Source organism: Tamandua tetradactyla, chromosome 4 (assembly GCF_023851605.1).
Source record: "Tamandua tetradactyla isolate mTamTet1 chromosome 4, mTamTet1.pri, whole genome shotgun sequence".
NCBI classification, from domain to species: Eukaryota; Metazoa; Chordata; class Mammalia; order Pilosa; family Myrmecophagidae; genus Tamandua; species Tamandua tetradactyla.
In genome coordinates this window covers 62247128-62319216 of record NC_135330.1, presented here as the reverse complement: position 1 = coordinate 62319216, position 72089 = coordinate 62247128, and the positions used below count along the sequence as shown (strand labels likewise).

General features: G+C 42.1%; 1 long non-coding RNA gene across 1 annotated transcript; it reads right to left on the bottom strand.

Annotated features, from left to right (window-relative positions):
* Positions 1 to 23304: 23304 nt before the first annotated feature.
* LOC143679004 (uncharacterized) lies at positions 23305 to 51240 on the bottom strand. Its single transcript, XR_013173517.1, has 3 exons — positions 50942 to 51240; positions 24164 to 24342; positions 23305 to 23422 (listed from the first exon to the last, which is right to left on the bottom strand). It is a non-coding gene; the product is annotated as an uncharacterized LOC143679004 (long non-coding RNA).
* Positions 51241 to 72089: the final 20849 nt, after the last annotated feature.

The window sequence follows — 72089 nt, the reverse complement described above, 5'->3', positions numbered from 1 at the left end:
GACACCGCGGTCTGATCCAGGTAGTCTGGCCTACCTGGAGCCTGGCCGCGGGGAGTGAGGCCTCCGGGCTTCGGTGCTCAGGGAGCCGTGGGGCATAGCCCAGAGGAGGGCTTGGCTGAGGGGGGAGAAGAGCTCCAAAGACCTGGATTCTGCCTCTGATTTGCTTTGGGCAAGTTGCCCTCAGTTTCTTCTCAGTGAAATAAGAGGTTGGCCTAGGCCAGCGTTTTGCAAAATGCAGGTGGTGCCCCACTAACTACTAAGTGGCACGCATATGTATATAGCATTATGTACTAGAAAAGGATGGAATAGGAAAAAATGGAACATGTCAAAATGCATTGCATCAAGGTTTCCTGAACCTTCTTCACTCAAGGGTGTCCTGGATTACATTGTAAAATGTATTTCTTACTGAGGGTTGTGGTCAATATTGTTTGAAGCTTCTGATTCAGGGAGTTTGTGGACAATGCAGGTGCAAATGCCACTGACCTGGCAGAGGCACTGGGTGGAGCTGCCATGCCAGGTAAAGACCCTGTTTTCCCTGTGCATGGGAACTGCAGAAGGCAGTGAGGAGAACTCAGGAACCCAGAATGGGAAGGGAGCAGCAGCGGCTTGACGGCCTAGAGGCCCTGACCCAGCCCCCCTTGCATTCCAGAAGGTTGGAGTGGGAGGGGAGGGCTGTTCCGCCCGCCCGCCCCAGGGGCCTCTGATCCTGCCCTGGAGCTGGTGGGTCCAGCTGTGGAGTAAAGCTCTCAGGCAGCCGCAGAGGGCAGGGGCTGCCATTAGGGGGCAGCAGAACACCGGTGTTGGAAGTGCAGGGTCTGGCTTCTGGGTTAGGGGCAAGAGGAAAAGGAGTCCTCAGTGATCAAAGGCAGCAGGGAGCAACCAGCCTCCAGAGAAGAGCAGTCTGGCCAGCTCTGCCCCAGAGCACCAGGAAGAGGACAGACTTCAACTTTCAAGATAGGGGTTCCCAGTGGTATGCTGGCGCTGACCCCTGCAAGAGCCAATGGTTACATTTCCAAAAATTTTGCAAGCCAGTGATTACACACAGCCATCGTTAAAAGCTTACAATTAAACAAAATATTAAACTCAAAATAATAGATGTTCCAGAGGCCAGAGAATGGAGGTGGCCAGGCCAGCTCCAGAGCCATGTAACCCTCAGGAGACTCAAGTAAATTTTGTGGATGTCCAAAAGAAGGTACTCCTTTAAGCAGGCCCAAGAAGATACGTCTAATATTTTTGCACCAAATGAAGAATCACAGAGCAGTCCCATGAGGACAAACCCCCCATGGGGGAAGGAAGTGATGAATTTGACCAGTCTACACCTGCAGACTCGGCAGCATCTCAACCCGCTTGGTGGGAAGACAGGTGACATTTTTGGGTCCTCGATCAATGCCACTTCACCCTTGGTACGCCCAAGCAAGTTCAAGGTTTTCAGTGGTCAGATAAAGTACAGTGGGTGTCTCTGAACGAGTACATGATACCCGTGGAATACAATTAGTATCTTAGCCCTCCTGTAGAAAGGGGATTCTGCTCTAACGTGAGGTCAATGCCAAGTGAAAGAATGCCTGAGGGCTGTGACCTTGGACAAGATCTGCGGAACTTTCCCACGTTTTTGTGGTCAGAGGCATGGTCTGGTCCCCAGAAACAGCAAGTTTGTAACAATTTGTGGAGGTGCCTGCACCCGGAAAATCTGATTGGTTCGCGTCCCAGAAGATGGCCCGTGGTAAACTGAAATGGAAACTTACAAAAAGAACTGAGGAAAGGGGAAGACATGGATAGATGGGAGAGAGTTAACTAAGACCGTTGTGCTTTGGCTTGCTGTCTCTCCTGCGCTGGTCGTCTCTGCCGTGATGTCTCTATTATGCCTCCTGTGCTGGGCTTCTCTGCAAGTATGTCTTTGTTTCCAACTTAGCATCCTTAGGAGCCGGGCTTGAGCCTCAGTTCTCCTGGACTGTGATGCTTGAGCTATTTTAGAGTCACGTAGCTGCTGTTGAAAAGCTTCTCTTGAGGCTCTGGCTGCAGACTGAATCTTGGCTAGAACAAAAATGTCCTAAAAGTCAGCAAATCTCCACTAAGGGAAGGACCTGAATTAGCTGAGCACAAAAAGAAGTTTCCTGCTGGGCTTGACACATTCCCGGGACTGAATGGCTGTGTGGAGGAGTGTGGCTGCTGGCGTGACTGCGGGGAGAATGAGAGGAAACAGACGACACCGTCCTTTGATTTATTAAACATTAAGAGCTTTCCACCCGGGATCACTGAACAAGCACCCCCAGCATCACCCCAGGGGTGATCAATTACAGATCAAGGGCAGGGAAGGTACAGGATGAGCCTGGAACATTTTCCAGTACCAGAAAGCAAGGAATCCATCAAAGACCGCTGGGATTTTGTCCGGAGGACCCAGAAACTAACTTGAAGAGGCCAGAGATGTGGGCATAATAACTGCAGTGGATTGAACCCATCAAACATTTATAGAATATTTAGAATTTGGGGGTTCATAAGTATTTTAAAAATAATAATTTGCCACCTTTGGAGAATGCCGGAGGATCAACTCATTATTATGAAAGCTGATGACGAGACAGAATCAAGCATTTAACCAGTTTCCTGTATGAACTATATCTCAAGATAACAGTTGCTGAGGGAAAGTTTCCTTTTATAAAACTACTCCAGACTAGGAAAGTAGGAATAACAGAATTTGAGTATCACCATTTTGTAAACTTGTAATAAAGTAATAGATCTATAGGCAATCATCAGTGGCTGCTAACATCACAAAATGAAAGAACCAAAAATTATGGGACTTGTAATAGAAATCCATCCCACTTTGACGTCTTCGTGTCAGAAATTAAGTCTGACTCAGATCAAACCTGACGGCGAGAGGCTTGTGGGAAGACGGCAGAGTAGGGAGCCGCAGAACTCATCCTTCTGCCAAACACGCAGGAATCTGTCTGAGGCAACTATTTTGAAATGCCAGAGGCCAGAAGGATCCTGAACAATCTTCAGCAAAGAGGGGGAGGAAGAGGCCGATACATTACAATAAAGGAGAGCAAATCGCTCTCTGCATGCAGCGGCTACCGGCATCGTCCCCACTCTTGCTGCAGGCTGCCGAGGGATCCCATCTCTGGTTAACCCACTGGAGACAGAAAGGGACAGAAAATCATCTTCCCCAAGAACAAGGGTGGGGTGTCTGATCAAAGAACATGGCTTTTCACGAATGACTTTGAATCACTGGGGGCCCAGCTCTGAAGGCAGCTATTGCTTGAACCTGCCCTGGACAAAGGTGGCAGCAGCCACTGTTTCTCGCCTGCCTAGGCAGGGGGAGCGGCCGGGGTGGCGACTTAAAGCTGCTGGGCTTCCTCAGAGCTGCGGGAGAAAGGTAGGTGAAGGACTGCACTTGCGGAGCGAGCGGGCCAGGAAAGCCCAGCTTTGGGGGACTGTCGGAGAAGCTCCCGACGCCTTTCCTGACCCCCCCCCCCCCCCGCTACTCCCGAGCTTCTTGGTGCCCCTCTCGGGGGTGCCTGGCGCCATTGTGGCTGGGCTGGACTGACTGGTGAGGGTCTTCTCTGGCTTGCCCCTCCTCCAAGGAGCTTCACTCTGGGCAAAAGCAGCTTGAAACAATGAAAGGAGTATAAAAAGTCATAGAGGTAGACAGGGGCAAAGATCGGTCAGCTTCAGACGCCCAGGAGAGGGAGGTCTGTCTCCCGGGAAACAGATGGGGCGACCAAACTCCTGTCAACAGAGGGACTCCAAAGCAGATAAGAAGCAAAACCCCGGGAAACGCAGAGGCCCAGAGAGATAAAGGCACTCGCCTTGGGCACCGCTTCCTTTTAGGAGGACTAAGGTCAAGAAAATCTCTGTCTTACCACCAGCTGGTTACAAAATCAAGAAACAGACATCTCAGGGAATAAATCCCAGAGTTAACATTTTGAAAGATTAAAATGTACAGGCTGCAACAAAAAGTACAAGACAAAGAAACAGGAAATGGTGGTCCATCCCAAGGAGGAGGGAAAAATCCCGTAAACACCCATGAAGAAGATGAGAATGTGGACACACTGAACAAAGCTTTTAAAAAAAATGTTCTTTGAAATGCTCAGGCCCCTGTCCCGGGAACTGAGCAGCGCGGTGAACGCAGCCGAGGGAAAGTGACCTGTACAACGTCTCTGAAAAACACAGCTTGTTACTGAACGCGAAGCATTTTTATGACAGTCCTTGATTTTGCTTTGTTAACTAATAATCTAGTTTCTTATCTCTGGGAATGGGGAAGGAAAATGTATGACTGCATTAAGAGTTTAAAATAAAAGAGTTAATTTCCAAGGGAAAAAAAAATGCTCAGGGAGATGAAGGAAAATACAGATAAAAAACTAAAGGATATCAGGAAAATGATAAATTAGCAATATGAAAATCGTAGTAAAGAGATACAAATTTTTAAAAGGAACCAACAGATATATTGGAGTCAAAGGCCACTATAACTGAAATGAAAAAATGCCCAGGAGGGTTCCAAGAACAAATTGGGTCTTGCAGAAGAGAGAATCAGTGAACTTGAAGACAAGCATTTGAAATGAGTCAGGCTGAGGAACAGAAAGTAAAAAGAATTATTAAAAGTGAAAATAGCCCAAGACAGCTCCGGGACATCACCCAGCACACCAGTATTCACGTTACGAGAGTCCTAGAAGAGAAGAAAGAGAGGAAGGGGCAGAAGGAATATTCAAGAAATAATGACGAGAATGTCCCAGACTTAGCAAAAGTTGGGAATATGCACATCCAAGCTCAGGGAACACCAAGCAGGATAAACCTAAAGAAAGTATACCCTGTCATATCTTAATCATGCTATTAAATACGAGGGACAAGGAGAGAGTTCTGAAAGCTGCAAGAAGAAAGCAAGTGTAAGTACAAGGGAGTCCCAATTAGATTGAACACCGATTCCTCATCAGAAGCCATGGGAGCAAAAAGACAGTGGGTTGAAATACTTAAAATGCCAAAAGAAAACAACTGCCAGCCCCAAATTTTATATCCAGCAAGACTTTTTTTTTCAAAAATAAGGGAGAGATTAAAACATTCTCAGGTAAATAGAAGCTGAGGGAGTTCACCACTGCTAGAACTGCCCTATAAAAGTAAAGGGAGTTCTACAGACGGAAGGGAAAGGACATTAAACAGTGGTTCAAAGTGGTGTAAAGAAATAAAGAGCACCAGTGAAGTAGCCATTTGGATAATTATAAATGCCAGTCCTCAGCTAGTGTATTGTTTGGTATGTAACACCACTTCTTACTTCCTATGGTGCTAAAATGCAAATACAAAAGGTGACAACAGAAAAAAGCAATAAGTGTATGTTTTGGGACGTATAATGTATAAGGATAGAAGTGCTAACAAGTAAAAGAAAAGGTGGCAGGACAGGAAGTATAGGAAAACTATAAGTGCAGGCTACTGAGGTTAAGTTGGTATCAAACCAAATATGATTGTTATATATTTGGAATGTTAAATTTAACCCCATGGTAACCACAAGAAAAATAGATGAAAACGTACCCAGATAGAAATGAGAAGGCACTCAGTATGGTACAACGAAAAATTAAATAAATATAAAAGTAGGCATTAAAGGAAGTGAGGGACAAAAAAGTGTAAGACCTACAAAGGCTAAATAGCAGAATGACAGAAAAAGGTCCTGTATTATCAGTAGTGACTTTAAATGTAAATGAATTGAACTATCCAGTCAAAAGGCAGAGATTGGCAAGAGTGAATAAAAAAAGCATGAGCTAACTGTATGCTGTCTACAAGAGACTCACCTTAAATTCAAAGATGCAAGTAGATTTAGGGTGAAAGAATGGAAACAAATATACCATGCAATTAGTAACCAAAAGAGATCTGGGGGCGGCTATGTTAATATTGAATGAAATAGACATTAAGTCAAAAACAGTCATGAGGACTCCCAGGGGTGTAAACCTCACTGGCAACGTGGAGCAGAAATCCTAGGATGAGCTGGAAATCGGCATCAAGGGATTGAGAAAACCTCCTCGATCAAAAGGGGGAAGAGAGAAACAAGACAAAATAAAGTGTCAGTGGCTGAGGGATTTCAGAGTCGAGGAGTTATCCTGGAGGTTATTCTTATATGGTATATAGATATCCCCTTTTTAGTTTAAGGTGTATTCGAGAAGTGAGAGGAAGTACCTGAAACTGTAGAGCTGTATTCCAGTAGCCATGTTTCTTGAAGATAATTGTGTAATGATATAGCTTTTGCAATGTGACTGTGTAATTGTGAAAACCTTGTATCTGATGCTCCTTTTAACCAGCGTATAGACAGATGAGTAAAAAAAAAACAAATAATAGGGGGAACAAATGTTAAAATAAATTGAGTAGATTGAAATACTAGTGATCGATGAAAGGGAGGGGTAAGGGGTATAGAAAAAATAGGGGAACAAAGGTTAAAATATATTGGGTAGAAGGAAACACTAGCGGTCAGTGAGAGGGAGAGGTAAGGGGTATGGTATGTATGAGTTTTTTCTTTTTATTTCTTATCCTGGAGTGATGCAAATGTTCTAAGAAATGATCATGGTGATAAATATACAACTATGTGATGATGTTGTAAGTCATTGATTATATACCAAGAATGGAACGTTCATATGTTAAGAATGTTTGTGTTTGTATATTGTTATGTTTTGTCAATAAAAAATAAATTTTAAAAATAGTTATGAGGTGCAAAGATTGTCATTATATACCAAGAAAGGGGAAAATGCAACTGGAAGATGTAACAAATTATTAATATATATGTACCTAACAGCAGAACCCAAAAATATATGAAGCAAATACTGACAGATTTGAAGGGAGAAATTGATTGCTCTGAATTAATAGTAGGAGACTTTAATACACCACTCTCAATGATGGACAGGGCTGTAGTCAGAAGATCAATAAGGAAGTACTAGACTTGAATGATACTCTAAACCAATTAGACTTAACAGACATATGTAGAACACTTTACCCAACAAAAAGATAATCCACACTCCTCAAGAGTGTGCATGGATCATTCTCCAGTATAAACTATATGATGGGTCAGAAAACAAGTCTCAATAAATTCAAAAGTAGTTCAATCAGGCAATGTACATTCTCTGACCAAAATGGAAGGAAGCTAAAATCAATACTCAGGGAGAAATGGAAAATTCACAAATGTGAGGAGATTAAACAACATACTCTTAAACAACTAGTGGGTTAAAGAGGGAATCAGAAGCAATTTTAGGAAATATCTTGAGGCAAATGAAAATGAAAACACAACATACCAAAACTTATGTAATGCAGTGAAGGCAGAGCTAAGAAAGAAATTTATAGCTCTAAATGCATACATTAAAAAAGAAGAAACACTTCAAATCAGAGACCTAACTTCACAACTATAAGAAATAAAAAAAAGAGGAGCAAACTAAACACAAAGTGGGAAGGAAGGAAATAACAAAAATTAGAGGGGAAAGAAATGAAATAGAAAAAAAAGCCAGAATCAACAAAACCAAATTTGGTTCTATGAAAAGGTCAATAAAATTGACAGCACTTTAGTTAGACTAATAAAGAAAAAAAAGAGAATACAAATAACTAAAACCAGAAATGTAAAGGGGATGTTACTACCAATCCTGCTGAAACAGAAAGGACTATAAGAGGATATTGTGAACAACTGCATGCCAACAAATTAGAAAACCTAGATGAAATGAACAAATTATTAGAAATACAAAACTATCTACGTTGACTCATTAAGAAATAGATCTCAACAAACTAATACTTGTAAAGAGATTGAATCAGTTATTAAAAACCTCCCAACAAAGAAAAGTCCAAGACCACATGGCTTCCCAGGGGAATTCTGACAAACATTCCAAGAGGACTTAACTACAATTCTTCTCAAACTCTTCCAAAAAAAATGAATAAGAAGGGGGTGGTGCAATGATGACTCAGTGGCAGAATTTTTGCCTGCTACGCCAGAGACCTGGCTTAGCAGTCTCCAGGAATGCTGCCCATGCCAAAAGTAAAAAAATAAAAAAATAAATTTAAAAATTGAATAGGAAGAAACACTCTCTATTCATTCTACGAGGCTAACATCACCCTCATACCAAAGCCAGATAAAGATACCACAAGAAAAAAACTACAGAGAAATACCTTTTATGAACATAGATGCAAAAACCCTTAATACAATACCGGCAAGCTGAATCCAATGGCATATTAAAAGAATTATACACCATGAATTTACCCTTGTATATGAGGTAAATTCAACATAAAAAAAAATCAATTAGTGTAATACAGCAAATTAATAGAATGAAGAAAAAAAGTCAGATGATCATCTCAATTGATGCAGAAAATGCATTTGACCAAATCCATCACCCTTCTTAATGAAACACTAGGAATAGAAAGAAACTTCCTCAACATAATAAAGGGCATTTTGAAAAGCCCTCAGTTAGCATTCTACTTAATGGCAAAAGACTGAAAGCTTTCCTGCTAAATCCAGGAACAAGAACAAGAATGCCCACTGTGTATCTTGCAAAATAAAAATGAAGTTAGGTACTCACATGTCCTGGTCTTAAAACTCATTACAAAGCCACAGTACTAAAAACAGCATGACACTGGCACAAAGACAGACATAAAACAAATGGAATAAAATTTAGAAGCCAGAAATCACCCCTCACACTTATGGCCAACTGATTTTTGTTAAGGGGGTGAAGACCACTCAACTGGGAAAGAATAGTCTCTTCAACATATGGTGCTGGGAAAACTGGATCTCTATTTGCACAAAAGGGAAAGAGGACCCCTACCTCACACCATATACAAAAATCAGCTCAAAATGAATCAAAGACCCACATATAAGAGTTAGAACTATCAAACTCCTAGAGGAAAATGTAGGGAATCTTCAGGACTTTGTGTTAGACAATGGTTTCTTAGACCTTACATCCAAAGCACAAACAACAAAAGACAATATAGATGAATGGGGCCTCATCAAAATAAAAAACTTTTGTGCCTCAAAGGACTTTATCATGAAAATAAAAGAACAACCTACACAATGGGAGTAAATATTTGGAAACCACATATCCAATATAAGTTTAATATACAAAATATATATATAAAGAAATTGTTTAACTCCACAACAAAAAGACAACCCGATTAAAAAAAACATACATGAGGAAGAACAAAGGATTGTTGTTATTGCAGGGTGCTGAAAATAGATGATAACTAATACTTTAAAATGTCACATTATGTGTGAGACTAAAGCAAAAAATGTTTATTTTTTACAAAATTTAGATTTTGACTAGAGCATTTCCTAATATAACTCATGTAGATAGTTTGATTGAATGTCATAAGTACTTGGAATCTCAGGTAGCACATGAGATTTTATTGGTTTGTCCAGAGTGATCCCCTGATGAATCCCAGAATGATTTGATCAGTGACTGGAAAAGTATTTGCAAGCCCCCTTTAGGGAATGGTGAGAGTGGGGAGAAATTCAACTTCCCCAAGTTGAATTCTTGATATTCTCACAAGCAGTGTGGACAACCAAAGCTATAGGCTGAGCCCCCAGTCTTGGGGTTTGTTCACATGAAACTTAACCCCACAAAAGATAGCTCAAGTCTACTTAAAATTTAGGCCTAAGAGTCACCCCCAAAAGAGCCTCTTTTGTTGCTCAGATGTGGCCCCTCTCTCCAGCCAATATGATGAGCAGTCTCACCACCCTTCCCCTCTCTGCGTGGGACATGACTCCCAAGGGTGTGGACCTTCCTGGCAATGTGGGACAAAGATCCTGGAATGAGCTGAGACTCAGCATCAAAAGACTGAGAAAAAACCTAGAATGAGCTTAGAATTAACATCAAGAGACTGAGAGAAACTTCTTGGTCAAAAGGGGGAAGAGTAAAATGAGGCAAAGTGTCAATGGCTGAGAGATTCCAAACAGAGTCGAGAGGTTATCCTGGAGGTTATTCTTATGCATTAAGTAGATATCACCTTGTTGTTCAAGATGTAGTGGAGAGGCTGGAGGGAACTGCCTGAAAATGTAGAACTGTGTTCCAGTAGCCATGTTTCTTGATGATGATTGAACAATGATATAGCTTTCATGATGAGACTCTGTGAATGTGAAAACCTTATGTCTGATGCTCCTTTTATCTACTATATCAACAGAAGAGTAGAACATATGGAATAAAAATAAATAGTAGGGGGAACAAATGTTAAAATAAATTCAGTTTGAAATAGTGGTAAATGAAAGCGAGGGGTAAGGGGTATGGTACATATATATATTTTTTCTCTATTATCATTTTATTTCTTTTTCTGTTGTCTTTTTATTTCTTTTTCTAAATCGTTGCAAATGTACTAAGAAATGATGACTATGCAACTGTGTGATGATATTAAGAATTACTGATTATATATGTAGAATGGAATGATTTCTAAATATTTTGTTTGTTAATTTTTTTAATTAATAAAAAAAGTTAAACGAAAAACATACAGCCAGAGACCTGGGTTCGATTCCCTGCCCATGACACACCAACAAAAAACATGCAAAGGTCTTGAATAAACATTTCTCCAAAGAAGCACATGAAAAGATGCCTGAATCATTAGCCATCAGGTAAGTGGAAATCAAAACCACAATGTAATACCATTTCACACCCAGTAGAATGGCTACTATTTTAAAAATGGAAAATACCAAGTGGTGGAGAAGATATACAGAACAGGAACACTCATTCATTGTTGGTGGCAATGTAAAATCATTCAGCTGTTGTGGAAGACAGTTTGGTGGTTCCTCAGAAAGCTGCATGTAGAACTAACATATGACCCAGCAATCCCACTACTAGATACCTACCCAAAAGGATTGAAAGCAGAGATTTGAACAGATATTTACACATTATTGTTCCTAGTGGGATTATTCAAAATTGCCAAAAGATGGAAGTAACTCAAATGTTCATCAAATAATGAATGGATAAATAAAATGTAATATATATACACAATGAAATATTAATCAGCTGTAACAAGAAATGGAGTCCTGATACATACACCAATATGGATGAACTTTGAAGACATCATGTTGCATGAAATTCGCCACACAAAAGAACAAATATTGTATGATATCACTGACTTAAAACAATTAGAATAAGCAAACTCATAGGGTTAGAGTCTAAAATATAAGTTACCAGGGGACAGGGTGAGGATAGAGAATGAGAAGTTAAGGCTTAAAATGTACAGGACTCCTATTTGGGTTGATGGAAATGTTTTGGTAACAGATGGTCGTGATGATAGCACAACATTTTGAACTACAATTAATAACACTGAAATATGTATCTGAATATGATTAAAGGGGAAAATGTTAGATTGTATATGTGGTGACAGAATTAAATTTTTAAAAATCTATAGAACTACACTACACAGTGAACCTTAAAGTAAACCATGGACTATTTAGTTAATACTATAATTATAACAATGGGCTATCATCAGTTGTAACAGATGTTCCATACCAACGCAAAGTGTTGGTGATGGGGTGGTGTATAGAAATCTTGTATTTTATGTATGATTGCTCTTTAAACCCACCACTTCCCTAATAAAGAAAAAACCTCATCTTAATTTACATCATGGGGATTCATTCAGAAAAATGCAGACTATAGGAAACTACATTACAGACCATAGAAAAAGAGATCCTATAAATTAAAAAGAGACTTGAGACATGTCAATCATCTGCACCGTATGGAATTTATAGAGATCTCGATGAAAAAAATCCACTAATGAGAAAAGAGAGTGAGATAATCAGGGAAATTTTAAATCCAACTAGGTGTTTGGTATTTAAGGAATCATTAATTTTTGTAGTTGTGAGGGTGTTATTATGGTTATATATTTTTAAAAGGACATTTTAAAGAGCCACATCTTGAAATTTATGGATGAAATGACATATCTCAGATCTGCTTCAAAATAATCTTACAGTGGGGGCAGTCTGAGGGTGGGAGGTCGGTATGGATAAGATAAGAATGGCTGTGAATTGATGGCATTCTAGCTGGATGATGTACTATTACATATTCTTTCTGCTTTGTTGGTAATTAAAATTGTCCATAATTAAAAGATTTAAAATACAACAAAAATAAAATCAAGGTCATATATGCCCTAGTTTCATCCATTTGAAGAAACAATATAAAAACAAAGATGATAAAATGGTAAAAACTCACCACTTTCAAATGATTACACTACAGTCCATTATCATCTGTGCTTGTGCTGGTTTGAAATGATGTGTGTACCCTAGAAAAGCCATGTTTTAATCCTAATCCCATTTTGTAAAGGCAGCTCTTTCTTCTAATCCCTATTCAGTACTGTATGCTTGAATCTGTAATTAGGTCATCTCCCTGGAGCTGTGATTTAATCAAGAGTGGCTGTTAAACTGGATTAGGTGGAGGTATGTCTCCACCCATTTGGGTGGGTCTTGATTAGTTTACTGGAATCCCATAAAAGAATGACAAGAGAGAAGGCCGAGAGATTCAGAGAGAGCAGAATGACATAGCCACCAGAATTAGAGTGCACCAGCCAGTGACCTTTGGAGATGAAGAAGAAAAATGTCTCCCGGGGAGCTTCATGAAAGGAAGCCAGGAGAGGAAGCTAGCAGATGATGCCGTGTTCGCCATATGCCTTTCCAGACGAGAGAGAAACCCTGACCTTGTTCGCCATGTGCCTTCTCACTTGAGAGAGAAACTCTGAACTTCATCGGCCTTCTTGAACCAAGGTATCTTTCCATGGATGCCTTTGATTGGACATTGCTATAGACTTACTTTAATTGGGACATTATCTTGGCCTTAGAACTGTAAACTAGCAACTTATTAAATTCCCCTTTTTAAAAAACATTTCATTTCTGGTATATTGCATTCCAGCAGCTAGCAGACTAGAACACTGCTCTTGAACTTATTTGGGCCTATTACACCTGTATGGTGAGAATGCTCTATAATGAGCTGCTGCACATCGCTTCCCAACTCCATTTTCAGTGACATCTCAGTGTAGCTTAAAATCAGCTGTGGTGGGAAAATCTACAGCATGGAAATCAGCAAACACTACAGATCAAGGCCTCCTCTCCACTTCCTTTTCCTCCTCCTTCTCTTCCATTTAGTCCTTCTCCTCCTCCTGTTTTTTTTTTTTTTTTTTGGACAGCCAGTTGTTGTAAACATTTACCTGCCCACCACCAAGGTCCACTCTCTTCCTAGCCCCAGTTCTCTGATCTCTTCCTCTACCCCAACCAACCACTCGTACCAATGTGAGTCTGGGAGAGAGCCCTCTTCAAAGCCAGAGAGATGTAAGATGCGATTTGACCCTTAACTTGGAGAAGATTTAATGACCCTCTCTGGGCCAGCAGACATGGGAAGAACTTACAACAGAGACTGGAGTTCAAAGGGAGGGAAGCACACTTCCCTCTTACTCCCCACCCCTGGCCTCCTCCCCGCCTCCCCCACATGGCCCATGACATCTAGGAAGCAGGTGGAGGATGAGGGAATGATCAGCTGGGAGAAGAGTAGACTCAGATGATAAGCAATAACTACCCAGCAAAAATCAGAAAGACGGCCATGTGAACAAGTATTTTAGGTCTGATCTGTCTGAGTCCAGGGCATAAAACTAGGGCCAAGAAATACATATTTTGACTTACTATGAAAAGGGAACTCAGCTAGAGCCATTCAAAGAGGGAATGAGTAGTGCATGAGTGCTGCTCCCTCCCAGTGAGTGGGATGAATGAAAGAATCACAGGAGAAGTTGACTAAAGTCTCACTATTCAAAGTGACATCCATAGATCCGGATCACTAGCATCACCTAGGAGTTTGGAAATGCAGGATCCCAGGCCCCACCCCAGACCGATTGAGTCAAAATCCATGTTTTAACAAGATCTCCAGGTGATCCACAAGCACGTTATACCTTAAGAAGCATTAAACTAAATTACTTTTAAATGTCTTTGAGGAGATACTCACATCACCAATTTTTTGTTCATAATACGAAACTGGAAACCATCTAACTCGACATAATTTGGGAAACTGTTAAATTATAGTAAATTAATACAAGGGAAAAACAATTCCCACAGTAAAAAGAATGAGACAACTTCCATGTAGTGGTTTGAGTGAACTTCAAGCTATACTGTTACTGTTAAAAAAAAGCACACTCATTCCTAAAATCAAAATTAGTTACAGATCAAATGTTAAAAAAAAATTTTTTAGCTACACAAGTATTAGAAGAAAATATGAAAGCATATTTTTATAAGTGTGGAAGGTCTAAGTATGGCCCAAATGAAGAGGTCATAAAAGAAAAGACCGAGAAGAACAGACACATAAAAATCACACATTTCTACTTGGCAAAAACTGCCATTAAAAAAGTAAAGGCACAAATAAGAGGTTGAGAAAGTATTTTTAATATCGTAAACAAGAGGCCACTTTAATAAATGAAGAGCACCTACAAATCAATGAGAAAAAGTCTAACAAAGTAATAGAAAAATGGACAAAGGATATTAATAGTTCACAGAAAACAAAATGCAAATAAATACCTCTTAAATATGTAAAAGATGCTCAACTCATGCAGAACACAAATTAGCATTACAATGAGGAGTTACTATTTTTCACTTATCAGATTGTCAAAGATCACAGTTATGCACCTGGTCGAAAGGAAACAGATATTCTCATACGGTGTTTCCTCTATGGGGGGCTATGGGTAATATTCATCAAATTTAAAATATGCAAAGCCCCTGGCCCAGCTATTCCTAGAGATACACATGTGTAAAATGACATATACACATAAGAATGTTATTTCAACTCTACTTGTAATAACAAAAATATTGGAAATAGCCCAACTGTCACATATATGCAACGGAATACTATGACGCCATCAGAAATAATAAGGCAATTCCATAGGGACTGATATGGAATAATTGCCTATGTATTTTTAATAAAAAAACAAGATATAGAACACATGCGTAGTATAGTGCCATTTGTGTTCAAAAACTGTGTGCCTTTTGTGCGCCATAAAATGCTTCTACTGTATATCCTTAGAAATTTCTGTAATGATAACTCAAGAGACAAGTTTCAGTGGTTGCCTCTGAGAAGGAAACTGTGAACCAAGAGAGTGGGAGGGAGCTTAGCCTTTCACTCAACACTTTATATGGTTTTAATTAGTTATGATGTGTATGCATTAACTTTAAACTTTATTTAAAATGCATTCATAGGAAGGTCTCCTAGGGGCAGACCAAGCACCCCCATTCCCATCCTTATCTGGAAGTGGATGGAGAGTCCTCAGGTCTACTCTGCTGCCTTCCCTCTGCTCTCCTTAATTAAACACTTCCTTCTCTTCAAGGTGCAGCCAAGCTTCTGACTCCCACCTTCGTCACTCAAGCCCACGGAGATGACAGCCCTGCTTTCAATGTGTACCTTGTGGGGTCTGTAGCCCTTTGGGGGCTATTCTGGGCACTAGTTCCTTTTCTACATGTACCATTAGAATTGCCTTATATTTCTTAAATAACCTAGAATAAATACCACGGCCTCACCATTTGGTGATGAGTCATCCCTCTCTACCCTGATCTCAAAGGATACTCAGAGTCACACTGTACGGTGCTGTCTGTGATTACACCCTGGCTGAATTGCTCATCAAGGCCCCGTGAGTCTCAGCCCCCAGCTGCACTTGGGGTTTCTTCAAGGTGAGGGCTGCCCTTCACCCAACTCCACGCCCCCTCAGTGCTGAGAGCAGAGTGAGTGCTGCATAAAGATGTCTTGAGTTCCCTGTGATGACTGGCCATTCCCCATAGAATAATGGCACTGCTGTCTTTACTAGTCACCCAGTCAACCGGTACTTGGTCTGGGCTGGTTACTTTCTATGATGCAAAGACCGTGCTCCTCTCCTGCTGTGGAAATAACAAACCACAGCGCTGGGCAGCTAGCTGCAGCTGGCCTCCTCCCCAGGAGTTCAGAACATTGCACCTTCCTCTACCATCGCAGCTGCTGTTCCTCAGCTCCACCTTCTCAGCTCTCTGGGAAATATAGACAAAAGCAGGCAAGTCTTCTTTCTCTTACTGCCCTGCAACCCTGCCACCACCAGCACCACCCCCGACCTAGCCAGTAAAATCTACAGACTGAGGTTTGAATGTTTTTTGTGAACTTCAAAAACTCAGGGGAGTTTTGCCAAAGATTTACATGTTGAATAATGTGCTGATCACTCTGAATTCAAAGTATATTCTGCTTTCAAGGAGCATACAGTCTTGTTATGCTAACAAAATTAATATAAAATTGTTAGTGCAGTGGATAGGGAAATGCTCAGGGTGTTAGAAGAGCATAGAGGAGGGGAATTCCTCTGGTTTCAGGGGGTGGTCGTAGAATGAGGGACATTTCCCTGGAGGACAAGATTCCTTGGCTGAGCCTTAAGAATGAATGACAGTCTGGGGCTCCCAGTCCAGCTTTTACAGCTAGTCTTCTGTTTTAGCCATGAGACTCCTCTTCACCTTTCTTTCTTCTTCTTTGGCAAGAAGCTGTCCAAGGTGGGGTGGAAAGAGACTGATTTTACACATTCTAGTGCCCAGCCATGGGGGCAAATGGAATGATATTGGAGATTGGTAAAATAGTTATGCAGGGACAAAGACATCTGCTGGGAGAGGCAGTAGCTTGGGATCGGGTAGGAAGAAGACAAGAACCCAGTGGAAAGTCATCCTACTCCCTTCCAGGGTGCACACTCTATGCAGTTCAGCCTCGAAAGGCCAGGTCAGGCTGGGCTCCTGTAGATTCTTCCCAGAAAAGGGCCCACTGGATGGTCATCTCCAGGCTCCATGCTCTCTCCTACTCCTTTTCCCGTAACTCCTCATCCCCCTCCTTGGAGCCCAGTAGAAAGTACACCATCTACTGCAGGATGCTCAGAAGTATGGCCACCCCAACAGCACTGGCCAGCCACAGGAGGAACTGACCCCATACGTGTACAAGCTCCTGGCTGCCCCGTTTGAAACATTTGAAACTTCAAGCCTGAAGTATGGGCTATCTGCTGGGATGTGGTGAGGTTAACGGCAGGCACCCAGGACTTCCTCCCTGGGCACATTCCTGGGCACCTGATTGGGAGGGTATGTAGGAGCCATCAGGGGTGAGAGTGAGTACTCTCTCCTGGCTGCCTGCCTCCTCCGCTTCACCTCTGCAAGGGCTCAGCCTCAGGATAGCCAGGATGAGATTTTCAGATCCCTTTGATTATGGGCCCGTTCTTGTTGAAGTCTGTCTCTGAACAGCCAGGGAGGGGCTTTGTGAGTGAAAACCTCCAAAGGCTGACTGATTCTCAAAACCCAGAGCCCAAAAGTGGCAGCTGCCAGCTGACCTTCCTTTCAAATTCAGACTCTCGAACTGCTGCAGTGAAGGACAGGCTTCCAGAACACTTGAAGAGGCCAAGAGGGTCTTCATTGCACCTGCATCCACCACTCTTCTGTCCAGGACCCCTCTCCCAGATGAAGGGCTTCCTGTGCAAAAAGCTCCCGCCTGAAGCACTGGGAATCTTATAAGCTGACTGCATTAGCTACACGTCATAAATATTTATGCTTCTGCTGACATGTGTCAGAGTGTATGTGAGTATGCAGGGTAGGACCTGCTGATGGACACAGAAAGCAGAGTTCAAGACCGCGAATGGGAGGGACTTTCTAACCCCAAGCCCTGTCTGGGGCACCCAGGTGTGACTTCTGCCTCTAGACTTGATCAAGCAGAGCCTGGGTGGCCACCATCAAGGACACTGGAACAGCAGTTCTTGACAGGTGGAAAAGTGAAACCTACTCCTCCTTCAGACCACTCCATGCCCAGATTCTGTTATTTTGTGAAATGTGGATGGCCACCAGTTAACTGAGTATAGAGGCTCAGAATTCAAGCTCCAGATATCCAGTACCAAGGAAGTGCTTTCACAGAGGTAACCTCATTCCCCTCTACGATGCCCAGAGGTCAATATCATTGCCCCATTCACAGAGGAGGAGAAGGAGACTCCAAAGGGTGATGTGACTTATCTGGAGTCACTTGTCTATAAGCAGCAGAACTGGGATTCAAATTCAAGCCTCTCGTGCTCCTGTGGCCATGTTTCTTGAAGATAATTGTGTGATGATATGGCTGTCATATACATCATCATGAGAACCTTGTGTCTGATGCTCCTTTTGTCTACCTTATCAACAGACAAGTAAAACACATGGGTTAAAAATAAATAAATAATAGGGGGAACAATTGTTAAAACAAATTTAGCAGACTGAAATGCTGGTGATCGGTGAAGGGGAGGGGTAAGGGGTATGGTATGTATGAATTTTTTTCTGTTTTCTTCTTCTTGCGTTTTCTGAATTGATGCAGATGTTCTAAGAAATGATCATGATGATGAATATACTACTATGTGATGACAGTGTGAGTTATTGACTATATAACTAGAACGGAATGATCATATGATAAGAAAGTTTGTGTTTGTATGTAGTTATGTATCACAAATAAAAAAATTAATTAATTAAAAAAATAAATATAGAAAAAAAGAAAGAATCAGTGAACTTGAAGATAAGACTATTGAAATCATTCAATCTGAGGAGAAAAAGATAAGAGAATGAAGAAAAGTGAACGGAGCTTGTGTGTTATAATTCTACTTTGTACTTGGTACAGGATGTAAAAGGCAAATGAATAAAATGTAATGATAAAAAAAGCTCTTGGCTCCAAGACCAATGTCCTTGTCTATATGACACAATTGCCTGCTCAGTCAACCCCACACTCCACAGACAATGTCACAAAGCCTGTTTATAGGGGGGATGTAACTCTTCTTGGTCACCTGCAATACTTGGAGATGGGGCGGGAACACTGTGACCTGAGTTCACTGAACAGGGGCACAGGAGGAGTCTCACCCGATCTGACACCCTAACTGGGAGCGCAGAGTGGGGGGCGGGGAGTGAGGCTGGAGCTCTGTGCTCTGCCAGGAGTGAGGCTGGAGCTCTGTAGGGGTCAGCAGGAAACCCACAGCATTGTCCCTAAACACGCCCTCACAGGCAGAAGAAACAGATGGGAGAGAAAGAGAAGAAGGAAGGTAGAGAGAAAGGGAAGGAGAGAAGAGGGAAGGAGGAAATTCTTTCTTTCCTCCTGTCAAGTAAAGAGATTAGATGGAAAGGAAAGAGCATTTTCTCACCTTTGTCCTCTAGCAGACACAAAAGGGGTAAACAGCCTTTGTATTTGATTGATAGGTCATCTAGATTTGCCCCCTATAGCCACAGCCCAGTTTGAGGCACAGCTGGTAGAACATAACATATACCCTGGCAGAGCCCCTGTTGCCCTTTCCTGACAGCACTGAAGAAGCCCCAGGACCTAACATCTGCCCAGCATTCAATGGGCTGGGCCCTAGCCAGAGGCTGCGTGCCAAGGGGCAGCACCCCGGTGGTGCTGCTAAAGTGGCCTGCCTACCCTCAGACACTCAGCCCTCTTGAAGCGACTGGCTTGACAGATCACAGACACTGACAAGTGGCAACTCCCACTCAACTTTGTCTTTTCCCATGGGACCAGAGAGTGAGGTCGGGGTCTAGGTCCTGGGACAGGGGTTGGGTAAGGGAATGAGAGGTTTCTGTAAAGTGAGAAGCACATGGTATAATGGGAAGTGCTTCAGGTCTAGAGTCCAAAGACATGGGTTCAAATCTCTGTTCTTCTGTTTGCTAGCTCTGTGGTCCTTGAAAAGTCGCTTCACCTCTCTAAGCTTCAGTGTTTTGAGCTTTGAGAACTGTCTGATTATACCTCACAAAGCAGTGATCACTATGCAGGAACCTGAGATATGAAGGAACCTATGATCTGTGGAGGAACCTGGCATGGTGTGTTGAGCTCAATGTAGACTCAGCAAATGTTTGCTTATTCATATCCAATATCGATCATTGCTCTCATTGCCTGTGGTTCAGTTATCCATCCTTTGGTCTCCATCACCTTTCTGAAGTGAAGTTGCTGGGTCTAGGCCTGAAGGTCCTTTGGACCAAGAGAGATGGAGTTACCTGCGCTAGCAACATCACCTTAAGGCAGGGGAGGACTCATTTGCTTCTGGCAGCTGCTGCCAGCCAGTAGCATCCAGAAAGCTTTGTGCATATGTTTGCCTAAAAAGCTGCCTGGGCCTGCCAGCTGGCACCAGCAGACCACACTGGGTGTGCTGTAGGGCCTAGGGCTGCCACCCCTGCATATTTCCAGCTTCCTGGCCTGCCAGTGCCTTGGGCTAAGAACAGATACAACTCTGCAAGAAAGGTGTGATCGATAGAAGAGGTTGTGAATCAGATAGCCTTTGGCAAAAAACTCCTCCCTGCCCCCCCCCACACCTCCATGCCCCAGGAGGTAAGTCAGACAGCCAAGGGCAGGACCCGGAGAACGCAGCCCTCTCCCCCCTTCCCCAGGGCTCCTTCCAGAAGGACTCAGATGTGTACAGCTGGCACAGGATGCCTGCTTCTGATGCCCCAACCCAGGATTTGGAACCCAAACCAGGAAGTTTTAATTCCAAATATGGAAGACCTACAAGTTGGTTATCTAGTCCAACCCCTCGCCTTACCAACAAGGAAAATGAAAGCTGGAGAGGCTGAGTGGCTTACCCAGGTGTGCAGAGCTGGCTGGTAACAGAGCTGGGGGCAAGAGCGACAGGATTGCCTATGGTCCAGTCCCAGAGAGCAGTGCGGACCCTCTCAGGTCCAGGCAGAAGTGAGGCCACTCAGCCTACCCAGTGCCAACTAGAGAGCGAGAGGACAGTGGGCAGGGACTGTGGTTTGGTGTATCAGGGTAGCACAAGCCTAGAATGATGTCTAAGTGCATAGTCTGTGTTCAATGAACACTTGACAAGTGAATGAATGAATGAATGTGCCATCACCTAAGTTCCCTGAAGGAAACAGATGGCACAGTCAAATTAGGATGATTTGAAGACAGTTTAACAAAGGGACTGTTACAAAAGTGTGGGCAGGGTGTGGGGAAACAAGGCACAGTGTAATACCCCAGGACTAATACAAAAGCAGTGCTGTGACCACCCCTAAGCTTGACAGGACAAAAGGAGAGCATCGTTGCCAGAACCTGTAAGGAGATATTGGTGTGGGCAGGGCTGCCTTGAGGGGAGCTGTGATTTCAGTCGAGGAATTCAGCTAATTTGAGGCAGCCCCACAGAGAGGGGCCTGAAAATCAGTGCCCTATCCTCATTCTTCTCCCTCCCTCTGATCTCCTGCTGGGGCTCCCCTTGACTGAATCCAGCTGCAGATGCACTGGGCCAGAGAAGCAACTGGAAGAGATTCCCTGCTGAACGAATGGCTCCCCCTTCCAGTCAATCAAAATCCCAGGCACCTGAGAAATCCATTTCCCTCCCAAGTTGCCACTGCGTCTCCTGTGACCCCACTAGGAAGCTTCAACATATTCCCCTGGTAGTTGAGGAGACAGGACCTCTCACTGTTCCCTCCTCCTGGCCAGGTTCTGGAAGGCAGTCCCAATGTTTTCTAGACCAGCCTCCTACATACAAGCTTTTATTCCTTCTCTCTTCTCCTAGAACTAGCCTAGATCCTAAAATCAGGGTTTCTTAACCTCCACACTATTGACATTTTGGGCTGCATCATTCTTTGTTGCAGGGGGCTGCCCTGTGAATCAGAGGTTGCATAGTAGCATCCAGCTTTTAGATGCCAGTAGCAAATCCCCAGTGGTGACAACCCAAGTGTCCCCAGACATTGCCTGAGGCCAAATCATTCCTGGTGGCCAACCACTGCCTTAAATTGACTTTCTAAGGCAGACACCTGGGCCCAACCCTGCCTTTTATTCTCAAAACTCTAGCACCCTGTTTCCTTCCTTCCGGGAGACTCATCAGAGCTCTCAGTTTTAAATCCAGTCACTTCACACAATTAGCACATGCAAACACAGCCATTTGCAGGCATCAGCAGGCAGTAATTTTTAGAAAACAGAATATATACATATACAATGGGAAGCAGCTTAAACACAGATAGGGAGTATTTATTTATCACCTCACCTTGTTCCAAAAGAGATTTAAGGCAGCTTCAAGTAAATTAAAACAAGTGAGGGAAAATGAGACAAAGGGAAAATAAGAGCACAAATTTTAGATGGTGCCCACATAGAGGTTCATATACGAAATGTATGAAATGAGGTATTGTGAGCTTGCTAAAGATGGGCCATAAATTTAGCTCTGGCCTCCTTAGCATCCAACTCAAAAAGGTAAGCAAGAAAGTGTATAGTGTTGGTGGGGACCTTTGCATCACCAAAACCCTCAGGGCTCAGTTGTGCCAACATCTGCTTTCCCACAGTGACCTGTCCTTGGGCATGTGGACCTTGCATGGTCCAGTTGGTGAGACGGTTGAGTCACCTGTCACTATAGTGATAGATGGAGAAGCATAGTGGCTGTGGTGGGTGGCAGATCGGGTCTCCTGCAGGCAAGGCCGGCTCAGATATCCAGGCCATGTCCAGAATTCACCTAGGAGCTGGAGGGGATGAGGAGATGCTGTCTTCCCTGGTGGCTTCCCCTACATGGACTGCAGCACTGTGCTTGGGTTTCTCTCTCCTTCCTCCTAGGTATTATGATGTCTCTTTAGCATACAGTTGGCCTCATTTTGAGTTTGAAACCATCATGTTCATCTTACACATAAAAAAAATAATTAATATGTGATGATATTGTGAATTACTGATTATATATGTAGAACAGAATGATCATATGTTAAGAATGTTTGTGCTTCTTTCTTGTCATATATTTTTTTAATTTAAAAATTAATTTGAAAAATTAAAAAAAATAGTTAATATTTATTGCTCACTTGCTATGTTAGTCAGGGTTCTCTAGAGAAACAGAACCAACAGGTGATATCTGTAAATATGAGATTTAGTGTCTCATGCAACCATGGGAATGGAAGAGTCCAAAATCTGCAGGGCAGACTGCGAAGCTGGCAACTCCAATGAAGGGTCTGGATGAACTCTACAAGAGAGGCTCGCTGGCTGAAGAAGCAATTAAAAGGTCTCTCTTCTTCCTTAAAAAGTCTCCAACTGATTGGATGATGTCATTGGTGGGTGCAATGCCTTACTTGATCACAGATGTAATCAGCCACAGATGCAATCAACTCACTGATTTAATATACCAGCCTTCCAGATTATCAACCAGTCACAAAATATCCTTGCAGCAATGATCAGACCAGTGCTTGCTTGACCAGACAACTGAGCATATCAACTGGCCAAGCTGACACCAGCACCTAACCATCACAGGTGCCATGGAACAGGTCTTCTGTTAAGTATTTTATTATCATATTACCTCACTTAATCTTTGTAATAACCCTAGGGGGCACATACAGATTAGAAAATTGAGGTATACAGATCATGAAACTGAAGTTATAAGAAGTTTATAAGATGTTAAGCAATCACCACAAACAATTGTCCCAAGATCCCATGGCTAGTAAAAAATGGAGTAGGGATTTCAATCCAGCCTCATCTTACTTCAGAGCTCATGTGCTGACTGCTTGGCTCTCCAACCTTTTAAGGGAAAGCTAGAGATCAAGAGAAGGAAAACAGTCATACCCTTGACAAAGAGGTGAAGCTGTGCAAAATCCCCCTGTAGTCCCAGGCAGTGTTTCCTCCACTGCAGGGAATTCCTGCCTCTACACTCAGGAGGAAGAAAGCTTGTTTTATGAGAGGAGGACAAATCCTGCTTTTATTTTAAAATGTTATATTTTGTCCATCATAGATTTATCTGCATTATTTCTTATTTTTAAAAATATTGCATTAAAATATTATATTTCTTGATTACTGAGTTTCTTTTTGGCGATCCCTTAAATTTTGCAACTGAAGTGAGTGTCTCACTTCCCTCACCCTAGTCTTGACCTTGTGAGGAAGAATAAAGGGGGCCTGGAGAGCCAGACTCCAGGAGCTTGCAGGCAGCCAGACACTGACCACCACCCGTGAGCTCCTCCTGGCTTTCCTCTCACTCCCCAAGCAAGCCTCAGTTTCCTTATCTTACTGGGGGAAATTGTCCACCTCTCCCCTCTTGGACACTCAGGACTGATATGAGACCCAAGGGGAAAAGAGACTGGAAAAGCAACATCTATGGGGATGTTTCTTCTAATTATCAAAGCAAATCTTCCCAGGCCACTCATCCCCACCCTGCCGCACCAGCAAGGCTTATCGTCCCCATTTTACAGGCGGAGAAACTGAGACTCAGGGTCAAGTGCCTCACTTGAGATCATACAGCCTGTGTGGGATCTTGTCCAGGGCTTTCCCCACCACCCCACCTGCTTCTCAGTCCTGGGCTCCAGGAATCCTGCTGGAACACATGGGCCAGATCTCTTATCCCTGATTAACCCTGGAACAGCCTCCGCTCTCTCCAGGAGGCTGAATGCTGCCTCTTTGTATTGCCTCAGCAGGCTGCGAAAGCCAATCCAATCCAATCTGCAGGGAGAGCAAATGGACTCTACAGAGAAAACAGAAGATGTCTGAGTTAATAAGATAGCAATTTAATATGTTTCTCTCCCCTACCCCAGCCTCTGTCTTAAACAAGCTAGCAAGTGTTCACAGTTTGCCTTTAAGTAATTTAGGGGAAGGCATTTGAAATTCTCATCTGCCCTGCTCCCCAACCAGTGATGTTTCTTGTCATCGGCTAGCAGCACTTAAAATATTTACAGTCCTTTCTTTGCCCTGGAGGTGTATCTGAATAAATCATTGTTACCGCCAATAAATCAAAAATTAATCTCCAGAAAGCTTGATGCCTGTCCTATCCCTCAAATAACAAGTAGCAGAATCTATCCAAGCGACTTGGCATCATCATAATCAGTGTTTCCCCGGCATCCCCAGAGAGAAGGTGGTGAATTGTACGCAAAGGGGGTAGTAGCTCCACATCACCCTCCCGCAGGGCTGCTCCAGCGCCAGATGACCCCGCCCTGGGATTGGATCTACGCCAGGGGAGCCCTCGCTCAGGCTGACCCCTGGCCAAGCAACCCCAGCACCTGTCTTCTTTCATCCTGGAAAGGCACCTCCTCTTTTGCCATTTTTCCTTCTCAATATTTTCTTTTACAAACGTCTAGAAGTCCCACCTCTCAACTTCTCAGTTCCCTTTTTCCCTCCTCTTGTTCAATTCTTTCTTTAAGCCCTACTGCACTTTTTCCTTCCTTTCCCTCTCCCTTCCCTTTAAAACTCCCTCTCTTCACTTCCTTCCACCCCTCTCTCTTGCCTTGGATTTCAGAATGGAAGAGTTAGAAATATAACGTGTATACTATATGCCAACTATCGTGCTAGTCAATTTGTACATCTCACAGAATTCTCAAACTGGTCCCCTATCATTATTTCCACTTTAAAGATGAGGAAACAGACTCAGAAGTTAAGCAACTTGCCTGAGGTCACACAGTTGATAAGTGGTAGACTCCAGAGCCCACACTCTTTATTTTCACATTTGTTCCCCCTATTATTTATTTATTTTAATCCATATTTTTTACTCTTCTGTCCATACCATAGATAAAAGGAGCATCATACACAAGGTTTTCACAATCATACAGTCACATTGTGAAAGCTATATCATTACACAATCATCTTTAAGAAACAAGGCTTCTAGAACACAGCTCTACAGTTTCAGGCACTTCCCTCTAGACTCTCTAATACACCATAAACTAAAGAGGGATATCTATATAATGTTTAAGAATAACCTCCAAGATATCCTCTTGACTCTGAAATCTCTCAGCCTCTGACACTTTATTTTGTCTCATTTCGCTCTTCCCCCTTTTGGTCAAGAAAGTTTTCTCAATCCCTTGATGCTGATTCCCAGCTTATTCTAGGATTTCTATTCCACGTTGCCAGGGAGGTTTATACCCTTGGGAGTCAAGTCCCATGTAGACAGAGGTAGGGCAGTGAGTTTGCTTGCCATGTTGGCTGAGAGAGAGGCCACATCTGAGCAACAAAAGAGGTACTCTGGGGGTGACTCTGAGGCCTAATTTTAAGTAGGCTTAGCCTTCCTTTGCGGGGTTAGGTTTCATATGAACAAACCCCAAGACTGAGGGCAGAGCCCTCACTCTCAACCACCGTATTATCAAAAGTGGTCTTAAAAGACAGATAAGAAGTTTAGACGTTATGTTGAGCATAATATAGATCCACTGAAAATTTTAATCAAGGAAACAAACAATATATATTCAAAAACTATGCTTTAAAATATTTACCTAGAAGAAAATGGGTGAAAAATGTTTACATTTGCTAATTCTGGATGGTGGATACATAGATGTTTATTGTATTATTTATACGATGTCCTTTGCTGTATATAAGAAATATTTCAGAATTTTTTGAGTTAAAAATTTGTTTTAGAGAAGTTGTACGGTATACAGAAAAATCATGCAGAAAATATAAATACCCTTCCCCACATACACATGTAGTTTTCCTTATTACTAAGACTTTGCATTTCCGTGGTACCTTTGCTAGACTTGATGAGTCAATATTATTATAACTATACTAATGACTGTCCTACATTGTTTACATTAAGGCTCACTGCACTGTATAGTCCTTTTTTTTTCAGGGGCAGGCTCCAGAAATCGGACCCGGGTCTTCGGCATGGCAGGTGAGAATTCTGCCACTGAGCCACCGTTGCACTGCACTATATCGTCCTTTTTTAAAAGTTTTGTTCTAGTATTGTATAAAGAACATAAAATTCCCCCCCTTTAACCACACTCAATCATATAATTCAGTAGTGTTAATTTCTCTAATGTTGTCGTGCTATACTATCACCCCAAACAGAAACTCTGTGACAATTAAGCACTAACCCCATTCCTTACCCCCACCTAACCCCATTCCTTACCCCCACCTCAGACTCCAGTAACCTGTATTTAATTTCTGACCATATTAATTTGCCTGTTCTCATTATTTCATATCGGTGAGATCATACAATATTTGCCCTTTTGTATCTAGCTCACTTCACGCAACATGATGGCTTCAAGATTCACTCACGTTGCAACATGTATCAGAATGTCATTCCTTTTTTATGGCTGAACAGTATTCCATTGTTTACCACATTTTGTTTATCCATTCATCAGTTGATGAACACCTGAGTTGCTTCCATCTTTATGCAATTATTTGTGAACAATCTTGCTGTGAACATCAGTGTGTAAATAACTGTTTGATTCCCTGATTTCAGTTCTTTGGGGTATATACCTATAGCAGTGGGATTGCCAGGTCATATAGTACTTCTATACTTAACTTTCTGAGAAACCACCATTTCCACAGCGGTTGCACCATTTTACATCCCCACCAACAGTGGACCAGTGTTCCCATTTCTCCGTATCTTCTCCAACACTTGTAATTTTCCGTTTTATAAATAGTAGCCATTCTAGTGGGTGTGAAATGGTGTCTCGTGGTTTTTATTTGCGTTTACCTAATAGGTAACGAGGCTGATCATCTCTTCATGTGCTTATTTGCCACTTGTATATCCTCTTTAGAGAAATGTCTTTTGCCCATTTTTAAATTGGTTTATTTGTCTTTTTGTTGTTGAGTTGAAGGACTGCTTTATGTCTTCTGGATATTAAACTCCTATTAGATATGTGGCCTCCAATTTTTTTCTCCCATTCTATAGGTTATCTTCTTATTTTCATTATGGAGTCCTTTGATGCACAAAAGTTTTTAATTTTGATGAAAGCCCACTCATCTATTTTTCTTTTGTTGCTTATGCTTTGGGTCAAAAGTCTAAGAAAGCATTGCCTAACACAAGGTCATGAAGATGCTTCCCTTTGTTTTTTTTGTTTTTTTTAGGAGAGTTATAGTTTTGATTACTTATATTTGGTATTTTTTTTCCATTTTGAGTTGATTTTTGTATATGGTGTGAGATAGGGAACTACCTTCATTCTTTTGCTTGTGGACATCCAGCTTTCCCAGCACCATTTGTTGAAGAGAGACTTCTTCACTAATTGAATGATCTTTAACCTCTTGTCACAAATCAGCTGGTCATAATAAGAGGGTTAGTATCTGAATCCTCAATTCAGTCCCATTGGACTATATGTCTGTCCTTGAGCCAGTACCATGATGTTTTGATTACTACGGCTTTGTAATATGTTTTAAGATAGAGAAGTGTGAGTCCTCCAGCTTCATTCTTTGTTTTCAAGATGGCTTTGGCTATTTGGGACCCCTTACCTTTCCACACAGATTTGATGACTGGTGTCATGGTCAGGTTCATGTGTCAACTTGGCTAGATTGCAGTGCCCAGCTGTCTGGTTGGGCAAGCGCTGGCCTGTCTGTTCCTATAAGGACATTTCATGGACTTAAATCATGATCATGTCGGCTGCATCCACAGCTGATTGCATTTGTAATCAGCTAAGGGGAGGGTCTTCTGCAATCAGTGACACTTAATCTCATCACGGGAAAGCTTTCAAGGATCCGGAAGAGATGGTAACTCTTCCTGCTTCAGCTGGTGAGCCTCTCCCATGCAATTTGTCCAGACCCTTAGTCAGAGTTGTTGGCTTCACAGCCTGCCTTGAGGATTTTGGACTCTTCCATTCCCGTGGTAGTCCAGCCACCCTCTCCTGAGAGTTTGTTGAGGAACTTTATTGGAGTTACCAGCTTGTGGCCTGCCCTATAGACCTTGGACCCTTACATTCCCATGGCTACATGAGATGCTTTTATGTATTTTATATCTACAGATATCTCCTGCTGATTCTGTTTCTCTAGCTAATAAAACTGGCTTTTCCTGTTTCTGCATGAGGAAGAACAAAGGAATGTCAATAACGCAGGGTGTTGAAAATAGATGGTAATTAATATTTTAAAACTTTAATGTATATATGAGATAAGCAAAAAAATTGTTTATTTGGTACAAAATTTATATTTTGACTAGTGTATTTCCTCATATAACTTATGTGGACAGCTTAATCGAACACCATAGTAGGTGCATGAGAGTTTGTAGGTTTGTCCAGAGTGATGCCCAGATAAATTCCAGAGCAATTTAACAGTGAATAGCGAAGTATTCACAGAGTCCCCTAGGGGGAATAATGAGAAAGGGGGAAAATTCAACTTCCCCAAGTGGAAAATTCTTGATATTCTCACAGGCAGTGGGGACAGCCAAAGCAATAGGCTGAGCCTCCAATCTTGGGGTTTGTTCTTATGAAACTTAATCCCACAAAGAATAGGCTAAGCCTACTTAAAATTAGGCCTAAGAGTCACCCAAAGAGAACCTCTTCTATTGCTCAGATGTGGCCTCTCTCTCTTGGCCGACACAGCAAGCAAACTCACTGCCCTTCCCCTCTCTACATGGGACATGACTTCCAGGGGTGTGGACCTTCCTGGCAACGTGAGACAGAAATCTTAGAATGAGCTGGAACTCAGCATCAAGGGATTGAGAAAATTTTCTCGACCAAAAGGGGGAAGAGCAAAATGAGACAAAATAAAATGTCAATGGCTGAGAGATTCCAAATAGAGTTGAGAGGTTATCCTGGAGGTTATTCCTATGCATTACATAGATATCACCTGTTTAACTAAGGTGTAATGGAGAGGCTGGAAGGAACTACCTGAAAATGTGGAGCTGTGCTCTGGTGGCCATGTTTCTTGAAGATAATTCTATGATGATATGGCTGTCACAGTGTGACTGTGTGGTTGTGAAAGCCTTGTATCTGATGCTCCTTTTGTCTACCTTATTGATGGACAAGTAAAACATATGGATTAAAAATAAATAAATAATAGGGGGAACAAATATTTAAATAAAATTAGCAGATTGAAATGCTGGTGATCGGTGAAGGAGGGGGTAAGGGGTATGGTATGTATGATTTTTTTTCTGTTTTCTTTTTATTGCTTTTTCTGAATTGATGCAGATGTTCTAAGAAATGATCATGATGATGAATATACAACTATGTGATGATAGTGTGAGTTATTGATTATATAACAAGAACTGAATGATCATATGATAAGAATATGTTTGTATGTGGTTATGTATAATAAGTACAAAATAAATCAATTAAAAAAATTTTTTAAAAACTGGCTTTTCCATTTCTGCAAAGAAGGTGGTTGGAATTTTTATTGGGGTGCGTTGAATCTGTAAATTGAGAATGTTCTACCATTTATTTAGGTCTTCTTTGATTTCTTTTAGCAACGTTTTGTAGTTTTCTGTGTTCATATCTGTTCTAGTTTGTTAGCTGCCTGAATGCAATATACCAGAAATGGAATGGCTTTTAACAAGAGGAATTTAATGAGTTGCTAGTTTACAGTTCTAAGGCCGAGAAAATGTCCAATTGAAGCAAGTCTATAGAAATGACCAATCAGAGGTATCTGGGGAAAGATGTATGATTTTTTTTCTGTTTTCTTTTTATTGCTTTTTCTGAATTGATGCAGATGTTCTAAGAAATGATCATGATGATGAATATACAACTATGTGATGATAGTGTGAGTTATTGATTATATAACAAGAACTGAATGATCATATGATAAGAATATGTTTGTATGTGGTTATGTATAGTAAGTACAAAATAAATCAATTTATTGGTTCCTTCTTGGTTCCGAAGGCCGATGAAGTTCAGGGTTTCTCTCTCAAGTGAGAAGGCACATGGTGAATAGGGTCAGGGCTTCTCTCTCGGCTGGAAGGGCACATGGCCAGCACGGCGTCATCTGCTAGCATCTTCTCCTGGCTTCCGGTTCCATGAAGCTCCCCAGGAGGCGTTTTCCTTCTTCATCTCCAAAGGTTGCTGGCTGGAGGACTCTCTGCTTCGTGGTGCTGCAGCATTCTCTGCTCTCTCTGAAATCTCTTTCTCCAAAATGTTTCCTCTTTTATAGGACTCCAGTAAACCAATCAAGACCCACTCAAATGGGTGGAGACATGTCATCCCCTAATCCAGTTTAACAACCATTCTTGACTAAATCACATATCCAGGGAGATAATCTCATTACAGTTTCAAACATACAGTATTGAATAGAGATTATTCTACCTTTATGAAATGGGATTTATATTAAAACATGGCTTTTCTTAGGGGGCATACTTCCTTTCAAACCAGCACAATGTCCTTCACATTCTTGGTACAATTTATTCCCAGATAGTTGAGTCTTTTCATTGCTATTGTAAAAGGAATTTCTTTCTTGACTTCTTCAGATTGTTTGTTACTTGCATATAGAAACTCTATTTGAATTTTGAGTGTTGATTTTGTACCCTGCCACTTTGCTGAATTTGTTTACTAGTTCTGGGATCTTCGTTGCAGATTTTTTAGGATTTTCTGTATGTAGGGTCATGTCATCTGTAAATAGGGAAATTTTCACTTCCTGCTTTCCAATTTGGATACTTTTTATTTCTTTTTCCTTCCTGATTTCTTTGGTTAGAACTTCCAGTACAGTATTGAATAAAAGTGATGGCAGTAGGCATCCTTTTCTTGTTTTTGATCTTAGAGAATAGTCTTTCACCATTGAATATAATGTTAGCTGTGAGTTTTTCATATATGCTCTTTATCATGTTAAGAGGGTTTGTTTCTATTCCTAGCTTTTAAAAGTATTTTTAAAAAGAACACATGCTGGATTGTGTCAATGATTTTTCTGCATCAACTGAAATTATCATATTTTTTCCTTTTGCTCTATTACTGTGATGCATTACATTAATTGACTTCTTATGTTGAACCATCCTTGCATAACTGGGATAAATTCCACCTAATGTATAATACGTTGAATGTGCTATTGAATTCTGTTTGCTAGTATTTTGTTGAAGATTGTAGCATCTATGTTCATAAGAGACATTGGTCTGTAAATTTATTTTCTTGTGGTATTTTTATCAGACTTTGGTATTAGGGTGATTTAGGCATCATAAAATTCATTTCAAATTAGTTTTCCAATTTTTAAAAAGTGTTTGAGCAAGAATGGTGCTAATTCTTCTTAGAGCGTTTAGTAAAATTCACCCGAGAATGCCTGAAAATGTAGAGCTGTGTTCCAGTAGCCATGTTTCTTGAAGATGATCATATAATGATAAATTTAGTAGATTGAAATGCTAGTGATCAATGAAAGGGAAGGGTAAGGGGTATGGTATGTATGAATTTTTTCCTGTTTTCTTTTTATTTCTTTTTCTGAATTGATGTAAACATTCTAAGAAATCACTATGATGATGAATATACAACTATGTGATGATATTGTGAGTTATTGATTATATATCAAGAATGGAATGATCAATTATGATGAATATACAACTATGTGATGATATTGTGAATTACTGATTATATGAAGAATGGAATGATCATAAAGTAAGAATGTTTGTGTTTTTTGTTACTATGTTTAAAAAATTTTAAAAAAAGAATGGAATGATCATATGGTAAGAATGTTTGTGTTTGTATGTTGTTATGTTTAGTAAATAAATAAAATAAAGATTAAAAAAAATTCACCAGTGAAGCCATCTGGTCCTGGGCTAGTCTTTGTTGGGAGATTTTTGATTACTGATTCAATCTCGTTACTTGTTATTGGTCTGTTGAGATTTTTTATTTCTTCTTCAATCAGTGAAGTAGTTTGTGGTTTTCTAGGAATTTTTCCATTTCAACTGGTTTATCTAACTCATTGGTTTACACTTGTTCATAGTATATTATAGTTCTTTTTATTTCTGGTGGCATTGGTAGTAATGATCTCCCTCTCATTTCTTATTTTAATTATTCGAATCTTTTCTCTTTTTTCCTTTTTCAGGCTAGCTGTCAATTTTATTGCTCTACAAAAAACCAAATTTTGTGGAACCTCTCTAGTTTTTAATTCTCTGTTTCATTTGTCTGCACTCTGATCTTTGTTATTTCCTTTCTTCTGCTTACATCCTCCAGTTGTGAGGTTAGGGCTCTGATTTGGCATCTTTCTTCTTTTTTTAACGTGAACATTCAGAGCTACAAATTTCCCTGTCAGCACTGCCTTTGCAGCATTCAATAAGTTTTGGTATGTTGTGTTTTCATTTTATTTAACTCAAGGTATTTCCTAATTTCCCTTGTAATTTCATCTTTGACCCATGGTTGTTTAAGAGTGTTGTTTAATTTCTATATATTTGTGAATTTTCCATTTCTCCCTGTTATTGATTTCTAGCTTCATTTCATTGTGGTTAGAGAAAAAATACTGTATGATTTTTTAATTTATTGAGGCTTATTTTATGGTTTATTCCAGAGAATGACACATGTACTCTAGAGAAGAATGTGTAGTCTGCTGCTGTTGTGTGAAGTGTTCTATGTATATATATATATACACATACTAGGTTTAGTCAGTTTATAGACCTAATAATTCAAATCTTCTATTTCCTTATTGATATTCTGTCTAGATATTCTATCCTTTATTGAATGCAGTGTATTGAAGTCTACTACTATTAATGTAAAACTGCCTATGGCTCCTTCAAATCTTTCAATATTTGCTTGACATATTTTGGTACTCTACCATTCAGTGCATATATATTTACATAGTTATGTCTCCTTGTTGAATTGACTGTTTTATCAGTATATAGTGAATTTTTTTCCCTCATAACAACTTTTTACTTAAAGGCCATTTTGTCTGATATTAGCATAGCTACCCCAGCTTTTAGTTACCATTGGCATACTTTCACTTTCAACCTACTTGTGTTTTGAATTTAAGGTGAGTCTTTTATGAACAGCCTATAACTGGATCATGCTTTTTTATCCATTCTGCCAATTTCTGTCTGTCACTACTAATAATGCACAGCCATTTTGCTATTTGGTCTTTCATTAAATTTGTGACGTTTTCTGCTAACTCAATAACAAGAAAAAAAATGCAAAAGATTTGGACACCTCACAAAAGAAGATACATAAATGGCCAATAAGTGCTTGAAAAGATGCTTCACATTTTTAGTCATCAAGGAAACGAAAATGAAAATCACAATGAGATTCCACTATACACCCACTAAAATGGCAAACATTTTAAAAACTGACAATACCAAGTGTTGGTAAGGATACAAAGCAACTGGAACTCTCAAACATTGTTGGCGGAAGCGTAAAATTATACATCTACTTTGGAAAACAATTTGGCGGCTTCTTATAAAGTATATGTACACTTACAATAAGACTTGGAATTCTACTTCTTGATATTTACTCAAGAGAAATGAAAACATGTCCACACAAAGGCAAATATATGCATTTTCACAGCAATTGTATTCACAATAGCCCCAAACTGAAAATGACCCAAACGTCAATCAAAGGTGAATGAATAAATAAATTGTAGTATAGCTAGACAGTGGAATACTACTCAGCAATAAAATCACTGATCTATGGTATATGCAGCAACACAAACAAATCTCAAAAATAATATGGTGAGCAAAAGAACTTAGACACAAAAAGTATATAGGAGCGGTGTAACAATAGGCTGGGTGGTGCAATGGTGGCTCAGCAGCAGAGTTCTCACCTGCCGTGTCAGAGACCCGGGTTCGATTCCCAGTGCCTGTCCATGTTAAAAAAAAAAGTATATATTGGATGCTTCCATTTATATGAAGAACTATACTGGCAGGAAGCCTGACAGTGAGCAGAGGATGGTGGTGGGTGGAGCTTGAGGGAAATTGACTTACGAAGCAGCTTTTTGTGGTGATTGGCTGTTCTATATCTTGATTATGGTGGCCATGGTTACATAAGTGTATTTATTTCTCAAAACTCACTCATTTTTCAAAATGGATGCATTTTACTGCCTGTAAATTATATCTCAATTAAACCAATTAAACCATTTTTTAAAGAGTAATGGAGAGATTAAGTGAAGACTAAGACCAAAGTGTAAGGTGGGATCAAAATTATAGATGGGATGGCTAATCTTCTTTTTTTTTTATTGGAGAAGTTGTGGGTTTACAGAACAATCCTGCATAAACTACAGGATTCCTATACCCCACCCTACCACCAACAGGAAGGGCTGCAATCTTGATTAAAACTTAATATGCTATCTCAGAGTAATTTGGGCAGATAATAAAAACTATTTGTAAAATCCCCTTTGAGGACTGGGGAGAAAGGAAGAAATATTCAACTTCCCCATCTGGGGAATTCCTGATATTTTCACAAGCAATGGGGACAAACCAATTCAATAGGCCAAGCCCTCAATCTTGGGGTTCGCTGCTAGGAAATTTATTCCTGCAAAAGAGAAGAAAAGTTCACTTATAATTTTGCCTAAGAGTCACCTCCAGAGAACCTGTTCTGTTGCTTAGATGTGGGCTCTCTCTCTAAGACAACTCAGTGATGAACTCACTGCCCTCCCCCCTATGTGGGACATGACTCCCAGGGGTGTAAACCTCCCTGGCAATGTGGCGCAGGACTCCTGAAATTTGCCAGGACCCAGCATCATGGGATTGAGAAAGCCTTCTTGACCAAAAAGGGGAAGAGAGAAATGAGACAAAATAAAGTCTTGGTGGATGAAAGATTTCAATTAGAGTCGAGAGGATATCCTGGAGGTTATTCTTATGCATTATGTAGATACCCCTCTTTAGTTTACGGTGTATTGTAGGGTCTGAAGGGAAGTACTTGAAACTGTTGAGCTGTGTTCCAGTAGCCTTGGTTTTTGCAGACAATTATAGGAACATATAACATTTACAATGTGACTGTGTGGTTCTGAAAACCTTGTGTCGGATGCTCCTTTTAACCAGGGTATGGACAGATGAGTAAAAAAATAAGGAAACATTGAATAAATAATGGGGGGTGGATACAGAGTAAAAAAAATGGGCAGATGGAAATATTAGTGGTCAATGAGAGGGAGGGGTAAGGGTTATGGGGTGTATGAGCTTTTTCTTTTTATTTCTTTTTCTGGATGATGCAAATGTTCTAAAAATTATCATGGTGATGAATACACAGCTATGTGATGATGTGAAACATTGATTTTATAATATGGTTGGATTGTACGTGTGTGAAGATTTCTCAATAAAAATATTTTTTTGAAATGTGAAAACAAACAAACAAACTTGATATGCTTTTTTATCTGAACTTTACCTACAAGAAAGGAGGTAAGAATTAAAGGGGAATATAGATACTTGAGGAAGTAAGTGTTTGTGTTTGGAAGGGGCTGGGAGTAGGTAGTGAGGGTGGAGTAGGAGGTCTCTCAAGTTATGATGGCCCATATTGTCATGCAAAAGAGGTGTAAAGGGGGTCAGGCAGATTTCAGGGTTTATCCAAGATCAGTAAATAATGAATCTAGAAGTTCAGGCTGTTACCCCTGTCTTCACATCATTAACCCACATTATATTTGCATAAAGCAATTTTGCAATTGCAAGGAGATCTTCAGGCCCTATAAACCATCTAGGAATCTTAGAGATCTCAGGAAGCCTCTGACCAAACACTATTATGCAGTTAGAACTGCAGGCTTTTGTTGTTTTTTTGCCTTGAGTTTTGGGGGAAAAAGAGACAGCCCAGCAAAATTTTACACATGTTATTTGAAAGTATTGTGACAGCCAAGAAATTGAGCTCATGTCAAAAGAAACCACAGTGGCTGTTTCCTTTTTATTATTTTTAAAAAGCAATTTTGATCTTTCAAGCCCTGTGAGGAAAAAAAAAAGCTTACTAAATATACCTCTGTGGGGGTGTGTGTTGATTCAAGTGTTTATCTTGTCTCTGATCCCCAGAGGATAAATTCCTCCTTCCAGGGCTTCTCACCCTCTGCCATCACACAAGTCTCTTCCACCGCGGAACCCAGTCCCCAGGCTTCTGAAATCTGTGGGATAACTGGCAGAGGCTGTAGCACATTCTGGAGAAAGATGGGCCACTTCCTCAACCTTCATTTGCCTTGTGATTGCAAGAGACAGAAAACCTTACCCTGTCTTAAGTGAAAGAGGGATTTTATGGTTTATCTGCCAAAAAGTCTAGGGATGGGTCAGGCTATGGCTAAAGCTGGAATTAGGGCATAATTTTGATCATCTCTCAGTCTGCTTTGTTCTACATTGGCTTCAGTCTCAAGCCTCCATATTTGGAAATTTGCAAAAAAAGCTCTCCCCCCAATTCCTCTCAGGTTCTTATTCTTCTAACGAACTTTCAGGATTTGACTTCTGCTGGCTCCTTTTGGCCTGACTTGGATCATATGTATACTTTTGCACCAATCAGTGTTCTTGGAGTAATGCAGTATGCTTTCTGACTTAGGACACCAACACACAACACATGGTCAAAAAGGGGGGGGAGTTTTCCCTGAAGCACTATGATAGAATAATTAACATATGAAAGAGAGTAGCTAATGTGAGGCCCAAACAACCAATGTCCATCACACTGTGAGCACTAGAAGGTTCTCTAGGGTTGACTAAGTGGCCCAGGCTACTTAGAAGAGGAAGCAAATGCCAGTGGGCTTGGTAGTTCCTACAGGGCTTGATTAAAGATCTGCAGGGGCAGATGTGGTACTTATCTTGTATTTGGAGGGTGTGTCAGTTTGAAACCATTACGTACCCCAGAAAAGCCATGTTTTAATCTTGATCCAATCTTGTGGAGGCAACCATTTCTTTTAATTCTGATTCAATATTGTAGGGTAGAAACTTTTGATTAGATTATCTCCACCAAGATGTGATGCGCCCAATTGCGGGTATGACATTTTGACTAGATGGAGATGTGACTCTGCCCATTCAGGGTGAGTCTTGATTAGTTTACTGGGAGTCCTTTAAAAGAGGAAATGTTTTGGAGAGAGCTCAGAGCAGATGCAGATGCTTGAAGAGCAATTGCTTCAGAACTGACGGAGCCAACACAAGACCCAGACGTTTGGAGAGTCAGAGCCCAGCAGACATCGGCATGTGCCTTCCCATGAGCTGCTAAGCAAGGCAGAACCCAGAGTTGTGTCCTGATAAAGCTAAATGAAGGTCAACAGATACCAGTGAGGAACCCCCACAGGAAACAGGCTGAAAGCAATGGAGCTCAGGAGCAGGGGACCAGCAAATGCCAGCCATGTGCCTTCCAAGCTGACAGTGGTGTTAAAGACAGCATCAGCCTTTCTAGAGCGAAGGTAGCCTCTTGCTAGTGCCTTAGTTTGGACATTTTCTCAGCACTAGAACTGTAAATGACGTTTTCTCAGCACTAGAACTGTAAATTTATAACTTGTTAAATGCCCTTTTTAAAAGCTGTCCCATTTCTGGTATATTGCATTCTGGCAGCTTCAACAAACTAATACAGAGGGAGAGCTAAAGAATTTCTTAGACTAGCTCTTAAGGCTTTCCATGACTTGGCCTTAACCTTTGTCTGCATTGCTCCTCTAATTGAACACTTTACTCTAGCCCAACTAATCTCATTTAGCATGACATAAAAAACTCAAGTTCAAATTGCCCAGGTTCAAACTGTAACTTTACCATTTGCTATTTATATGATCTTGAGCTAGCAATTCTCTGAGTCTATTTACTTTTCTATAAACTGGGGACTTAACTTACTGATGTTAGTTAAGAGGATTTAAGGAAATTTTTTTTCATTTTGCCCTCAACCCTAAAATCCAATCTCAGATCTTCTCTACCCTGTTTGATGTTCAGTATACTGACCCCAGTCTTTGAACTCTATCACCTATGCTCCTTTGCCTCTGGCTCCCAACTGAGTTTGGCAATGATATTGGAATGTTTCTTAGCTGCTATCTCTTTATACTTGTATCACAGTTCTGGCAGTGACTGTGACCTTTCCATGTCGCCCCTACTCCATAACTCTCTCACTTCTCCTTTTGCTAACAATATTTGCCTCCTTTGCCTTTTCAGCCCAGGTGATAGTAATAGCTTCACACTGTTGCTCGACTCTGAGTTCCTTAATGTTCCTCATTTGCTCCTTAACCCTGCCCATACCTCTGTAATGTCTCTTCATTAAAATATCTTCATTTGGGCGGGCCATGGTGGCTCAGCAGGTAAGAATGCTTGCCTGCCATGCCCGAGGACCCGGGTTTGATTCCCGGTGCCTGCCCATGTTAAAAAAAATATATATATATATCTTCATTTAACCATCTGGCATAGATGGTGTTTCTTGATGAGACCCTGACTAATACAGTAGTTGGTGACTAAAGTGGTCTCAGAAAGCAACATTCAAAATAAAATTCTGGGACCAGGTTTCTCACATTTTTAATGAATGCATAAATGATCTTTTGCTGGTTAAATGGTTTGCTGGTAATTGTGTCATGGAGTAGCATTAAAATTATTCAAATAATCACTGAAGGTTATGTAAAATGGAAAACCAATGGAAGGAAGAGTTTGAAGTGTTCAAGTAACTGCTGCACTTGATTGTTATGGAAACAGTGGTGATTATAATTGCAGTATTCTTAACTCTGCTGGAGAGTTTACAAGAAAGAGAGAAACTTTGAGCCTTAAATTTCTGACTAAAGACATGGGTGCAGTGCCAGAAAGTTTCTATGGAGGCCTTAAAAGAATCCCTTATTATGTGCCTCAGAGCAGACATTGTGAGGGGTAAGGCCTAAAATGTAATTGTGGTTGTTGAAAATTTATGATTTACAACCTTATTTTGTCTCTATACTAATCTTAGGGCACTCATTGAGAAGGGTTTGTATGCTGTGATTAGTAAGAGGACATTTGAGATGATATCACTGCAACTCAAGTAAATGAACATCCAACCCCTCTTTGCTACAGAAAGGAATCCCTTACAAAAAGACTTCTCTATTGTTTCACATAGCAAGAGGGTACCTATTGTCCTCAAGACCCAGCATCACCTTATCTCATCGCCTCCAAGCTCATAATGAGAACTGGATCTCATTATAGCCCAGAAGAAAAATTTTAAAATCTTCTCCAAGAAGATACAGTTATATTCCAAAGGAATTGCAATGTTTTCCTACTTGTATTGGCAGGAACCTGGAGAAAATATATAGGAATAGATTTTAAGCTTGTTAGGCCAAAGAGGATGAGATATAAAGATGGGTTGAATGAATTTGTCAAAATGGATGAATTCAAAATAGATGATTCAAGACACAATAAGGTGGTTTAAACATCTAATAGTTTGCTTGGTTGCCTACTTAAGCCCTGAATTCAATAGTTCCCCACATCCACTGAGGCTGGGTATGCTGGAACTTCTGAGCATATTTTAGAAGGAGTCCAAAGCTTAGAGTAATGGAAAGTTGAAATATATTGATTATGTTCAACTTGCTTAACTCCTCCCCCAAATCCCAGAGGATACTGCCTTTCCAAAAGCATTACAAAATTTTCATCAGTGGGAAGAACACCAGCATCCCTGAAATATTCTCTGGTAGGCTAGCCTCTATCACCCAGAGACGACAGTGAGAAATACTGTCGTTGAATGGATCTCTAATATTAATGGTAACAATGGAAATCCACAGTGACAGATGTTCAGAAACAAGCTGGGCTCAATTACTCTAAAAAGCCACAAAGATAGAAGATAGAATGATAATCAGAGTAATTTGTGCTATGTGCTACATAGATTTATGATGGTAGGTGGACAATTGATCATAGGATCCTTAGGAATAAAATAGAAACGCAGCCTGCAATGGTATTTCTTGATCTTTATCAGCACAATCCAATAGAAATATAATGCAAACCACATTTGTAATTTTAAATTTTCTAGTAGCCATGTTAAAAAGTAAAAATAAATTGGTGATGTTATTTTAATAATACATTTTATTTAACCCAAAATAAATCAAGTGTTATTATTTCAACATGTATTCAATATAAGAAATTGAGATTTTTTTTTTCAGACTTAATCTTCAAAATCTGGTGTTTATTTTGCATGTAAGCACATCTCAATTTGGACTAGTCATGTTTCAAGTGCTCAGTAACCACATGAAGGTATTAGCTACCTTATTAGTCAGCACAGATCTATGTACTTGGGGGAAATTATAGTTGCATTGTATAGGAACCTTATTTGAGAAGCTACAGGGACAATTCTCAGCCGGCATCCAGTTCCCTGAGATAAGGTAGCCTACAAACTCAGAAACTTAATTGAGACAGAAGCCAGGTACCTTTAAGGAAGAATCCTAAAAGATGACCAAAAGTATATTCTGTTCATTGTCTCCATGCCCTCCCCAAAGGCACCTGAGGCCACCTGCTAGAGTGACTAGGCACAGGAAAAAAGCAAACATCTCAGACCTTGCAGAAGTTATTTGACACTAGTTTAAAACTGAGGCTAATTTCTGGAGACTTTAAAAATCATCATGGTCCATCAGCCATGGGAGAGACATATGACGTTCTGATGATAAGTGAAATCGTGAGTCATCTTGCAATGAGTCTAATGGGCCTATGGACTATCTGTGGTTGTTTCTTTAGTTCTTGAAAATGGATCTGGAATAGTCATAAATGATTATTAGAATAATTGCAAATTTGTTTTCCTAATCCATGGAATAACAGCTATTATAAGGCCAAGATGAAGCCTCTGGAAAACTGGTTATGCCCCTTGATGCCTACAAAGGAATAACCACAAACAATACCCATTTCTGGGGGTGCTACAGAGATTAGAGTCACCAACAAAGACTTGAAAGATAAAGGGGCGGTGGTCCCAATTAAATTCCTGCTTGATACCTAATTAGTAAGAGAAATAGCCATGTGGGCCTAGGAGAATGACTACCGATTGTCCTAAACTCATTTAGGTGATACCAATTGCAGCTGCTGTCTGGATGTGGTCTTTTTACTGGTGTGATGGCACCTAGTATATAACTACTGACTTTGCAAGAGATTTTTATCTCAAAGTGAGTAAGAAAACCAGCAGTAGCTTGCTTTCACCTGGAAGAGACAGTTATACACCTTCATAGTTTTATGTCAGAGTTACATCAATTTCCCTTGATTCCCTGTGATATTTCATGCTGGGAATATATTGATGACATTATGCCAATTGAAACTGGTGAACAAGATGTAGAAAGGATACTTGATATAGACATATAAGATATAGAAATGCCAGAGAAAGGATAAACCCCACGAAACTCAAGAACCTGACTGCAGTTGGTGAAATTGTTAAGGATCCCGTAGTCTAGCTTTCCAAAGTGAAAGTTTAATTGCTGCACTTTTAACTATGCATTACAAAGAAAAAGGCCCAAGGCTTACTGGGTCTTTTTAAACATATCACGTTTTGGTTTTCTGCTCTGTATCATTACTCATCATTACTCGTAACCTTTAATGCTGCCATTTTAGGGTGGGTTGAAGAACATTAGAGGATTCTTCATCATGTCTGGGCTGCAGTACAAGTTGTCTGCCACTTATGCCTCATGACCCAGTGGATCCTATGACACTTGAAGGATCTAACTCTTGACCAAAGGATTCCAAATGATTATGTTAGTTGAGCTGTCCATTATCAATTGGTGCTATCCACAAAATCATAAAGATAGAGGTCTGCAGCAGCATTCCATCATTAAATTAAGATGACACATATGAGACCAGGTCTGAAGAAGTCTTGGTGGCACAGGTAAATTGACTGAGACTCCCATCGCATCTATTCCCACTGTTTCTGCATCTCCTTCCTCAAACCACATGAAAGGCCTCATGGGAAATTCTGTCCTACCAGTTAATAGAAGAGGGAACACTATAGGTCTGGTTTATATAGATCTATTTGTATGCTGACACCAGCCAGGAGTGGGTGGTTGAAGCATTACATTCCCACTCAGGACTGGCCCTGAAAGATGGTGATGATGAAAATCTTCCCAGTGGGCAGAATCTTGGACAAAACATCTGATTTACTTGGAAAGAAAGGTGGGCTAAAGTAAAGATCTATATAGTCTCATGGGTTGGGATAACAGGCAAGTTTGACTGATTTAGGGACTTGGAAAAACTAAAAGTAGAAGATTGATATGGCAAAAAGAATTAGGGAGAGAGGTATGTGAATGAATCTCTGGAAACAGGTATAGTCAGTGAAGGTATAAATGATGTACGGAAGTGGTCACCAGAGAGTATTTACTGCAGAGGAAGTTTTTAAAAATAAGATGGGCAAAATGACCTATTTTGTGACTATAGAAAACTTCTTTCCCAGCCATCCTGGTGCTTGCTCCATGAGCCCAGGTATAAAGGGGCTACAGTGGCAGAAATAGTCATGACAACAGATCTTTCCATTCACCAAGATTTCTCTGGCAAATACCATAGCAGACAACAGTGAACCCTGGATAGGGCACCAATCCATGTAGCAACCAGTCATTCACCTGATTTTATTGAATTTTTTCTGTCTTTGTGAAGGCCGTGCTTTGTCTTCATGGGAATATATACATATTCTATATTTACCCTCTTTTCCTGAAACTCTTCTGCCAACACTATTATCATGGGGACTACAAAATCCATTATTCATCATCATGATGTCTTGCATAACAAAACACGAAGGGACTCATTTTTTTTATATATACAAAATAGCACAGTGATAGGCTTACATCCATGGAATTTAGAGCTCTTACCATGTGACCCATTATCTTGAAACATCTGTTCTGAGGAAGAGTGGAGTGGGCCATTAAAGTCTACATATGACCTTAGCTGGGGTCAGCACTCTGAGAAATTGGAGTGCTGTCCTGTAGGATGCCATATATTCTTTAAATCTGTGACCAAACTATGGCGTAGTTTCCCTCAAAGCCAGAATATAAAAGTTTGAAAACCAAGTGGAACCAGTGGAAGTGACACTTCCCACAATTATACCTAATAATACACTTACAGAATTTTTCCTTGATGTACACATACCCTTAAACTTGGCAGATTCGAAGGTTCTAGTTCTCAAGGGAGGCATGTTTCCACAAGGAAACACAGCACAGCCACAGTTCGATTAAATTGGAACTTGACTCTGGATATTCAGGACTCAAACAGAGTAGGGGGTTCCATATCTGAGGAAGAGGACTCATTCCAATTACCAAGAGAAAATTGGGTTGCTGCTGCCAATTGCAGCATTTTGAGGACTGTACGTGAAACCCAGGGGATTCAGTGGAATGACTTGCATGCTCTCATGTCCTTAATAAAAGTATGTGGAAAACTATAACAACCTAATAAAGACAGGACCACTAATGACTTTGATTCTTTGATTTGTATTTTTTGGGTTATCTCACCAAGTAAAGAACCTTGAGTAGTGTGATGGCTTGGAGCTATGTACACCTGAAAAACAAAACCATGTTCTTAATCTTAATCCATTCCTCTGGGTATAAACCCATCGTAAATAGGACTTTTTGATGAGGTTACTTCAGTTAAGGTGTTGCCCAAATGGATTAGGATGGGCCTTAATCCTATTACTGGATAATAGGATTATTATAAGCAGAATGAAATTCAGTCACAGAGAGAAAGTCATGAGAAGAAGCTAGCCAAGTCAACAGAAGACAGCGAAGCCAGAAGGGTCCTATGGACAAAGGAGCAAAAACCAAGGATTGCTAGAAACCAGCCCCAGGACGCGTTTTCTGGGAGAAAACATTGCCTTGATGATGCTTGATTTTGAGCTTTAAGCCTCAAAGCTGCAAGCCAATACATGCCTGTTGTTAAGCCAATGCATTATGTGGTATTTGTTTCAGCAGCCAGGAAATTAAAATACTAGGTTAAATACTGGCAAAGTAAGGGGAATATGGAATGGGCAATAAAAAGGGAAATTATGTTTATCACCTTCAGCTTCATGACCAGCTACAGTGTTAAGAGACTGTGGTAGCTATCCATATCTCATGGCAATTAATTATTTCTTTTTTAACCTCCTTCTTATTGTCTCTTGAATGAAAAGTGCTGGTAGTTGCTAATGAAGGTGGACTTGGAAAGATCTCAATGCATATAGATGGACCTCATTCTTTCTTATTGATATATAGTATTCTGTAGTGCAGATGTGTCAGTTAGTTTTCCCATTGACAGACATTTAAGTGGTTTCCAATGTTTTGTTAGTACAACCAATGCTTCAGTGAACACTCTTGGATGTGTCTCCTTATGCATTGGGAGTGTGTTTTTTTTTTTTTTTTTTGCAGAGCTTTTCACATATGTTCTTCTCCCCTTCTGCTCTCCCCACCCCCAAATAGACTGTAAGCTGTACTGGGGCAAGTACCACAGTTTGCCTTTATCTCTACCTTCCACAATGCCTGGCACATTTTGCCTGCAGGGATCCAACAAGTGCACTTCAATGTTTGTTGAATAATTTATACCCAGAATTGTTGCCTGTTTTCAGGGTCCTGTGGGGAATGATTCTAGAAGGCTGTCGCCTACCACGACCTCGCCTCCAGTTGGCTCAGAATAGCACGAGCTAGCGAGGGCTGGCTGGGTCCCACTCTTCATCATTCTCTAGACCTAGTGAGTGAGAAGACAGGGTTTGTGGAGTTCCATTCAATTCAACATTTATTGAAAAGCTTTTGGAAGTAACAATGCAGCATAACTGACTAACCAGAACATTCATGAAATGAATTGTTCTGATAAATTGAGCTTTCTAAGTAACTAAGTTTATTCTGAAAACTTGCTGAATAGCTTTCTGAAATGTCTGACTGTACTCTCTTCCCACGTAAGCACAGCCTAGTGAGCATGGTTGATGCTTTCTTTGATGAACATGGATCTTAAAGGCCCTCCAGATGATTATTTCTAGAAGACCAAGTCTCAAGGTGATTATGTAGATTAAAAAAAGAAGAAGAAGAAGAAAGGAAGGCGATGAAGACCGAATGAACTGCAGAGGACAGAAGTTACTTCATCAAAAGATAAATTCCAGATATCAGCTTGATTCACCATCATTTGCCTTCTGAAGGAAGAGTCGTGAAGGAGTTCTGGTTTGTAGAAAGCTTCTGGGAGTTGAGGATTTATTGTGGTAATGATAATGGCTGTTAACCTGTGGGGTTCATGCTTATATGGCACTCTAGGCTTTCATGCTTCTTTCGTATTTATGTTCGCATTTGAGTCTCACGTCAGCCCTTTGAGATGGCAAAGGCTTGTTTTGTTTTTCCCATGGCACAGTTGGAACAACTGAGCTGCAGAGAGGCTAAATGATTTTCTCCACATCTGGGTGGTGGCAGACTACAATACAAACCTTGTGTATTGCTGCTATTTATTTGTTTCAATCCTAGGGTATTCTCTTAGACCTAGATAATGGAGGGAGGCAATAGATTTTCATGGATTTTGAAAAGAAAAAGAAAAAAGGAAGAAGAAATAAATGGAAAAAGGAAAGACAATCAAGGGATTCCTTCAGATTCTTGTTGTGGAACTAAAAGCGGCATGGTAATATAGCACAGACTATTCTCCTGCCATGTCAATCTTTGGCATCTGCCATGGGAACAAGGCCAAACACACCAAAGGAAATGAGGGGAATGCATCTCCCTGTCTTCCTGGCCTGTCTACCAGGAGATGCTTCTAACTTGGAAGAAGGACTCTGGACAAAGAGACATGTATTTTACTTCCTGCTTCTTCTCCAAAGGGAAGGGAAATGCCTTTCTGGTCTCTTAGCAGTGGAACAACCAGGAATGCAAACAGCATGGACCTGGTAAACAAGGACCTGTGCTCAGAGTCCTGACATTACAACCATGGGCAAATCAAATGAATTTTCTGAAGCTCAGCTTATTTCCTATGCATGCAGTAGGGAAGAGTTACCCTTACCCCTCTTAAATTCTGAGACTATTATGAAAGTAAATGAGATCACATAGAAGGAAAGATGCTTTGTGGTTTTCAGTAATAGGAGGATCAAAGACAGCCAACTAAATCCACTTGATAGGTTGTCTGCAAGTTTTGGATGCCTCCTCTTCTTCCTTCCACAGTTCTGCTCCCATCTGCATCTACCTAGATGTTATCTTATGTATTTCTGTCTTGGGGTAACTCATATTGAGGATAAGGTGAAACACTTGTGTCTGACTGTGAGTTCAATAAAAAATAAGGAATCACTTTTCTTCTCTGCATATCGTGTTTGACATCTGTAAATTGAAGAGGAGGGAAGTTGAGGTAGGATAGTCAACTCTATTAGATAATTTCTTAAGCTCCTTACAATCTAACAGTCAACAGATTGAAAACTCTTTGTCTCTTTAAAGATAAACATGAGTGTCATGGCCCATGTCTGTGAAAAGCTAATGTCCAGGTAGGAACAGGGGAATGGACAAGAAGGCTATATGGAGCAAGACGTGGGGAGGAAAGAAAGATTTAGACTCCCAAGCAGCTGAGGGGAGATTATACCAGCTTGGACTGAGAAAGAAGATGAACTGGTCTCATCACAGAGAAGTACTGGGGTGGAGGGAACGTCATTAGAATGGCCTGGGAAACTGCGGTCCTCAGAACCTGGCCTCCTGGCCTCTGTCTCCACACTGGTGCTGGTCCCCCTGTGTTAAACTCATATTTGGGGTCCAGTGTGTTTTCTGGTACTATGAAAGCCTGGCCTCATCTTCTCTCCACATTCCAGTGAACGAAGAAGCAGAATTTCTATTCTCCTTCAAGGATAGTGGAGGCAAAATATCACAAGCTGCCCAGGGCCAGATGATGAGTTAACACAGCTGGAGATATTACATCTGAACAGGATGGACAAGAAAATCAGAGTCTAAAGAACTCAAAGAAAAAGTATGAACCAGTAGCCTTGTGGGAAATCTTAGGGCCCATTCATTATAAATACACCTTTCAAAGGTGCTTGTCCTCATTTCAGAGTCCTCTATCTAGTATCGGTTAGGCCTAAAGGGTTTTGTTATTGGGTTTATTTAGTCTGATGAGAGGATGGGAGGTAAAGGAGGCCTACGTTCCTGAGGACAAAGCCGCCAAACAGAGTTCCATACCCTCCCTCTGAGCTCTTAAGTTTCAACAGAAGGCCTGAGCAGAGTGGAGACTTTGACTGGTACAGAGGAGACATACTGGTAGGCCATGCTGACTCTGGAAGAATGAGGCTAGTGTTTCCCAAAGTATGAATCTGGGATCTCTTGCATCAGAATGTCTTGGCATGCTTATTTGAAATGCATATTCCTTAACTCCTTAACACTGAATCTGAATCTCAGGGGCAGGAAACATTTTTTAGCAAGTTACCCAGTATGATTCTTATGCACAATAAAGTTGGGAGGCAATATCAGTTCTTTGAGGGCCAAGACGGCCCTCGATGTTTGGCATGTAATAGACACTACTAAGCAAAAAGTGTGTTGAAAGAATGAATACATAGCAAATGTGTGTGAGAGAAAATGTTTATTCCCAGTGAGCCACAAAGGAGCAGAATTGACTAGAATGATGGTTAGGATTCACTTGACTTGGCAATGCATTCAAAGGCTTCCAACAAGATCAACATTTTCCTATAACAATAGATAGCACTTGGCAGTTTACACATCATGTCACCTTTCTTACATTAATGTAAATGATGAGAAATGATGAGAAAACCCTAAGATAATGTTTTATTTTTCCTGGGCTGCTCAAGCTAATACCATGCAATGGTTTAAACAACTGGGAATTTATTAGCTCGTTGTTTTGAAACTAGGAGAAGTTCAAATCAAGGTGATATTTTCTTCCCAAAGACAGACATTCTAGGGCTGGCTGCCGGAGATCCTTGGTGCTTGACTTTATGTTACATGATAAGTCACATGGCGGCCTCTCCTGGCCTCTCCGCCCTCCTCCAGTTTCCCTTGAATCCTATCTGCTTGCTTCCCATGGCTTTCTTTCTCCCTGTTGGAATTTCATTCTTCTTATACAGGACTCCAGGAATAGGATTAAGACCCACCCTGGTTGAGGTAATCTCATCAAAAGTCCTACTTATAATGGGTTCATACCCGCAGGAATGGATGAAGTTTAAGAACATGATTTTCTGGGGCATATACAGCTCCAAACCACCACAGATAGGTATCACTATCGTTGACCCATTTTACACACAAGAAAATTGAGGTTCAAATAATAGTCATGATTTGCCCAATAAGGGATAGAGACAAGACTAAATTCCTTTTCCAAAGGAGCTCCAAACCAGGCCATTACATTAATCCCTCAGCTACCACAATCCTCACCAGGTACAGGGAAAAAAAACTGGGCATGAGCCATACCATGATGGTGTGATGTCAGGATAAAGGGGAAAATTCTCATGGTGTACTTAAGGCTGTAGGAGGTGGGCAGAGAACTGACATTTAGGAAGCACCTATTACATGATATGGCTGTCCACTGTGCTGGGCACTTTATATGCATTATCTTGTATAATGCTCAAAACCACACCGTAAAGACTTATAGCCCCCATTTAACCATAGAGAAAAATGAGGCTCAGAAAGATTAGGAGATCTATCCCTGGCATTGGCCACAGAGCTAAGCAGTTGCTGAACCAAAGTCTGACCACCTTCAAAGCCCAATTTACTGAGTCTTTGTTGCTTTTTTTCTCTTTTGAGGCCTACTGTTGAATTGATCCAGTCTTTTTTTTTAATTCCTTTTCAAAATTTTTTTTTATTGGTTTGGCAGTTATGCGTTCTATTCCTTTTTCTTTTAAGAATTGAGCTTAGTGTTTTTACAAGCTTTGTTATTGAATTATTTACATTTAAGATTTTAACATATGTACTTAACAAAGTCAAACATGACTTATTATCTCTATCCTAAGCATTTGTCTTTCCCCTTTTCTCTCTCTTCAAACTCATATATAAATGTCTGACCTCATTCTAACTTCCTACCTCTTAGCTTTGCTTTCATGCTGTCATCTCTTTGTTTTCCTGAGCTACATTCTAGATTATTACCTTAGACCTAATTTTTTAAAATTCACTAATTCCCCCCCTTGAATTTTTAAATTTCAACTATTATATTTTTTATTTCTAGACTTTCCCTATATTCTTTATGACAATCACATCTTCTTTTATTATATGGTTCTTTTCATATCACCCTGGTGTTTATTCCTTCTTTAATACTTTGACATTTCCAAGGTACTTATTAAAGTTTCTTTCAAATTGTTCTATTGCGTCCAGATATTGGGGTGAAAATATCTGTTCTTCTGACTCCTGACTGCCCTTTACTGTGTTTTGTTTTCCTTGGTGACTTCTGACTGCCCTTTACTGTGTTTCGTTTTCCTTGGTGAATTGTAACATTCGACTATGAGCCTTTCCTCATTGGGGATTATTTTCCGTGGAGTTACTATGAGCCCTGGGCTATGGAAATGCGCCTTCCCACAAGGCATCGGCAGGGCCCTGCAGGGGTTCCTGACTGGTTTTATGTTAACTCCTCACTTGTGGTCCCTGTACCACGTTAGCAGCAAGAATTCACACCCCAAGCCTGACAAGTTTCTTGATAATGACTCGTCATATACCGGTGGCCAGAATGAACATCAAGCTTTCCTCACTACTATCCAAGATGGTTGGCAGAGATTTCCTTCTTCTTGGTTCAGAGACAGGCCAGCTCTTCATGACAACTCAACTCCACTGCTTGGGGCCTGCAGCCCAATCTCCCCTCCCCAATTAGGTATCAGAAACTCCAGCCCCCAGCCGACTGGATAATCCCATTAGCCATTTGGCTTTACAACCACTAGCCACCCTGACTTTTAGTTTTCTCTTTGTTAACCTAGCTCTGGTGATTTCTTAACTGCGCTTGGCTATGTTTTCAAAACACTGTGTTATATTTTATCCAGTATTCCCATGTGTTTGGAGAGGGGTCAGCCGTGAACTAGAGTTATTTTCTGTCAGCTCAGTACACCATACTGACCCCAAATCCCCAGCCCTTGCTTTTACGATGCACAGCTCCTTATCTGTGGTGTGAAGAGGCTTGTTTAATACACCTTCTATTTTGTGTGATGGCTGTTGAGAAGGAATAAAAGTCTGATTCCCTAAGAAGTCCGGTGATAAAATGAAAATGTCTCTCATCAGAAGGAAGAAACAAGAGGGAGCAAGTTAGAAAGAGCCAAGAGAATACACTGGCATGAGTACCTCCTTCAAAAGACATTCAGAGCTACTTGGGGGTGCTGAAAGTGTGGCCCCATCTCTGAGGCTTGGAGCTCTGAACAAAGGTGGAGAGGTGTGGGAGAGACTATTAACATCAGTAATCTAAGCAGAGCCTCAACACAAGCTGCACTAGACCTGCAAAAAGGCCGGAGGCTGCTGGAGGTGGGGAAAAACATAAACAAATGTTCAGAGAAAGGGAAGCTATAACAGTTTTGTTAATGACAAAGCATTCGATTTGTACTATGGAGGTTTTATTTCTTTTAACCCTTCTCTAACTGGGGTATTCCATAGCTTCTGGGAAGAACAGTTTCTGTGCTGTTAGCTAATTAAATAAATGTTTTAAAGCGGGAAAACAAGAGAATGTCTCCAGGGCTATATTCTTTTTTTCCTATCACCTGTGTAATAATAATCCACCTGAATAATCCAATCACTGCTCTAGTGCTTACCTTAATCAGGCAACACTGATCACGTGGGGGTAAGTCTCCAGAAATCTGTAGGAAGTAAAGAGCATCCTTTTGACCTTTAATGGATGCTCAGTTCCCTTAAATGATGGGAATATCACAGTGGGGCTTTAGGTTCAGTAGGAGTGGAGTCAATCTAATATATACAGGGGAAAGGACACAGATTTCCAGATGCCTAAAGTTAAGGAAGGTGAGTTATTTCAGGAGATGGCTCGAGGAGTTGAGGAGAGGGACCCCCCCAACTCTCCCTTCCCCCATCCACCAGGCTCTCAGCCTGGCATGGTAGTGAGTGAGGTCTCTAAGGAAACTAATGACTGTGAGTTCTATTCTTACCCTGTCTGTATGACTCCAATCACCACATCATAAGCAGCCTGATTATAGGAGCTAAATAAATACCAGGGACACAAATATCCCCAGGGAGAAGGGGTGAGGGGAGGAGAGGAGCTGTGCTAGTTTGAAAGGAAGTATGCCCCCTAAGAAAAGCCATGTTTTGATATAAATCCCATTTCTAAAAGGTAGAATAATCCCTATTCAGTACTGTATATTTGAAACTGTAATGAGATCATCTCCCTGGTTGATGAGATTTAGTTAAGAACAGTTGTTAAACTGGATTAGGGGATGACATGTCTCCACCCATTTGAGTGGGTCTTGATTAGTTTCTGAAGTCCTATAAAAGAGGAAACATTTTGGAGAATGAGAGACTCAGAGAGAGCAGAGAATGCTGCAGCACCACAAAGTGGAGAGTCCATTGGAGATGAAGAAGGAAAACGCCTCCCGGGGAGCTTCATGAAACCAGAAGCCAGGAGAGTAAGCTAGCAGATGATGCCATATTCGCCATGTGCCCTTCCAACTGAGAGAGAAGCCCTGACTGCGTTCACCATGTGCCTTTCCAGATGAGAGAGAAACCCTGAACTTCATCGGCCTTCTTGAACCAAGGTATCTTTCCCTGGATGTCTTTGATTGGACTTTTCTATAGACTTGTTTTAATTCTCGGCCTTAGAACTGTAAACTAGCAACTCATTAAATTCCCCTTGTTAAAAGCCATTCCATTTCTGGTATATTGCATTCCAGCAGCTAGCAAACTAGAACAGGAGCCTAGGGTGAGAAGGTACCTCTCTCCAACAGATTTAAAGCAGGCAGGAAAGGGAAAGATGCTTTCCAGGGGATGAAAAGGAGAATGGCAGAAGCTTTTGCATCCTGCTGGGCAGGAGGTAGGGAGTTGAAATGTTTTGATGGGGTTGAGATGCTGTGCAAGTAGAGAGGAGCGCCCACTCACTCTTTCTGCTGGGGCGCTACAGACTGAGCAACAAGCATGGTGCCTCAATCCCAGGGCTACGGAAAGCAGGGGGGTTCTGGGACTCGGCCCTGGCCTTGAAGATTGATGCTGATAATGGTGACAACGAGGACGACGAAGATAGCAGACACTTTTTTAGCATATACCCAGCACTCTTCTAAGCACTTTACATATAACTCACTTAACCCTCATAACTGTCTTGCAAGGTAGGTAAACTGAGGCACAGAGAAAGTAATAGACTTCCCCCAAAACAAAACCCAGCTAATAGTGGTAGAGCTCGGTTTCAAACCTTAGCAGACTGACTCAGATGTCCATGCCCTTGACCATGAAAGCCATGCTGCGTTTGTATATGGAGATACGCAGCAGTCTGCAATGACAATGTCAGCAACAAACTGTAATAAAAAACTGTTGAGGCCTCGCTGTATGTCAGGCACTGTTCTAAGCATTCTAATCAGATTTAACCCTTAGCACAACACCACGAGGTCAGTAGCAATAGTACTCTAACTTTACGAAAGATGCAGAAGAGCTTCTTAATGGTTAAGGAAACTGTACAAGGTCACCCAGTTAATAAGCGGCAGTGCAGAAAACCAGCTTTTGTGTCCGGGATGCTTGAGCCCGTCGAGAAAGAAGGATGATGTGAGAGCTTACCATAGAGCCAGGAGAAGATATTTGTTGACCTAGTGAAGGTAGGTTCCCTTTCATACATAAACGTATGCACATGAGCATGTCACCCCTGAAAGAGGATAGGTGACACCAAGGATGATTCTTTTCCCCACAATTATTATTTCAGCAAACAATATTCTGAGTTATACTGTAGGGCAGGGGTCTGCAAACCAGGCCAAGTTCTGTCAGTGCCTGTTTTAGTAAATAGTGAATAGTAAATAGTAAATAGATTGTGTGGTGTCTTTGATTGCTTTTGTGCCATAATGGTGGGCTGCAATGGAAACCCTACGGCTGCACTCCCACAATATTCACTATCTGACCTTTTACAGAACAAGTTTGCCAAAGCCTGCTATAGGGGTAAAGACTGAAGAGGTCTGTTGATGGATTGTATGTGGGAGAAGAGGCAAAGGAGGGAATGCGAAATGACTTTTAGGTTTGGGGACATTTGGCAATTCAGTACCCTTTTATTGGGAACTACCTATGCACTAAGCAGTGTGCTGCTACTTGCTAAGGAGTCAGACAGGTAGTGTATAACCTTCCAGGAGAAGACACACAAACATGAGTGACAGATGAAAACAGAACTGGAGATGACTCTGGAACAGTGGCCTCAGGACAGCTTCTGTGACTTAATTTTTATTTATCTCAGATCCTGAGGTTGATGTGATGGAAACATACCCCTCTCCTCCAAAGGTTATGAACAATAAATAGTGACCTGATAAATCAGCAAAGGGTAGAGGACTCATTCATTCGTTGTCAAGTTTCGAGAGCCCCCTATGTGCCAGGCACTGTGCTAGGTGTTGAGGACAAAACAGGCATCCTCCCTTCCTTCTTGGCGCTTTCGTGATTACATCAGGAGGGAAGAAGAATGGCAGAAGCGGCAGATTAGCAAAGATGAAGGAATGCATGTCAGGTGATTTCCGTTTTCTCAATAAAATGTGTATGATGGGTTTGAAGAAAGAAAGACAGTATCAGTCATCCTCTGTAGTGGAAAAGTTTTCTCCAGAAAAAAAGCTATAATGGACTCACCAGAAAATATTGGGTTCTAGTTGGAGAGTTGAGCTCAAGCTCACATGTGCGGTTTCCTTCCAACAATACTCTACTACTCAGCTGCAGGCACAGGATATACCTGTGCGGTGAAGGGCCAAGAAGGAGAGAGCCTCATGGCAGGGAGAACTGTCTGGAAGTGAGCAGTCATGAAGTCCATTATGAAGCATAGCATTTGTTAACTGGAGTCAAGGTCATGGAGTCATGATATGAAAGTATTGATTAAGTGCAGGCCTGTTGAGTAAAGAGGCCTGCTTCCTAGTGGAAATCTTAAGACCCATCTCTGACAGGCTCTAATGATTCTAACACAGCTAGGACACATCAGTTCAAAGAGATGATTAGCATTGTCAGTTAGACCGGGGTTCATTGATTTTCTAATTAGCTTTTGGCATGTGCTGTAGCCTCTTCTCTTGTTAGGCTCAATGAGCACAGGCTGCCACCCACATACCATATTCAAGTGGGAGTCACGCACCATATCACCTACCTTAAATATTACCTACCTACTTTACCTTGAAAATTATAAGTGGACATTTGTTAATTTTTTGGTGTGAGCCCATGACAATTTTGTGTGAGTATGGATCCCCTATTTTACATTTTGTCTTTCTCTCATTAGTCACACCAGTAAAGCATCAGTTAAGCTTTCTATTTTACCCAAAGCCTTAAAAACATTTAGGTAGCAACCTGAATGGAGAATTCTTGGAATTTTTCTGATTCTCTTCTAGGATCCCCATCCTGCTAGCCAATCTTTTACAACTCAATCACACACAAATAGATTTTAATAAATAAATAAAACGTTTATTATTGTTTTTAAAATAAATTTGCTATTACTGGCTCTTTCCAAAGTATTTAAGCTAATTTTCATAGAAACCCTTTTTCATTTTTGTGCTCAAATTTCATCTTAGATAGTATTTAATTAAAAGTATGTAATTACATTTGTTGCTCAGATATGGCCTCTCTCTCCAGTCAACACAACAAGCAAACTCACTACCCTCCCCCGTCTACGTGGGACATGACTCCCAGGGATGTGGACCTTCCTGGCAACGTGGGACAGAAATCCTAGAATAAGCTGAGACTCAGCATCAAGGGATTGAGAAAACCTTCTCGTCCTAAAGGGGGAAGAGCGAAATGAGACAAAATAAAGTGTCGACGGCTGAGAAACTCCAAACAGAGTCGCGATGTTATCCTGGAGGTTATTCTTATGCATTAAGTAGATATCACCTTGTTAGTCAAGATGTACTGGAGAGGTTGGAGGAAACTGCCTGAAAATATAGAGCTGTGTTCCAGTAGCCATGTTTCTTGAAGATGATTGTGTAATAATATAGCTTTCGCAACGTGACTGTGTGATTGTGAAAACCTTGTGTCTGATGCTCCTTTTATCTATCTTATCAACAGACGAGTAAAACATGCAGCATAAAAATAAATAGAGGGAACAAATGTTAAAACAAATTTAGTAGATTGAAATGCTAGTGATCAATGAAAGGGAGGGGTAAGGGGTATGGCATATATGAATTTTTTTCTGTTTTTTTAAATTTCTTTTTCTGAATTGATGGCAAATGTTCTAAGAAATGATCATGATGATGAATATGCAACTATGTGATGATATTGTGAATTACTGATTATATATGTGGAACGGAATGATATGTTAAGAATGTTTGTGTGTGTTTGTTGTTATATATATTCTTTCATTTTAAAAATATGTAATTACAAAAGAGTGCAACTGGGCTCAGTGGCAGAGTTCTCGCCTGCCATGCGGGATACCCGGGTTCGATTCCCCGAGTCTGCCCATGCAAAAAAAAAAAAAGTACAGCCGGTGTGCACAGATTTGGGATCAAACACAACTGGCTTTTGGTTAGCAGACAACGTGACGGGGGTGGGGGGGGGGGCGGACAGAAGTGAGAGGGTGGACCGGGGAGACGGCTGCCTGCCATTCCTTGCTGGGACACCAGCTAGCGCGTCTCTTCTCGTGGGCATGCGGAACCCGATAGAAGGCGGTGGGTCCGGGGAGCCTCTGCCCAACTACCCCCACATAAGCCGGGCCTTGACGTTCTCAGACAGAGGCCAGATTGACGGATGACTCCAGGTGGGATCTGAGCACTGCATAACGCCTGCCTTCTGTCCCCAGCACCTCCCACATTGTTGCCTAAATGTCAACACAGTACGTCCCTTTCTTTTGGTTTGGAATTGCCCTTATCTTGGTCATGTTTCAGAATACAAATTGCCCTCTGGGGAGGAAGGGAACTCATTAAGTCTCCAGCTCCTTACAGCAAGAGTTGATCAGATTACTTTCCCTCTCATAGAGAGTGTTGGCAGTGTTCAACGTTTGGAGCACGGTCTTTCCTAAATTGCCAATTTTTGTCCAGGTACACCCTTTTGGAGGCGGTGGGACCGGCTACAGGGGTTTGGAGCAGGGAGATGGGATAGGATCTGCTTCCACCACCAGAGGGCGCAAGGCTCGGGGACAAGGGCTTCTGCCGCCCCGGCGCGCCCTGCTCAGCGAAGGGGGCGGGAGGGGAGCGGTGGGCGGTGGTTCTCACGCCCACGTGTAAAGAACTATACGGAGCCCCCCAGAGTTGACCTTACTGCAGCTCCAGCCAGCACTGGAGTCCGAGCTGTCCGTACCCTGCAGGAACACCCTGGCACTCGCGTTTTAATGGAGGGGCTGATGACAGGCAAGTTCTTAGTAAAGAGAGGGGGTGGATTTCTGGCTCCTGTTTCCAGGGTTCTGGAGATGTGCACCTGCCCAGAGCTGGCGCGATCTGTTCCTATAAAGGAACCTCAGACCCCTGGCTTCTGCATCTTGAAGAGCCCCAGCTTTACGTGACAGAAACTGGAGGTGTTCGGCTACCACGGAGCCATGGAGACAGCCTATCAGATGCGGCTCCTGAAGCCACAACGTTTACGAGGTGGGAGAAAATAGGGATTAAGAGCGCTAGCTTTGAAGTCGGTCAGCTTTGGGGCCTCTTGGGCAGCCGAGTTAACTAAATAGAGGAATCACTGAGACAACCTCAGAGCCACCTGGCATTGGGAATTTCTGAATTAGGTGACAGGATCCTCTGGTGATGACCAAACCCAACATAATTTTCCGGAGTTGCCTTTAAATTCCTGGAGGCTTGAGGAGAAGGATCATAAATCTCTCCTTCTGACTCCACCTCTGGCTTCCTTCCTCCCAAGCTCCCTAAGGCCCAAACCCTATGTTGTGGCTTTAAAATACATCTGCATTCGATTCCTGGTATCTCCCTATGCAATATATATATATATACAAATTATTTGATACTCCTTCCCTCAAAAGGTGGAAACTAATTCCCCTCCCTTGAATGTGGACTCACTTGTGAAGAGCAGAAGGTGGTAAAGTGATGCCACATGATTTCCAAGGCCAGGTCATTAAAAGGATAGCTTCTGCCTGGCTCCCTTTCTCCTGGATCTCTTGCTTCAATGGAAGCCCTATCCTGAGGACACTCAAGCAGTCCTGGAAAGGCCCACAGGACAGGAACTGAGGACCCCCAGAAACAGCCCATACCCACAGTGAACCTTGGAAGCAGAGCCCGCAGCCCCAGCCCCAGCCGACATCTTGACTGCAAGCTCTTGAGAGACTCCAAACCAGAACCGCCCTGCCAAGCCACTCCCAGATTCCTGACCCACAGAAATTATGAGATAGTAGAAGTTTATTATTAAGCCACTAAATTTTGGGATAATTCCGCATGCAGCAATAGATAATGAATGCATCCCATCTCCCTGAATTTAAATGCAGCATGGGTGCTTTGTTTTCAGCCTCCTGGCCAGTCTGTCTGCCATCCTGGTGGCAGCCTTAGGGGTAGACAGACAGGTCAAGAGAAGTCCTCTGAGGACAAAGAATCCTGGCTCCTGAAGTAAAGCTCCTGACCTTTCCTCCTACAAGGGCTCAGGATGGAGGCTGCCTGTGGTGTCAGCAATTGACCGCCTCTTCTCAGAGGGCAACGAGGCCCTGGAACCCTGAGCAGGAAAGTGGAGCGCCCAGAGCAGGCCTGGTTCCAGAAAGGTCTCCAATCGGATACCCACTCAGTCACAACCAGGTGGGACGCTGGAACACCCATGCTTGAGACCCTCTCTCTTCACAGGAGAAACAACCCCACTCACTCCAGCCCAAGGCTCAGCAAATTCAGCTTCGCAGAGAAATTAGTACAATGAGAGTAATCATGAGCTGAATGCTCACTCTTCCTCTTTGGTGCTCCCCAGGGTTCTGTCTTCATGGGATGAGAAGTGGGGGAGTTCAGGGGAGCACATTTAAGAAAAGTGGTACCTTCCATTTTTCAAGGTAATTTATTGCCTGACAACCACGAAGGTATATGAGACTCTGTAAGAGGAAGCATTGTGAAAATAGGACTGTAAGACGTGGAGAGGTGACTGTCACAGGGTGCCACCTTTTTCACTCACTTGCCTCTCACCGACCAGAATTCTCACTGCTGCCCCCAGGCAGGGCCCCATTAGTGTTAGAACCTGGGTACACCTCTCCCTCCCCTCCTTCTCACTCTATCTGTGATACTTAAGGGATCTCAAACTCCCCCGTGTTCCAAATACTACTTGTATTCCTATGACTCCCAGAAAATCTCTCCAAGCTCAGTTCCCTACTGAGGTTTAGAACTCATATATCTAATCAGTGATTGATATGGCGGTCAAGGCTGTCCACGATTTGGTCTCTGCCCTTTTCCTACCACCTAGCCCCTAACCCCTATTTCGGGCTCTCATGTTGGAGCTTAACTATATTCCCTGTAGCAGTGACTACAAGTCGACAGTCATCTGTCCCCCACCACTTCTTTTTTTCTAAGAGAACTCAGCTAAAAGACTACAGTTCCAAGCCTCCCTTGTAACTATTTGAGGCAACTAAGTTCAGGCCAGTGAAACATAAACAAAACTGATGTCCAAGACTGTGAGACTCCTGGAAAACTGCATATAGGGAGCTGACTCAGCTGGAGGGGGCCTTTGTCCTCCTTCCCTTTCTTCTTTCTCCTGCCTAAAACTGGGGTGTGATGGCTGGAGCTCCAGCAGCTATTCTGGACCATGAAGTGACCTTAAGGATGAAAGCCACATGCTAAGGACAATGGAGAGAGAGCTAGAACATTAACACATATATGGCACCATTATGGACCATGTCTGTTCAAAACACACTTCCTGTACAAAATCATTTAATTTCCACAGCAATCCTATGAAACAGGTACTTTTATTATTCTCAGTTTATAGATGAGGAAACAGAAGCACAGAGATGAAAGGTAACTTCCCCAAGGTTACATGGTCTCAGAAAATATTAAAGCCCAGACAGTGTGTCTCTGGAGTCCGTACTCTTAGCAGCCACCTGGTACTGTCTGGGTTCCTGATGACTGAGGAGCAACCACACCGTCCCTGGGCTGCCTCACTCATCGCTTCTTTTATGCAAGAGAGAAATAAGCCTTGAACTTGTTCAAGCCACTAATATTTGAGTTTTCTATTGTTGGCTGCCAAGTCTATGCCTACCTGATACATTCTCCAAATTGATTTTCATGCTTCCAGGCACTTGTTCAGACTGTTCCTTCTGTCTGGAATGCCCTTTCCCCATGTACATGCCTCTGCTAGTGTACCTCTCGTGCAGGGCACACAGCTACTTGCTTACCCATCTGTCTCCCATGCTAGATGGTCACCTTCCAGAGTGTCATGACACTCATCATTATTTTCTGTACCCACAAACCTTAACCTCATATAGCATATAATAAATGTTCAACAAATTCTCATTAAATTTAATTGAATTGAGGTGGGGGAATGCTGGTTATATACAAAAGCAGGACAAGACAGTGTGCCATTAGAGATGTTGGGGTGCACGCTCCCTCTCCTCGCCCCCTGACCAGCACTGCCAAACATATCTTACTTGCTTACAACAAAGCTTAAGCCTTTTATTCCACAGTGAAATGAAACTTACTTTTAATGAGCACTCTGTGTGTGGTGGGCACTTTGCATGCTATTTGATTCTCTACAGCACTGAGAGTTTTTTACAGGTGAGGAAACTGAGACTCAGAGAGGTCAGGCAATGCTTCCGAGGTCACACAGCTGGTAACACAGACTTAAATGGACTCAGGACTATCTGATTTCATTCACCCATACTCTTATGCATGATAACTCACCGCTACTAGCACACCGCATGGCATCCCAAGCACTCCTCTGGGATTCCACAGACCTAGTTTCTAATCGAGCGCCTTCACCCTGATTTGGCCTCAGTTCCTCAGGTGTAAATTGTGGGGTAATCTCTGAGGAGTCTCCCAACTCTAACAGTGCACGATCCTATGCTTTCAGCTCACACTAACTTTAAGTGACTGGGAATCTTTTTTTTATATTGGGGAGTAAAGAGTGCAAAAGATGCATAAAGGAAGCAATCCCCGAAAGCATCAAGCCCAACCCCCTCCACATATCATATCTGACATGGCCATCTCTCTGAACACGTTAGAGGACAGCAAGAAGGACGTTAGCTGGGAGAAGCCTGAGTGTGTAAACAGATCTCTTCCTGAGGGTCTCTGGAGGTAGAGGGGAGCCCGGGCCCGACATGGTGGACTCCCATGGAGCTGCGTGTATTGACATTCACCGATGAAGCTCCGACTGCATCAGGAATTCCAAGGAGGCTGTCGCCTTGGGAGACTGGGAGAGGTGCAGTGAGTGTGAACAAATACACTGTGTGCTCTTGGTAGAACCGGAGTGCTGGAAAGATCCCCAAGGGACTTCCCAGAGGCACAGAATGCTAAATGCAAACAGGCCGGCAGACAGGCGGGCCGCCCGCCTCTTTCAGACCTACAGTGCGCTGCAGGACACCTCTTGTGCCCCTCGCCGGGCTGGGGGGCCCACTCAAACCCAAGCCCTGTGGCTGGGAGCATCCTGAGTGCAAATCCGGTACTGATGGCACCAGTCACGGGAATTTAAAATCGAAATTTGTTTCTCTGAATTGCTATTTATTAGCAATTCAAGCAGAATTAAAGGAAATGATTCCTCCACTCGAGTATATCAACTCTAGCTTGCCGCACGTATCTGATGATAATCGACACTGACATTTGTACAGCACTTTACAGCTTGTGAATCACTCTCACATCCATTACCTCATTTGGGTCTCCCTTCAGCCCTAAGATGTAAGAATTATGTTGAATCATATGAAATTGCCCATAGTCAATTGTTTTTGACCTACAAAAATGGCAGTTTCATCTGGTTCAACTTGATGTTTGTGCTCTCATCCTCATTTTGCAGATAAGAAATTGAGGCTTTTAATAGTTGTGTGACTTGTCCACAATTTTTAATAAATGACAGAACTGGGACTATATCTCTGACTCTGACTCCAGATGTCATTTGTCCATTCCACAAGTATTTGTGAGGACTTACACAGGCCAGGCCCTTGCTGGGCATGGAAGACACAAGAAGGAAGAGAAGAGCAAACTTGACCTCCAGGAACTCTGTTTTCTTAGGCGTATGCACAAAGTAATGAAGGCATCTAGAGGGGACAAATACCTAATACTGAATACCCGCCATGTGCCAGGCCCGTATCTGCTCTTATATTTCTGCTTCTATATTATTTATATGTTTATATTTGTTATTTATAAAATTATTATTATTATTTGTATGTTACTTAGTCCTCAGTTTCCTCACCTATAAAATGGGCATGGTTGGTGTGAGGACTAAGTAACATACTACTACTAATGATAATTTTCAGTATCATTTTAGTATGTTTCCATTTTATGAGGAAATTGAGGCACAGAAAGGTAAAGTAATATGCCCACATAAAATGGAAATAGTATGTTTCCATTTTATGAGGAAATTGAGGCACAGAGTGGTTAAGTAATATGCCCAGAGTCACACAGCTAAGAAGTGACAGAGTCAGCATTCAAACCCAAGCAGCCTACAGTTGCAGGTCAAAATCAGCCTGAGGGCATCTGGGCAGGCTTCTCGGAGGAGGTGGCCTCTGCGCTGAGTCCTGAAGGATGAATAAGGCAAAGTCTTTCTGGACAAAGGGAAAAACATATATAGAGACATAGGAGCCTGGGGAAGAAAGGCATGTTTTTAGAAATCAGCCTGGAGCACAAAGTGTTAGGGGAGGAAGTTGTAAGAGATGAGATTGGACAGATAGGCACGGGACAGATTATGTAAAGGGTTTATCTTTTAAACCTCTAATAATAGGGAGTCATTAAAATTCTTGTCAGGGGAATGACATGATCAGATTACCAGTTGGCAAGATCAGCTGGAGGGTAGAATGAACTGGAGGTGGGAGTGGGACTGGAGGCTACGGTAATATTTTGGTATGGGCCCACCCAGAGGCCCCTTCTCTAAACCTCCTTGTCCCTAATCCACCTATCTTCTTTCTTCCAGGTCCCTGGCTATTCAGCCAAATCGTTAGCTACCGTTCATGAATTACTTCAGATGGTACCTCCGGCCTTCTCTGCTCTCAGGAAGAGGGCTCACAATAAACCTCTGGAAGTCCTGATGTCCTTCAAGCTGGCCCTGAGGGCAGCTGTCATGCTGCAGCTGTCCACTTCTGGGTGGTGCCGGCATATTGAACCACGTACCAGCCTCCAAAGTTTCCTCTACTTTCCCGTCATCGGGTCATGGAGATCTCTCCCTAAGATCACAGGTGTGTGCTAAGGATGGGCTGGGGGCGCAACCGGCGCATGTGCATTGGGAGTGTGTGCTCCTGTGTTAGGACTTGCTTGACCCAGCCCCACATATATCATTTTCACCGGGAGATGGGTGGTGCTGGGCATGGCCCTCTTCTTGGCTTATTAATCAGATCACACCTAGTTCATGAAGGGCAACTTGGGTTGCATGGTGACTAGGTGTCCCGGGGTCTGATAGTAAGTCTCTTAGGGTCTAGTAGAAAACCAAGAGCTCTTTCTCAAAAAGAGAGTTACAGGGCAAACAGGTGACGCCATTGCTCTAATCCCCCACCCTGCCCCGCCTCCACTGCCGCGCTCCCACTGTGGGTCTCCCATTGGTGGTTTCCACTGACCTCAGATGGATGGAATCCTGATCTGCCACAGACATTGGTCACCATAGGATCTGCCGGGTCATGAGAGCCACAGGGCCAAGCTACTTGCATTGTGCTCTGGACCCAAGACACAGCCTTTTCTTGCTCTGGGCTGGAAGACTTTGATAGCTGCATTAATCTCTGCAATTCTCCCGTGGATGTCAGAGGACTCTGGAGAATCCTGCTTGGCCCTTCTGATGGTAACAGCCTTTACTCCACGGATCAGGAGCCAGGGCGGTGGTGATTCTGCCAGTTGCTGAGGTTACCCTTTCAATTTTTTAGTCAGAAACTGAGAAAATAACCATGGGATGGCATCAGTTCCCCACTGGGGAGACAGAATGAGGTAAAAATCCATTTACTACCTGGCCCTCCAAAGCCCCACATTGACTAATGGATAAAATGGTATTCCAGGTATTTTTGTTATACCAGAGCCAGAGCCCGATAATGCTTGAAGGATCTGTGTAATCCCGTAACCCTGATAAATACATAGTCACTCTGGTAAAGGGCCAGGTCTCTTTAAATAAGGCTAGATGAAGATTGGCAACACATTCCCGTGGCTTTATGGCTGGATCTTCCCTCAACAGTACTTGGCCTTCCTGTTGCTCAAGTGCCATGTCTGTGAACTGATCAAGAATGGGGAAAAGGCGAGGGGCTTGGTCCTCCTTCAAAGCTCAAATTAGACCTCTGTTTGTCGGTCCTAGAGTTTTCAGAAGTTATACAATTAGGTAAGAGCAGCAAAAAGATAAAGGGCAAACACCCCCCTTCTTTCTGGGTGAGGTTCCAGTCTTTCTTCTGTTCATTTTTGCTGCTTCCCTAGCACGTTATCAGGCCCCGTACGTGTCAGGCACCGAATCCTGGCCCTGTGTTCCATGTTCGAGCTCTTGGGTGGTCCTTTGGGGACCTTGCATTGCACATTTCCCTAAATCAGGAGATTTGACTCTGGCTTGCCTTAGCTCTTCCCAACCCCTCAATCCCCACCAAAGGTAATCAACTCTGGGGCTCCAGCTACTGGGACCCCCTGGGGTGGGGGGCAGTCCTCTTGAATGGGTCACTGACAGACTCCCTCTGCTTTGTCAAGACCAGCTCCCTTCTGCTTTATCATTGGGAAACACTATACCAATGGTGGCATAGACTTTACTATGCCAAATGGTGGGAGCACAGGCTGCTTTATTGCATCCTCCCACTTTCTCCCCACCGCCACCTTACTACACCATCTTTCCCCAAGTCACCTTTCCCTTGCTCTCAGATCAGCTAAGCAGGACATGACATGGCAGTTTCTCATACCTCCTTCTTCCCACCTCTGAAGGAAAAGAGTCATTTATCCATTGGCATCCACCCACTATGGTTGAGGTTTGCCCTCAGGTAACTCCCCCCCCCCACCCCCCACTTTGGGAGCTGCCTGCACCTGGGCTGGTGTTTCCCATGGCTTTGGAGAAAGCCTTGAGACAGGAAAGTAAAAACCCCTGGTGTGTGCTTGAGTGTGACTGTCCCACAGCTGCACTGAAATCAGCTGGGCTAAGGGGATGTGGCCCAGGCATAAAAGCATCTGCGATGGAGCCTTCGTGTCCTTGCCTGCAGTGGGCACTTCTTTCCGGGGGCCACTGCTGATAAGTTAAGTAGCTGCTTCATCAGTGCTTTTGGTTGAATGTCCACTGCCTTCAGCCTGAACCAGGCAGCTAACAAATCCTGGCATCCCCACATTTATCTGAGGACCTATTTCCTACCATCACTTAAGACACTAATTTCTATGTCTGTTAAGGGTTCCTGACTGCAAACATCAGGACTGACTTAGGCTGATTTCATCTGAGAAGGGAATTTATTGAGAAAACACTGGGTAACATAAAATTGCCAAGAAGAACCATACTCAAATAACAGGCAGGAGAAAGGGTCACCAGATCTCAGCCAAGCCAGCCCTCCACTCAGAATTTACTAAAGGGCCCTCAAGGATGGGTCTGGGGATGCTATTCTGAGATTTGGGTGAACTTCTCCCAGGAAGCATTGAACATCCAAACCACTGAGTAAGGAAAAAAGAGAATTCTATGGAGTCCTGGGGCAGCAGGTGTGCCTGTTGGACAAATAGGGAGAAGGAGGAATGAGAAGCCTTTGGGTTGCGTTCACCAGAAGACGTCATGCATGCATGTCTGGCCATTGTCATCACCCATAGGGAGCTTCTTTTCCTTCTTGGACCTTAGGACATAGGCTTTTACTTCCTGTTCTCTCAAATACTTCTATTCTACAGGAGGTTATGAGAATTAATAAGCTCAGTCGGAGTGTAAATCTACTTTATCATGAGGAAGGAAAATCTTTAAAATGTGTACACTAAGTCTGGTGGAGTAATTTATAAGTGTACACTTTGCTCACTGAGTGCAGCTTGGCAGCCACATAAGTCTGGTTTTTGCCTTTTTAACTTATAATGGCTCCTTGCTCCTGGGGGGCCTCCCTTCCCCCTTCAGAGGCACCGGAGTCTCATCTGTATGCTCAATCCTCCGTCAAAGTCGGGGACCTGTCCTGGCCTCAGTCCTTGGGAGTTTAAGGAGTGGCTCATGAAGTCGTAAGTCACCCAGGCCTGCTCTGATTGCATGGCTTAGCTGGTGTCCAGGTTCTCACCTTGCAACTGAATACCCCTACCTGGGCTTCTAAGTTATTCTCCTGAGCCAGAATATCTACCTAGAAAACTTAGCAGGAGCCCAGTTCTTCAAAGCCACGGCTTGGCCGTATTCCCATCTATCCTGGCAGGATGCTTAATTCCATCGTTCTTTCCAGAAATCCTCAGAGCCAGCCTGCCACGGGTTCCCCTTGATGCTGACCTACCCATTTGCCTGGCCCACGGTACCTGCTTGCAGCACGCGCCAGCCCTACCCCTGCTCCCCTGGCGCCACACTGCTGGGACCCTCTTCTTTCCTTTCAGTTGGCTTTCTGAAGACCGCAATCTACACCATCACCTGGGCGCAACCACGCCCACTCACCGTACACTACCCGGCTGGATTTTCTCCCACTCCTTGCAGCTGGGCCTGCCCCCTCCACCCCCACCTCATCTTCACCACCCGCTCCCTGCCCCCGCCCCATGAATAGGTGAACAGGATGGGTCTCTGTATTCTGACGACTCCTGGCCTGGCCCTTTCCACGCTACCGAGTTTTTTGTTTTGTTTTTTTTTTACATGGGCAGGCACCGGGAATCAAACCCGGGTCCTCTGGCATCACAGGCAAGCATTCCTGCCTGCTGAGCCACCGTGGCCCGCCCTCTACTGAGTTTTAGACGATCATTTATAACACAGCTTGTTTCTTTCTTGAGCCTCTCTGCTTATCATTCGTGGCAGCCCTAGATAACGTCTTTTGTGTGTTAGTCTCCAGGAACGAACAACCCATTGATTTCAGGGAAAAGCTACTCTCTCTACAAGAGAATGGCTTCAGTTGAGTTGTTTATTCCCACGAGAAAACGGCCTTTCTCTTCTCTGCATGTCATTTCATTTTGTTCATCCACTTAAGTCATATAAATTGAGCAACTACTATATTTTAGGCACTGTGTTAAGTAAGGGCTAAGCATTTACGAGTAATTAAGGTATGGTCTTCCCCTCGAAGGTTTGTGGTCTAGAGGAAAGAATGTCCTTTAGCAAAAGAAGTCAAAAGGACATGGTAAATGCTATTTTTTTTTTGAAGCATGAGCAAAATATGATTAATTTCTGAAAATTGTTACTATTAAGGTAGGGAATGTCTACGTAGGATCATGCACACATAAAAAATTTTGGAACTAGGTCCTAGGGAGGTGTGGACGGAGTGGAGAAGCACCTGTTGGACAATAGCAGGCATGGTGAGAAGGAAGTAGAGAAGCTTCCAGAAGTGGGTGGAGGTGAGAACAGGAACTAAATACTAAATAATATTTGAGCCCAGGACAGGTCAATCATCATGGCTCAGCAGATAAGCTCTCTGGCAGAGAATCAGTCTGTGTCTGAGGAATGTATTTCTTATTATTGCAAACTGAGCCCAAGGAGTAAAGGATAAATGTCAGTTAATTGGAGATATGTATTTAAAATAAAGTACCAGGTGAAGTAATTTACTGGACACACTGAGGTGATATGCACCATCTTTTATGATACAGACTAGAAAAACTAACCAAGAATACTAGGTGAAAACTAGGCTCCGTTAAAAAAATTTAAAAGTAAAAATAAATTTTTTTAAAAATCCGTTTCTTCTTAATTAGAGAATTGCTTCAAACCAGCCAGAAATGGTTGAGAAAAATTACAATAAGACTTCTAGAATCCTAGAAATAGAGAGATGGGGCAGGCCCTGCTGATGAGCTCAAACCCGATTTTTCATCCTCTCAGACACATAACATGACTACCTTTCCTAGCCTCTCTTGCAACTAGGTGAGGCCATGTGTTCACTAAAGCTGCCAGAATGCAATAAACCAGAAATGGGTTGGTTTTTGCAAAGGAGATTTATTTATTTATTAAATTACTAATTTACATTTCTAAGGCCATGAAAATTTCCAAATTAAGGCATTAAGAGGGAGGTAGCTTCTCTGAGGAAAGGCTGCTGGCATCCAGGGTTCTTCTGTCACATAGGAAGGCACTTGGCAATGTGTGCTGGTCCTTCTCTCCTAAATTCTGGTTTCAAACAAAATTACTCAGCTCCTGTGGGTCCTTCTGACTTCTTCTGGAGCATTATTATTATTATTTTTTTCTGAGTTCTCTCCAAAATGTCTCTGCCTTTTATCCTCTCATAAAGGGCTCCAGCAAGTCACATCTGAATGGGCTGGGTCACCTCTCCATGGAAACAACCTAAGCAAAATGTCCCATAGGTCTGCACCCCCCACCCCCACCCAGGGACAGATTAAAAGAACACAGGCTTTTCTGGGGTGCATAACAGATTCAAACCAGCACAGCATGCATCTGTGTTTAGCTAATAGAATGAGCAAAAGTGACATTTGACAACTCCAGGCCTGGCCCATGGAATCTGTTCACGTGCAATACTCCATGCCCTCTCCTCTTCAGCAGACCTGATGCAGACAAGCACAGCAAACTTGGAAACCAAGTATTGGAGATGGAAGAATCACCAGATGAAGGAGCCTGGGCTCTAGAACTACCACTTGGAGGAGAGTTACTACCAACCCTGAATACTTATTTTAAACTTTAAGTGAATGAGGAATAAACTTTCATTATGTTAAAGTGCAAGGGTAGTTCAGTGGTAGAATTCTCACTTTCCATGAGGGAGCATGGGTTTGATTCCCGGCCCATGCACTGCAACATGCCCCCCCCACCCCCCCCAAAAACTTTCATTGTGTTAAGCCATGAGAGTTTATGAGTACTCCAGCTCTTGCATTTACCTCACTCTTACCTTAGAAGGCAAATGAGAAGACCGCACTTTGCTTAGGGCCCATGTGAGGGACCAGAGGGTGGGAAGAGCCAAGAAGGCCAGGGCAGCTTGAGACTGGTGTGGGCTCTGCCCAGGGTCTTTCTGGGTCACAACCAGAGAGAGTTTTAGGAACTAGACCATGAAAAGCTTAAATATCCTACCAGGACAACATCAGGGCTAGCCTGAGCTATAATGGCAGTGGTGACCTTAGAATAAAGGGAGAAATGGGGCCTCTGAGCCTCGTATATTGTTTCAGAAAGAAAAAATTGTGAGTTTAAAAAAAAAAAGTGCTTCTGTGGCTAGACAAAACAGACTTGGGCTTCCTTAGATTCAGAAATCTGTTGCTGCTCATCAGTTTTTATGTTTTATTGCTTTCTTTGATAATTTCTCATCAATCTTCTCTTAGTTCCCTAAGAAAATTCCGTTTGAAAATTCCAAATTAGACTGTCTGATCCGGGATAGTGGCAGTCAGAGCAAATTTAGGGCAGCAACGTAATGAGAGAACACCCCTAGAGGCCAGGTGAAATAGTGCAGGGACTAATGCTTCATTTGCTTATCTATTTGGGATGGGCCATTTTTCCACATGCAAGACTGTCCTAAGAACTTTAGAATTCTTAGCACCCTTCTCCATGGCAGTAAAATCCCCAGTCACTGTGCAACAGAAACTCCCCCAGACATTTCCGAACACACCTGAGCAAGGGCAGTACCCGAACTCTTAAGATGAGAACCACCAAATGGAGAATAGAAAAAATCACATGACAGTGGAAAGTTCTGAGAGCTGGAGGATATTATAAGGGACACCTGAAATCTTCTGCTTCCTTCATACCAGGATTTTTCTCTAGGATCTCAGTAAAGATATCTTTTTTAAATCTTTTTCTTGACTCTCTTCTTTCTGGACCACTCCGTCCCCCCTGGCTGTTCACTCACTGCCAAACCAGAAGATTGAAAATTTGTTTTTTTCCCACTAGTTTCTGAGTTGGAAACTCCACCTCATCCTCCGTCCTGGTGTTCTGCTGGATTATTACTATCACTTTTTGGTCCATCACACAATCAAGGGTGTGTCTAAAGCCCACCTTATTTCCTCTTCTGAATAAAAGATCAATGTGTTGATCAGGAGCATGAGGTCTTCCAGGCTAGATGGACAGCATCTGCAAAGGCTGCAGTCAGGAAGAAGCCTGGCATGCTGGAGAGATAGTGGCAGACAGTTTGGCTTCACACTGGAGTGTGTTGAGAGAGAATGTGGGAGAGGCTGGAGGCAATTGATAATGGTTTCATTCATTCCTTACCTGGTTTAATGGGCAGGAGGAGAGTGTCCAACTTTTTTTGAGTAAAGCTATGAGGTATAGCCCTCTCATGATACTGATGATCTCATGACAATCTGAACCCCTGGAAAATGGAGCAGAGGGTATGAGCTCAGATTAAAAGAAATGAGGGTATCTTCTTGTCTTTAATTCTCCTGGGAGTCACTTCATTAGAATTGGATGCCTGATGCTATAGAGAGCATGAAGAGATTCTATGGGAAGGGGCCTTGTGACTACCAGCTAAGAGTAGGGCATAATAATTTAACTCAAGGTAGTAGAGTCATTGGCCATGTGCCTACAAAAATCCACCATCTAAAAAGGATCTCTCCCATGGTACACCCCAATGAATCATTCTGACTGCATTTAATGATGACTTCAACCAGGCAATTGGTTTGACTATATCCCAATTACCATTTCCTCTTAATTATTATATGCATCTTCCTCTTTCCCCTACACACATTTTAACATTTCTGAAATATGGATGTCTTAAAATAGATGTGCAGAATTCCTATTTAGGAGAACGGTGGGAATGTGGCAGAGTAGGAGGTTCTAAAAATCAGTCCCTCCAACAAGCTATTAAATAGGCAGGAACTGCCTGAATCAGCTATTTCAAAAGTTTGGAGTTCTGTGGAACATTGTAAGCGTCCAGGGAAGAGCAGGAGGAAGAGGTTGGTAAATTGCAGTAAATACCAGTAAATTGCTGTCTCTGCATGGACGGTTTCTGCTACCCATCCCCCACTCTCACAGCAGGCAGCAGTGGGGTCCAGCCCCTGGCATGGTTTGCTGGTATCAAAAAGGGATATAAAAATTCATTTCCTCAAGATCCGAGGTAGGCATAGGCTGATCACTGATCACAGCTTTTGATTAGCTACTTCAAATCTCTGGGGGCCCAGTCTGAGGGCAGCCATCATTCCAACCCACCCTGGGCAAAAGCAGCAGAGGAGACTTAAATCAGTATGCTTTCTCAGACCTGGGAGGACAGTTAAAAGGGCTGCATCTGCTAGGCAGGTTAGAAAATGCAGTGCCACTCTGAGGAACCACAGAAGTTCTGGCACCATACCTGACCACTCTGCATTCCCTCTCCAGGGCAGCTTAGAACTAACTAACCCACTTAGATCCCTTTGTGGGTCCCTGGCCTTGATCTGGCTGGTAAAGACTGACTTGGGAAATTCCTTTCCTTCCTGTATGTTCCCCCCACCCCCACCCCCACCCCCAGAATTTACTTTCCAAGCAAAAGCAGCTTGAGACAAGGAAAGCATTGTAAGACACAATTCAGATGTATAGCCGTGGGTAAAGGTTATCCTGTTTGAAGTCCTGTTGTAAAAACCTGGGAGAAGGGGAAGTTCTGTCCCCTGGAAAGGAGATGGGGAATTCCTACTCCTGTAAACAAGGGTACCCCTAAGGCCATCAGCAGACAGAGAGGCCAGGACAAGATACGGGCCCAGAAACAACAGGGAGGACCCTGCACTTTGCATTCACCTTCGGAGGACCTTTCTGATAGGAGGGTTAGCAATCAAGAAAACCTTTGTCATATCACCAACCAGTGACAAACTCAAGAAAAAGACATTTCAGGGAATGAAAACCAGCGTAGACATTTTATATTTCAATTTGCAGTGTGCAAGAAAAGATGACAAGACAAACAATGAAATAGAAAATGATTGTTATAGGTTTAAGATGTTAAAATTTAATCTCATGGCAACCACAAAGAAAATATACGAAAAACATACTGAGGGAAATGAGAAGGGACTCAAAATGGTACAATAAAAAAAAAGTAAAGTAAATATGAAAGTAGGTCTTAAATGAAGAATTGCAAGTCAAAAAGATATGACTTACAAAGACAAAATAACAAAATGACAGGAAAAAGTATTACACTATCAGCAGTTATTATAAATATAAATGGACAGCTCTCCAGTCAAAAGGCAGAGATTGGCAGAATGAATTAAGAAAGAATGACCCAAATATATGCTGTCCACAAGAAACTCCTCTTAAAGAGGGTTGAAAGTGAAAGTATGGGGTAAAAATATATCATGAAATAGTAAGCAAAACAGAGCTGTAGCAGCCATACTAATATCAGATAAAATAGACTGTAAGTCATAAGTAGTTACAGTGGACAAAGAAGTCATTATATACTAATAAAGGGATCAATTCAACAAGAAGACGTAACAATTATAAATATATATATGCAACTATTTAAAAAAAAAGAAAAGCCAAGGACCAAGGCACTCTGGCAGTCAGCCTAAGAATGCCAGTTTTCAGGAAGAAAGCTTGCTTTCGGACTTCTTGATTTTGGACTTCTTCTAACCTCAAAATCGAGAGCCAATAAACTCCCAACCCATTGTATGGCATTTGTGTTAGCTATGAATGTTTAAATGCATGGACATCTTTGTCCGGAAAAACATTTCCAAGCATATGCATCAAAATGTCACATTTGTTTTCTCTGGATGGAATTTCAAGAGATGTTTTTGTTTTATTTTTCATTGT